Source organism: Vigna unguiculata, chromosome 5 (genome assembly GCF_037176805.1).
Source record: "Vigna unguiculata cultivar grain cowpea cultivar isolate G323 ecotype 2 chromosome 5, ASM3717680v1, whole genome shotgun sequence".
Classification (NCBI taxonomy): Eukaryota; Viridiplantae; Streptophyta; class Magnoliopsida; order Fabales; family Fabaceae; genus Vigna; species Vigna unguiculata.
Window position 1 is genome coordinate 27,196,395 of NC_140796.1, and position 72,089 is coordinate 27,268,483.

The window sequence follows — 72,089 nt, forward strand, 5'->3', positions numbered from 1 at the left end:
TAAAACTTTAGGCTATTTTTGCAATCTAAAAACCTCCTTTAATTGAATCAAATAGATCACCAAGTTAGGATGCAAACAGTACTGAACTATACACTTTCAATCGATCAAAAACAGAGTTAACAGATTGATTTTACTAAACAGATTTTGTTCGGGTATAATCAATCGATTGAAACTGAAAAACAGTCGACTAAAATACTTGGAAAAATGCAGAAATGTGAATTTGAATTTTAAACCAGAAACAATGCTCAAGAATGATCAAGATCAGTTCCAAATGATTATACAAACATGCTTAATGCTTCAGATGCTATGAAAACATGCAAGAACATGAAAAAGATGATTAAAACACAAGTTCTTGAAACTCTAAAATGAAAATGCAAGAGAGAAAGATTAGAGAAGAGAGGACACCACGAATTTTTATACTGGTTCACTCAAACCTGAGCTAGATCCAGTTTGTCAAGGCAACCTGAGCTTGACTTTGCACTATTTCAAAAGTTTTACAAAGACTCCACCCTTACACTTCCAAAATATGCAAAAACACCATAAAAGACCTTTGAATCACACAAGAATCACACCAGCACAGCAAGAACCCCCTTGAAGACTTGGAAAACCACCAGGCACACACCCAAAGCTTGAGAAAGATCAAACCTTAGTGGTAGCACAGCCTTGCCTACCACAAACCACTTTCTCCAAGCTTCAAGAATTGATCCAAGATCAATCTTCAACAGCTGCAACACCTATGATCACGAAGGAGAGAGTTTTCACAAGTTTCCAAAACCAATTTGTGCTCTAAAATGATCAACTCACCTCTCTTTCGAAAATCACAGCTTTTATAGTCAAACTATTACGAAATTCAACAGGTTGATTTTCAAATCAATCGGTTGATTTCACTTAACTTAAGTGAAATCAGTCGATTAAAAACTAAATCAACTGATTGAATTTGTTGCAGTTTAAGACTACTACAACCAACCTTTTAACCTGTTAAAAAGCCATTCAATAGATTAAAAGAGACATTTTAACCTGTTGAAAAACCATTCAACAAATTAAAAACACACCAAAGACCAAACTACATCTAATTAATGCTTTAAGGTCTACAACATGAATTACAAACTACAAGTACACTTTCTTAATGATGTAACTACATGGAGAGCACATGTATCAGCCTTGATCACCATGGATATCATCAAATCTCCTTTCCTTCATCAATGTAGGCTTCATTCCAATGTTTATGGCTTCAAGATAGTTCAAAAGAGCTTCATTCAATCTTCATCAAATCTTCAAGAAGCGAACCACCTTGGCTTCTCATGTCAACAATCTCCCCTGATTTGATGAAGCCAACCTCTATTCCATCTATCTTCTTCTATCTTCCATTGCAAAATGCTTCTTCCATTTGTTGGAAACCAATTGATGAAGTAACACCTTAGCTTGAAGCTTGTGAACCTGAAACACATTTTACAACAACAATACACACAAGCTAGCAAGTATACAACTGTGATCATGCTCCCCCAATCAATAATATGGGTTCAAATTCAGATTTGATTATTGATTCCAATTTTTAATGCTTAGTTTAATGTGATCAATTATCCATTTTCCAATTTTCCAATTTTTCTCCCCCTTTGGATTCATCAAACAGAACAAATGCATAAAGATAACAAGCATTGCATATCATTTGATTAAAATTGGAAGGAAATACAACCAATAGAAACTAAAAATAGAAAATAGATGCATAAAGCTGATACAATCAGCCGACTGAAATAAAAAACAACCAACTGAAACTGACAGAACTCAAACTGAAAAATCGCAAACACAAGGATGCAATGCATGATCCTAAACAACCACCACACTCAGTCATCTTGAGGGTCATTTCTGGTCTGGAATGAGTGGAGCATATCATGGATATCATGGATTTGGCCATCCAATGCATTGAACCTCTCATTGCAATAGTTGTGATGTTCATGTTGAGACACATTAAGCTCATGCAGCTGGTTCAGGACCATCCTCTCAAAATGTGAGTACACAGGGCCTCTATCCTCTAGAGGATTGTAGGGAATCAAGTCCATGGGTCCAGCAGTTGGTTCTTCCTCTTGATTTGCACCACTTGGACCGGCTTCATGGTCATGTGCACCATCACCAACAACTCCAGGAGCTGTCCATCCATTTCCCACCTTGATAAAGCCCATTTTGTGCACATTTTGGTTCGAGGTATGGTTCAATAGTCCAGTTGACTCCTCTAGCTCATCCTCTACATCAATACCAAAGTATTCAATGAATTTAGACACCAAAACCACATATGAAAGTCTAAAATCCGTGAGTCTCTTGGCCTTGAGCATGTGATCACGAAACACATAGATCCAATCCATTTGAATGTTGTGTTGAATGCAGTACATAAGTATCAATGTTGAATGGTTGCTACCACGTGGAACAAGGATTTTTGTGACAATCATACCAAGTAGCCTTTGATCCACCTTGAGACCACCCACATGAAAGTGTTTGATTTTAGCAATAGGATTTCTCAAGCATTGGCCATAGTATTGCATCTTGTTGAATTCTGGAACAACCCTAGTTTCACCTTTTCTCACTTGCACACCCCTTGGTTTGAGTCCAACCACATCTTTCCAAGCTCTCTTGTTGATCTCCATTTGAACACCCTTGATGCTGGACAGTAGGACATCATTTTTGAACTCCAAGTTGGTGAAAAACACCTTCACCAAGTCTGGATATATTTTCCCTAAAAGTTCAAGGAAGGACTTCAACTTTTGATGCTTTAGTTGTTGGAATAGGCTCTCAAAGCCTTCAGCCCTTAGCCAAGAGAACCTCAACACCTTAGGGATGCTGATCTGCTTCCTATTCATTTCAATGAGGAACACCTGAATGTTGTCCTCATGATCCTCAAACCATGCTTCAATTCTCCCATGGCTTTCATGATTTGGAGACCTTGGAGTAGGAGGAGTGGAGTGCTCATCATCAGATTGGGTAGCTCTTTGGGAATGACGAGGCATGATGAGTGTTGGTGTAGCTGTTTCTAAGAGATGTATGCTGCAAATGCAGCAAAACAAGTGCAGTATTTATAATTCAACAAACTTATTTTCAGAAACATTTGATTAAGTGATGCAGATTTTTCTAATTAATTCATTTTATGTTACCCAAATCAATTTAATGCAGTCCAAAATAGTATCTCGTGCATTCATGATGTTTTCAATGTGTTTTTAAGAGAGAATCAATCAGTTCAGATCATGTGAGCTGCATGCACATTGGAATTGTACACAAGAATGCTTTTTGGTCAAAGAATTCAGTAAAAGTAACACATGGCTGATGAAATGGGCAGTTAAGAGCAGATATTACCTGACAAAAAGATGCTTGCTTTGACTGAGTCAGCTTAACAATTCAATTCGTGAGTAAAAGCACAATTTAAGTGAAATCAACACGTTGAAAATAGAATCAGTCGACTAAAATAGCATCAGTGCATCAGAGATTAAAAACAGAATCTGGTTAAGTGAAATTAGCTGACTGATTTTGAAGATCAATCGATTGAAAATCGTGAAATTGAACTTCATTTTTCCATATTCAGTTTTAATGAAATCAACATACTGAATTATGAAAATAGCAGATCAAAAATCATAGCAGATCAATTTTTCATCATCCAGTGGCAGTTTAAGTGACATAAACATGTTGAACTACAGAAACAGCAGATTGACAGATCATGAATTTTGCAAACATAGGCAGATTTAAGTGAAATCAATACGTTGAAATGCAAAATCAACAGATTGACTATGACATTTTTTAACTTTTGCATACAGTAGCAAATTTTTATGAAACCAATGCATTAGTACATAAGATTAACATGCTACAAACACATCAGACCACATTCTTGATGTCTAAGATGCCTATTCAGTTCTTAGCTTGTTAAACCTATCTCTAGCCAATGGTTTTGTAAACAAATCCGCCAATTGATTTTCAGTTTTAACAAACTTGATTTCACAATCTCCCTTTTGAACATGATCACGAATGAAATGATGCCTAATCTCTATATGCTTGGTTTTAGAATGTTGTATTGGATTCTTAGTTAAGTTGATTGCACTAGTATTATCACAATACAAAGGTACCTTGCTTAGCCTTATATTATACACCATAGTCCAAAAGTTGATGTTTCAACCATATGATTTGTGCACAACCATGTCCAGCAGCAATATATTCAGCTTCAGTTGTGGAAAGTGCCACACAAGCTTGCTTTTTGCTATTCCATGAGATTAGACTTGATCCAAGCAAATGGCAAGTACCACCTGTGCTTTTCCTATCCAATTTGCACCCTGCATAGTCTGAATCTGAAAAGCCACTAAGAGATATGTTAGAATCACATGGATACCATAAACCAACATTGGTTGTTCCTTTAAGGTACTTTAGAATCCTTTTTGTAGTCTTAAAGTGTGATTCCTTAGGATTTGCTTAAAATCTAGCACATAAGCATACTCCAAACTGAATGTCTGGCCTACTTGCTGTAAGATAGAGCAAAGACCCAATCAACCCTCTATATTTGGTTGAATCTACTGGTTGGCCAGCCTCATCTGCATCCATAAGGCAATTTATTGCAATTGGAGTGGCAGCTTCCTTGCAATCCTCCATTTTGAACTTTTTCAACAAGTCAAAACAGTATTTTGATTGATTTAAAAATGTTCCATGCTTGAGTTGCTTGACTTGCAGCCCTAGAAAGTAGGCAAGCTCACCCATCATGGACATCTCAAACTCTCCCTGCATTGCTGCAACAAACTCTTCACACAATGTGTTATTATTTGAACCAAAGATGATATCATCAACATACACTTGAAGAACTATAACATCATTATCATGTTTTCTAATGAAGAGTGTTTTATCCACTGCACCTCTAGCATAACCTTTTGATAAGAGAAAATTGCTTAGCCTTTCATACCATTGCCTTCGTGCTTGTTTTAAACCATATAAGGCCTTTTTCAATTTGAAAACATGGTTAGGATAGAGATGATCCTCAAATCAGGTTGTGATACATACACTTCTTCATTTAGAAAACCATTCAAGAATGCACTTTTCACATCCATTTAATGCAATTTAAAGTTACACATGCAAGCATATGCTAAGAGTAATCTCACAGCTTCTAGCCTAGCTACAGGTGCATAAGTTTCATCAAAATCAATGCCTTCTTTTTGATTATAACCTTTAGCAACTAGTCTAGCTTTGTTTCTTACTATATTACCATCTTCATCCATTTTGTTTCTAAAAACCCATTTGGTTCCAATTATATTCATATCATCAGTTTTAGGCACTAGAAACCACACATCATTTCTTGTGAATTGATTGAGTTCATCTTGCATAGCCTCAATCCAATTACTATCATTCAAAGCATCATTCACATTCTTAGGTTCAATTTGAGATACAAATGCAACATGTTCACAAAATACAATCCTACGTCTAGTAGATACTCCTTGTTTGATATCACCTATGATGTTGTCCTTTGATAAACCTCTAGGCTGGATCCAATCCTTGGGCAATTTGCTGTCTGCAGCTTTTTCAGTCGACTGTTTTTCCTTTTCAGCCAACTGATTTCCTGCAGCAGTGGACTTTTCTGCAGCAGAAATCTGCTCCTGCAGTATATCTTCCTCATCTGCATTCTTTGACACTTGATCTTGCAGTTTTGGGTTAGTTTCATCAAATACAACATGCATAGACTCTTCAACAGTCATCAATATCTTATTATAGACTCTATATGCATGACTTTGTGTAGCATAGCCTAGAAAAACACCTTCATCCGCTTTTGCATCAAATTTTCCAAGACTTTCTTTGCCATTATTTAAGATGAAGCACTTACATCCAAATACTTTTAGGTGACTTAAAACAGGCCTTCTCCCTTTCAAAAGCTCATAAGGGGTTTTCTTCAAAATTGGCCTAATCAACACTCTATTTAAGACATAGCAAGCAATGTTGACTGCATCAGCCCAAAAGTACTTAGGTAGTGAGTTTTCATTCAACATAGTTCTAGCTAGCTCCTCAAGTGATCTATTTTTCCTCTCAACAACACCATTTTTTTGTGGTGTTCTTGGTGCAGAAAAATTATGGTTGATACCATGCTTTTCACAAAAGTGTTCAAATTTTTCATTTTGAAATTCCCCACCATGATCACTTTGAATAGACACTATCTTGGAACTCTTTTCATTTTCAAGCATCTTGGCAAGTCTTTTGAAAGCATGAAAAGTGTCATTTTTGGCAGCTAAGAACAAAGTCCATGTGTACCTAGAGAAATCATCAACAATGACTAATGCATAAAGATTGCCACCAAGACTCATGGTTCGAGATGGACCAAATAGATCCATGTGAAGCATCTCTAAAGGTCTTTTAGTTGAAACAACATTTTTGGATTTAAAAGAGACCTTAGTTTGTTTTCCTTTTTGACATGCTTCACACACTCTATCCTTCTCAAACTTGAGTTTTGGTAGTCCTTCAACCAATTGTTTTCTGTTCAGCCGATTGAAATGCTGCATGTGTATGTGATAAAGTCTTCTATGCCATAACCAAGTATGATCCTCTTTTGTAAGCAAACAATGGATGCTAAATGATGCATGATGCAAGTCAAGTAGATATATATTATTGACTCTCTTGCCTATGAAAACAATACTACCATGTGCATCATATATCAAACAACTATTTGGTTCAAACATGACTTTAAAGCCTTTATCACATAGTTGACTTATACTTATCAAATTGTGTTTAAGTCCTTCAACCAGCAACACATTCTTGATGTTGAAAGAGGATCCATTGCCTATGACTCCATTTCCAAGGATTCTTCCTTTGTTGTTGTCTCCATAGGTTACAAACCCTTCTTCCTTCAACTCTAACTTTGCAAATTTGGTTTTATCTCCTGTCATATGTCTTGAGCAGCCACTATCAAGGTACCACAAATCTTTCTTATCACCTTTCATGACTTGCAAAACAGATTTGGATTATTTGGTACCCTTTGATAGGTTGGGTCCATCATGGTTATGCCTTTCTAGATCCTTTTGGGATCCATTTCATAATCCCTTTAGGAACATCATATTTTCTAGCATGACAGTTCTTAATAACATGAGCTTTTTGCATACAATAGTTGCATGAAATGAATGGCATGTCACTTGACCTGCTTTTAGAAAAGAAACTAGAGAACTTCTTGGTTTTCTTTTGAAAAGAAGGATTGAAACCAAGTCCAGCTTTGCCAAACACACAATTTTGTGAACCAAGAACAACCTCTAAGTTTGCTTCTCCTCTTGTGAACCTTGCATAGGTTTTTATAAGGTATTTCACTTGATTTTTCAAAACTGTGCAGTTTTCATAGGATCTTTCAGCTGAATGATTTCTAAAATAGTCGGTTGAATTACTATAAATAATTTCCAAATGTTCAAAATCAGTTTTTAAATCAGCTGTTTCTTTTTCCAGTTGACTAACTTTGTTTTCCAGCCAATTGTTTAAGCCTTTCAACCGATTGTTTAATGCAGAAATCTTGTTTGCTTCATTATGCAACTCTTCAAAATCATGCAACAATTGATTATAGTCATTTAAGTCTATAGAACTTACTTGGCTTGAGGAAGATGACTTATAACCAGCCATGAGACACAAGTTGGCTTCTTCACTCTCATCTTGTGAGGAGCTACTTGTTGTTGAATCATCATTGTCCTCCCATGCAATGTATGCACGTTTTTCCTTTGGCTTCTTCTCCTTTTTCCTATCAACACTCTTCTCCTTTTCTTTGTTAGCATTTGGACATTCAATCTTGATATGTCCTTGTTTTCCACAGTTATAACATGTAAAATTATAAGAGTTTGATTCATTGTGTTTAGAAGTATACCTCTTGGGATTACCTTTGATACTTTTCCTTTTGAGATACTTACCAAACCTCTTGACAAGGAGATTCAAGCTCTCACTTTCACTTGATTCAGCCACCTCATCCTCAATTTCCTCATTTTTCTTGGTGCTAGTCTTCAAAGCTATGTTCTTGACCTTTTTCTCACTTGACTCAAGCTCATTAAGCCTTTGCATCTCAATCTCATGCTCCCTAAGCTTACCAAACAATGCGGCTGTAGTCAAAGTGGATATATCTCTTATTTCTGAGATAGCCGTGACCTTTGGTTGCCAAGATCTGTCAAGACACTTTAGCACTTTGATGTTTAACTCTTCCTTGTCAAATTCCTTACCCAAGCCTATGAGATGGTTGACTATGTGAGTGAATCTCTTTTGCACATCCGCTATGGATTCTCCTTGTTTCATCTTGAATAGCTCATATTCTTGAATCAAGGGATGCTTCTAGCTCTCTTAACATCATTGGTTCCTTCATGAGTCACTTCAAGAACCTCCCATATTTCCTTGGCACTCTTGCATTGTGAAACACGAAAAAACTCATCCATGTTGAGAGATGAAGTGAGGATATTCTTTGCATTGCAATCATATTGGGCTCTCCTCCTTTCTTCCTCATTCCATTGAGTCCATGGCTTATTAACCTGCACATCATCAACAATATGTTTAGGAGTATATGGTCCATTTATGATTGCATCCCATATCCCTTGATCTATTGACTCAATAAAGATTATCATCCTAATTTTCCAAAATTGGTAATTAATGCCACTAAACATAGGTGGTCTATGAATTGAGGCACCTTCACCAAAGGGTAACTTATTTTTAGCCATTTCAAGTAGTTCAAAATAGATTTAGGACCTTACTTGATCAAATTTCAGGTACCTTGCTCTGATACCAATTGTTAGTTTTGAAATGGTTGAAAAGCCAAGAAGGGGGGGTTGAATTGGCTAGTTAAAACTTTAGGCTATTTTTGCAATCTAAAAACCTCCTTTAATTGAATCAAATAGATCACCAAGTTAGGATGCAAACAGTAAAAAACTATACACTTTCAATCGATCAAAAACAGAGTTAACAGATTGATTTTACTAAACAGATTCTGTTCTGGTATAATCAATCGATTGAAACTGAAAAACAGTCGACTAAAATACTGGGAAAAATGCAGAAATGTGAATTTGAATTTTAAACCAGAGAAAGGTTAAAGCATGCAAGAACATGAAAAAGATGATTAAAGCACAAGTTCTTGAAACTTTAAAATGAAAATGCAAGAGAGAAAGGTTAGAGAAGAGAGGACACCACGAATTTTTATATTGGTTCACTAAAACCTGAGCTACATCCAGTTTGTCAAGGCAACCTGAGCTTGACTTTGCGCTATTTCAAAAGTTTTACAAAGAATCCACCCTTACACTTCCAAAATATGCAAAACCACCACAAAAGACTCTTGAATCACACAAGAATCACACCAGCACAGCAAGAACCCTATTGAAGACCTGGAAAACCACCAGGCACACACCCAAAGCTTGAGAAAGATCAAACCTCAGTGGTAGCACAACCTTGCCTACCACAAACCACTTTCTCCAAGCTTCAGGCCAAGCCAAAAGCTTCAAGAATTGATCCAAGATCAATCTTCAACAGCTACAACACCTATGATCACGAAGGAGAGAGTTTCCACAAGTTTCCAGAACCAATTCGTGCTCTAAAATGATCAACTCACCTCTCTATCAAAAATCACTGCTTTTATAGTCAAACTGTTACGAAATTCAACAGGTTGATTTTCAAATCAATCGGTTGATTTCACTTAACTTAAGTGAAATCAGTCGATTAAAAACTAAATGAACTGATTGAATTTGTTGCAGTTTAAGACTACTACTGATGTGATCCCAACAAGGCTTATAGCTTGGGTCAACGCCTAAGCCCAAATCATGCTCAAGGCCCAATACATGACCCACATGCACCTTCAAGCCCAAGCCCATCAAGAGGCCTAATAACAAGGAGCATGCTAAAAAAGATCCAATTGGGCTTCATTCAAGATGGCCCAAACCCACATGGGCTTCTCATACTCTTCACATGGGCCAAAGAAGATGTGAAGATTTGAAGAGGTTTCTCAAAGAGCAATAGAATAGCAATGATATTGGCCCATTGTTTAGGCTTTGCTTTCTAGAATAATAAGTCAAACAATGAGTAGTTCAATTGATAAAATTGGGCTTGACTAAGCCCAATAGGAGATTTGGCCATGAGCTATCAAAAAAGCCAAGGTGGACTAAGTGGAAGTCAACACTTCTTCCTACACCTCATGGATCCAAAGCATCTAAGGGTTAGGAATGCTTCCTCCTTTTCCAAGGCATCATCCAATGGCCAAGATCAAGCCTCCTTCTCCAAGCTTGATCTAAGGGCCAAGATCAAGGCCCACTCCATCCAAAGGCTCTCCTTTCTCATGTGTAAATGGCTTCATATAAAAGCCAAAATTTCACTCATTTGTAGACACTCTTGAAATTTTAAGCAATAGATGCAACTTGAGTTGAGAGCACTCCTCCCTCTATTGCCTTTGAGAGTCACCACTTTCTAGAGATTTCCTCTCTCTACCTCTAGCCACCTTCCCTAGGCTAGCATAGATTAGGAAATCCTATCACCTCTTTCACCTTCCATTGCTTGCAAGTGCCTTCCAACTTGCCTCCATTCCTTCATCCATTTCCGCTGCCCATGGAGCTCTTCATGCACCTTTGGAGCTCCACCATAATGGTATCAAGAGCCATCAAACCATGGTCTCTCAAGGTTTGGTAAGGTTCTTTCCTAGTCTTGTGTTTCCTTCATTTTCCGTCTTGTTCTCATCTTCTTCTTCTTCTTCTTTGTTTTTCTTTCACATTTACCATTCATTGTCTATTATATTGTGTTTCTCCATTGATTCCATGCAACTATGAGACTACAAGAGTGTTCTACACTTTATTTGTAGATTTCCTTGCTTGCTATGGTTCACATATTTTACTAGCTTTCCTTTACATTTCAGCACCATTTTTTTTGCTTCCATTGTGTTTCTTGTCATTTTTATTCGGTGATTCTTTTTTCTTTTCAATTTCCACCGTTCAAGTTGTGTTCTATGTCTTGTTCATGCTTTCTTTTACATGTTTCTTCAACTTTCCACCGTTTACATTCATTTTCCGCACTTGCTTGAGTGAAACCGTGCCAAACTCCACTCCAAAACGCAATGAAGCTTCATGCTATGCGTGTGGTTGTTTGAGTCAGCTTTCCTCACTGTTTTAATGCCATTTCACCGATTGGTTTGTGCCTTAGAGTGTCCTAAGATGTTCATCTTCATCTATGCTTGATTCTAGATCATAATCAAGCTCCAAATCGAATTGATTTGTCTATTGAACATCTTCCCCTTTCACTCTGCTTTTGCTTCTGTTTTCAACTTTTTTCCACTGCACACCTTCTGTTTGAGAAGTGTCACGAGTGACTCAGTGCACCAAATTTTAAGCTGATTGTTGCTTCGACAAGCTAAGTCATAGACGAAAATTCTCCAACAAGAATCATTCAATTATGTTGAGAATTGAATTTTATACAAATTTTTGAAGTAAAGGCAACTTTTTGCGTTTTTCAGTGCCAGTTTGCTGCTGTTTTCACTTGTGTCCTGACGCACACTTTTCTTGTGTGATTTAACTGTAACGATTCATAGCACCGAATCACCTTCTGAATTTTGCTTAATTTTCTTAACATCTGGACGAAAAGGTAGCAAAGAGAATCATTCAAATATGTCCAGTACAAAAAATATGAAAAATCTTCAAAGTTAAGGCATCTGTCAGCGTTTTCTGGTGCTGTGTTTTCGGGAAAATCACTGTTTAGTGCGTTTTTGGTGTGTTTTGCTTCAGAATTTCAGTGCTCTTGGTCTATACATTTGCTTGTTTATGTGTGTATTCAATATTGCCATCAATTTCTTTCATTTGGAGTGGATTACTTCCCTCACATTGGCATACATGCAATGAATACCATAAGCATTTTATGAGCACTGCAGTTTCTGTTTTTGGTTTTTACTCTATTCTAGTTCCATTCTAGGATTCCTTTTGTTGTGTTTTCCTTTCTTTCAAGCCTTAATTTCTTGCTTGTCCTTGTTTTTGGCTATTCAATTCAGTCTTGTCAAATCATATTCAATGTGGTTCAACTTTCTTAATTAGCTTTTCTTGTGTTATACATTTCAATTGGCAAGTAATGTTGGCTTCAATGCTCTTGATTGTGAATTAAGTGATTTTGTTTTCCAAATTGGTTGCTAGTCTAAGGTAGCATTTTAGGTGGTGGTTGAGAAGTAAAACTCTAGAGAGTGTGCTTGAATTCTTCCTCTCACCTTCACCATCTTTTGGAAAGTTTTGAGCCATCAATTTCTTGCTTGAGTGAGAGCTAACCAATGCCTTTGGCATAGTTTGTTTGCTATTTTTGTTCATTATTTGGCCAGGTTTTGTTGTTGTTTGGTGTTGCATTTTGCATCCACAAGGGGTCCAAATATTCCTCCAATTGGTGTATACTTCAAAGCCATCAACTAAGGCTTCATTTGGCACCAAAGTGCTCTTGGGAGTGCATCACTTTGCTGTCCAAAATTGTGGTGTTCAAGTTGGCCTTGGGAGTAGCTTCCAACACCAATTTTCAAGCATTTTTGTTGGCCATTGTGGCTTGTAATTGTTGCATCTTTTAGTTTACTAGTTTTTCTACAATTTGGTCACTTCTTTTGGTCAATTTGGAGCATCCTTTGTGCCTTATTTTCTACTCAAAGTTCTATAAAAGTTTGGTGCTCTTGGGTTGCTCTGCTTTGCCTAAATTTTATGTACCAATTTTAACTCTCTTTGAACTTTTATTTTGGCCTACTTAGGTGTCTTGGGGAACCACAAGGTGTTCAATCCCATCTCCTACGTAGAACCTTTATCATCCATTAGTAATTCGCTTTTAGTGGTAAGTGTGTTGAAAGTTCTAAGTGCTTTCTCACCTTACATTAGGCCGCATAGCTTAGATTCATGTTTTCACGTTGCATAGTGGCTTGATTTGTGAGACCAAAGTCTCTAATCTTTTTCCATTTAGGGGTCCATTTTTAGTGTTAAATTTCTTTGAGTCTTGTTTGCTTGTTTTGTGCTTAGTGACTCAAGTGATTCTATTTACTTAGCACTTAGACAATTGTGTGATCTTTGAAACCTCTTACAAGTGTATCTTGACAAGGATTGGCCTTGGTATTTAAGAAGTCTTAAAGACTCACCTCACCTAACCTGGAGGTCCAGTTGTGATTGATTTCCTCTGCCACACTTTTTTCAAGTTGCATAAGTTCATTCAATCACCATGAGTACATATTCTACATATAGTCCTAGGTTGCATAAGCATGGTAGTCATGAGTTGCATCATACATTTCATAGTGACATTCCATTCTTTGGGGAGGATATAGGACCAATATCATTTAGAGATTGGATGTGGGATACTGAGAAATTGGTGCAACCATTGTTTAGTAAATATAGTCAATTTGACATTCTTAGGCATGTTACTTCTAGGTTTATAGGACGTGCATTCGAGTTGTGGAAAGAGAGGCAATATAAAGTGAAAAAGGGGACAAAATCATGCATTAATACATTTTATGAATTGAAAGCATGCATGTGGAAGCATTTCATTCCCCCTTCATTTAGGATCACTAAAGAGCAACAAGCTAGGATAGAAAACTTCATTGACATAGGGGATGCTTTCATCCAAAATCTTGCTAAGTTTTCTAGACTAGAAAAAGATTTTAAGCACAATTTGGACTTGCTCTTGAGTGAACAAAGAAAGAGAGCAAAACATAAGAAAGAGCAAGCAAAACTTAAAAAGCTTCGAGAGTATGAAAAGAAGAGAGAAAAAGAAGAGCTTGAGAAACTTTGTGCTAAAAGAGAACAAGAGGAAAAAGAGATAAAAGAGAGGAAGAAAAGAGATGAAGAAGAAAAGGCAAAAGAGGAAAGTTTTAGAAAAGCCAAAGAAGAGAATGAGAGAAAAGAATTAGAAGAAAGAGAGAAAATAAGACAAGAGAGTGAGCTTGAAATACAATTACAAGTGGTAGAGTTAAAGAGCATTTCAAAAGCAAAAAAGGAACTCATTGTTAGGGATTTGGTGTACCATCCTTCACCAATTCCTTCCATGAGGATCAAATTTCCAAAGGGAGTTCTCTCATCTTTAAACTCTTCTCACTTTGTCATTAAATCTTTTGTTTTGTTTCCCTCTCAAACATTTTGTTCTCCATCTCATTCACTTATTTCATACTCCTCATTATATTGTACCAAAATACACTTTGACTTTAAAACTCTTTTCAAAAATCATCTAAGTCAAAGTGTAAGACATTTTTTTTGTGAAGTGGGCCTATTATCAACCTTTTTCCATTTTATAAGCCCATTTTCACAAATTCCACATTCCCGTATGCTGCATGGTCTCCATGATTTTAATGCCATTTTATTTGATGACTATTGCAGATATGTGTTTGATCCTGGTGGAACCTCAAATTTGGTTGCTGTAAGCCTTAAACAACCCTATTGATCTGAGGTCAGATTCTCTTCAAGTGGGAGGGGATGATGTGATCCCAACAAGGCTTATAGCTTGGGTCAACGCCTAGGCCCAAATCATGCTCAAGGCCCAATACATGACCCACATGCACCTTCAAGCCCAAGCCCATCAAGAGGCCCAATAACAAGGAGCATGCTAAAAAAGATCCAATTGGGCTTCATTCAAGATGGCCCAAACCCACATGGGCTTCTCATACTCTTCACATGGGCCAAAGAAGATGTGAAGATTTGAAGAGGTTTCTCAAAGAGCAATAGAATAGCAATGATATTTGTCGATTGTTTAGGCTTTGCTTTCTAGAATAATAAGTCAAACAATGAGTAGTTCAATTGATAAAATTGGGCTTGACTAAGCCCAATAGGAGATTTGGCCATGAGCTATCAAAAAAGCCAAGGTGGACTAAGTGGAAGTCAACACTTCTTCCTACACCTCATGGATCCAAAGCATCCAAGGGTTAGGAATGCTTCCTCCTTTTCCAAGGCATCATCCAATGGCCAAGATCAAGCCTCCTTCTCCAAGCTTGATCTAAGGGCCAAGATCAAGGCCCACTCCATCCAATGGCTCTCCTTTCTCATGTGTAAATGGCTTCATATAAAAGCCAAAATTTCACTCATTTGTAGACACTCTTGAAATTTTAAGCAATAGATGCAACTTGAGTTGAGAGCACTCCTCCCTCTATTGCCTTTGAGAGTCACCACTTTCTAGAGATTTCCTCTCTCTACCTCTAGCCACCTTCCCTAGGCTAGCATAGATTAGGAAATCCTATCACCTCTTTCACCTTCCATTGCTTGAAAGTGCCTTCCAACTTGCCTCCATTCCTTCATCCATTTCTGCTGCCCATGGAGCTCTTCATGCACCTTTGGAGCTCCACCAGAGACCCACGGTTCACATCCCGGTTTTGGCAGACGCTGCAAAGTGCTATGGGTAGCAAGCTCACCATGAGTTCAGCTTATCACCCTCAGACCGATGGTCAGTCTGAGAGGACGATCCAGTCGCTAGAGGATTTGTTAAGGACTTGCATATTGGATCATCTAGGGGCTTGGGATGAGGTGTTGCCCTTGATCGAGTTTACCTACAACAACAGTTTTCATGCGAGCATTGGCATGGCGCCATACGAGGCTCTTTACGGCAGGAGGTGTAGGACTCCTCTTTGCTGGTATCAGGATGGAGAGGCCGTGTTGGTTGGACCTGAGTTGTTAGAGCATACCACCGAGAAGGTGAGGATGGTGAGAGACAAGATGTTAGCTTCGCAGAGTAGATAGAAGGCCTACGCGGATCGCAGGAGGAGGCCTTTGGAGTTTGCAGCGGGAGACCATGTATTCTTGAGGGTGACCCGAACCACGGGCGTGGGAAGGGCTCTCCGCTCAAGGAAGCTTTCGCCTAAATTCCTTGGCCCATATCAGATCACGAGGAGGATCGGACCAGTGGCCTACGAGATAGCCTTACCCCCGCAGTTGGCGAACCTTCATCCGGTGTTTCATGTCTCGCAGCTGAGGAAGTATGTATTCGATCCGGCTCACGTGTTAGAAGTTGAGGATATACAAATCAGGGAAGATCTCACAGTGGAAGTATCACCCATCGCTCTTGAGGATAGCAAGGTTGAGGAACGCCGTGGAAAGACCGTCAGTCTTGTCAAAGTCATCTGGGACCGGAGGACGGGTGACTCGACTTGGGAGTTAGAGGAGGACATGAGAAAATCACATCCACATTTGTTTACCTGGTGAGTCTTTATTTTGGAGGTCGAAAATTTTCTTGTTGGGGAGAATGTAAGGCCCATTTCTTTTCTCAGCCCTAAAAGTTAGTGGGCTGCCCTACAGTATTGGGCCTAAAGGCCGGCCCACAGTATAAGTCCTTAGGTCTGCCCTAAACCTAATGTACTATACCATTTTCAGAAAAGTTTACCCTTGCCTTGAGCTGCAGCCGCCTTTCACTTCCGCTAGGGTTCCGTTCGACTGTCACGTAAGCTAAAGGGGCTTCTACTCCATGTAAGTGTCTCCCCTAGCCGTACTGATTCCCTTTTCGCTACCTTGTTTCATATTTCCAGTTAACAAGCCTCTGTTGACTCAGTTTCCCTGATTCTTTTTCGCTGTCCTACCAGTTCTGCGAGCCATCCTTGGGTTGGTGCACTCCGAGGTCCCGTGTCGAAGCTCCGTTAGCCCTCTTCCAGGTACGGGAAGTTAGGGTTCTAGTTTCGAGTCTTTTTAGAACTGTTTTTGCGTTGGTCGTTGATTGTATGGTTGGATCTGTCGTTTTGATGTGTGAATTACTTTGTATGTGTTGTTTGGTCGGAAAACATGGTTGCGCAGTGAAGAACAGTGGCGAGACCTGTTAATCTCGCCCAGGCGAGTTAGTTTCGCCTAAGCGAGATGAAACAGGGAGCTCGCCTAGAGTTCCTGCGCGAAAAGTCGCCCAGGCGGCTCGCTCAACTTTTGAGCGAGCAGGCAACTCGCCCAGGCGAGAGGGATCTCACTTAAGCGAGATCCCGCGTTGCTCTTGCTTCTGCTCTGGTGCCCTCACCTAGGCGAGGGGGAGGCTCGCCTGAGCGAGCATGTCTCGCCTGAGCGAGACCCCTCAGCCTGAGCGAGGAGCTGGGCGAGACAGTGCTGTGATTTGGATGTTTGATGGTTCCCGAGGAATTTATCTTGGTTGAGTATGATTGTGTAATGATGGCTATGTATATAATAGAATATTCTGCATGTTTGGCATGAGTTATGAACGACGTATGACGGGTTGGGTATGATTTTGACATGTGGAATGAATGAATGGATTGGAACTAAAGGAATACGTGATTAATATGAGATGAGACCCTATATTCATGGGGTGGTGATGATCCGAGGTATGGATTCGAAATCGGACGCGTATGAGGAATTAATCTCAGGGGTTGGTATGGAAATGTAAATATGGTGTTAATATTCTCTTATTGCTGAATTATGACTGTTAGTCCGTGTCAGCGTGTAAATTCCTTGGGGTCTCTAGGTGAGACCTCTGGGGTCGCGCTTCAGTGGTCGGGACGTAATTCCATGGCCCCTGTTAGTGGGTGCCCATGGTGGTGCCCCATCTGTATAACTAGGTAAGGATTCAAGGTAAGGACTGCATCCTGACACTCTAAGGGGCCAGTTAGTCTCACTTAGAGCAGACTGACTCCTGTGGTGAGAGTAGCAGGAGGCCTGAAATTCATTAAGGGCTAACCTTGTGGTGAGGGAGATTTGATTCATCGTAACACTTGTAACACATAGCTCGGAGATGAGCAGCTCAGAGTCGAGCATGGGTATTCACTACAAGTGCAAGCATCCGCTGAATCCGACCAAGTTATACGTATCCGGATGAGTCGAGTCGAGTCGTAGTGTATTGAATGAAGAGTCATAACATGTTTGGTTGCTATGTGGATATGAGATGAGGAAAATATATTTGACTGCATGATGAATATGTTGTTGGCTCTAGCTTACCCGTTTTGTTGCATGGTTGTGATGTATGTGGCTGTTCTCTCTTGCGATGATCATCAACTTGGTTTATGGGAGCAGATGGGCGAGGTTCTCATGGGCAACAAGGGAATGGCGACTCCGCTACTTAGCCATCTGGGCTGGATCTCACACTTCTTTCTTTCGTGTTTTCTTTAGGGCTATGACCCGTGTATTCGTGGTTTTTAGATTGTAACTCTTAGTCAAACTTTTATCCTGCTAGTTGGCATCGTGGTGTGCCTGGTTTTGTAGGGGTGATGTTGGAAACCCCAGGACTGCGCGTTTTTACTATCTTATGTGTGACGTTTCCTTTAATTATGTTTATAAATTAAATGGGACGTTACAACCAACCTTATACATTATTTTCGGTTATTTAAATTTTAGGTAGTCACAAATCAATTTTAAATCAATATTTTAAATAAATTTATAATTGATTAAAAACAAACATTAAAAATTAGTTCAGATTTAGAGTATACGTTCATCCCAACCAAACCTCCGTGCTTTTGTTTCCCAATTTCTCCAACATCCTCTTTACCTCAAACTCCTGAACCTAACCTCCGTGCTTTTGTTTCCCAAACCTCGTATTATGTCGCTGGTTATGCATTTCAGGGATTTCAAGGCATATAATTCTCCTCAGCTTTGTTCCTGGAGTCTTGGTGCGTGGCTTTATTTTTTTTCCTCATTTACTCTGTAAAAGTAACAACTATTTATCTATATTTTATTCAACTGCTGCAAAGACTGCATTTTGATGGTCTATAAATTGTCCTTTTTATTCTTTTGGTGTAATGTGGAATTGTTCTATGATCTTATGATTGGCCAAATTATTTTCCTATCCAATAGAAGGAACTGATTAATGCCTTTTTTTAATATTTAACTATACAACTATATATATACACCTGATTTTTAATAGATAGAACAATCGGTGACTTTAAGAATGAACTATAATAACTTTTCTTGTCTCCAATTTGCCTGCAAGCTGGAATTAAGTGTTGCAACATAATTATGCACCCTGCCAAGAAATTATTAGTTACTTCTAAACCATTATTTCTAATCACAACTTTCGTCTCTGAACTCTTCAAACAAAATTTTAGTTTTGATATTAAAGAACACGAAGGCAACAACATAAGTAAGGATTGGATCTTGTCTGGTTTAAAATGTGAATAAAAAGCCTCATTTTGTGAGATTTAGATTAGACAGGTTTTATTAAGAAACCTTGGTGTAGTTAATTAAAATTATAAGAATGACAACTGGATGATCAGGTTTTGCTTTAATCTAAATGATATTTTGATTAATTTGTAGATGAAGTCATTGCTTTATACTTTTGTGACATGACAACAAAGTCCCTCGTGGCCTCTACCAGTTCTGTTTTGTATATAGTGTTGTTTTTATTGTATCATTTGGTCATGAAGCTATTGGCAATTTGGTATCTTTGAGATCTGTGGCCATATTGGATGCTATGCTTCATAGGGGAAAATTTGTTTGTACACATGATGTGTAAGGTTGAACCCTTTTTCTGGGTTTTGTAGCAATTTGTTATTCTACCTAAAAGAAATTCATATTTGTTATTTTACAATCATATAAGAAGACTGTTTTATGATGCCCAAAAATTGTCAATGATTTTCTTCTTCTTTGTTTATTATATTTTGTTCAAAATTTAGATGTAAGTTTATGTGTCATATTAAATAAAATAAAAAAATTGAATAATATATAAAGAATAAAATTTATAAATTGATTTTCGTATGTTTGTTTTAAGTTGAAGATAATACTAATTCTTTCTTATATTGATTTTTTGAGTGATATATTTTTTGGACCACAAAGTTGAAACAATTATCTAATTCAATTATGTTTTTTACAGCAATTATCTTAACAGTAGCTGAAACAATTATCAAGGAAAATTAATGAGAAAACCAGAGTCATGGACAAGAGTTGGATGTGTCAACCAAGATCTTCTGGCAAGTATTTAGATTGTTTAAACAAGTTTCTCGACTTTGCATTTAGTAATGCAGCATAAGGTGATCAAATTTTATGTCCGTGCAAGAATTGTAATAATTGTTGTTGGAGTAACCGAGCAGAAGTGTATGAACACTTAATTTGTGATGGATTTGATAAAATGGATTTTTCATGGGGAAGGTGGATCTTCAAAAGTGGATAAAGGAAAGGCTAATATGCATGATAATTTGGATGAACTTTTAGAGGATACTTTCATGATGCCTGAGTGTGATTTTGATGACATATTGGATGAAGACGAAGAGTTTGATGTAGAAATGGAGAGGATTTACAATTTAGTACGTGATGCTCGTCAAGAAGTATACCCGGGTTGTAAAAAATTCTCAAAACTATCAATCATTGTTCGTTTACTCCATATTAAGAACCTTTATGGGTGGAGCGATGTATCATTTAGTGCGTTACTACTATTGCTCAAAGAATTGCTTCCTGAAAACTCTTCTTTGCCAGTAACATTCCAAGATTGCAAATACATAATCAAAGAGTTAGGTTGTAGTTATGAAAAAATCCATGCTTGTCCTAATTATTGTATCCTATTTTGGAAAGAGCATGAGAATGAAGATACATGCCCCAAGTGTATTGCTTCTAGATATAAAGAGAGAGGGTGTCTAAATCTTAAGAAGAAAGTTTCTTGCAAGGTAGTTTCTCCCCCGGTTCCAGCCAAAGTGTTGAGGTATTTTCCTCTTAAACCGAGGATCAAGAAGTTATATATGTCATCAAAAACTGTTGATTCAATGAAATGGCATGAGAAGGGCCGTACTAATGATGGAAAATTAAGGCATCCTGCAGATTCATTTGCTTGGAAAACTTTTGATTCACTACATCCTGATTTTGCATTGGATCCACGAAATGTGAGGCTTGGGTTAGCAAGTGATGGATTTAATCCATATAAGACAATGAGTAGCAAATATAGTATTTGGCCGGTTGTTCTGATGTTATCTATGGGCCTGCATGAAGCAACCTTATTTGATGTTATCTTTACTTATTTCAGGTCCTTCTTCCCCTAAAAGTAGCATAGATGTCTATTTAAAACCTCTAGTTGATGAGCTAAAGGAGTTATGGGAGAAAGGATTTGAAACCTATGATGCCTCTAGTAAGCAATATTTTAATGTTCGAGCTGCATTACTTTGGACTGTGAGTGATTTCCCTGCCTATGCTATGCTATCAGGTTGGCGTACTAGTGGAAAGTTGGCGTGCCCTGTGTGTAACTATGATACATGGTCCAAGTACTTGCCAAAAAGTAAAAAGATGTGTTACATGGGTCATCGTAGATTTTTGGACTCCAATCACAAATGGCGGAAAAATAAGAAGGGTTTTGATGGCTATGAAGAATTTAGAGTTGCTCCAGTTCCATTATTAGGTTCTACTATATTGGAAAAAATTGGCGAAAGAGAGAATTTATTTGGAAATCCTCAAAAGAGGAAAAGAAATAATGTTGATCCATGGACCAAAAAAAGTATATTATTTGAGTTGCCATATTGGGATACTAATTTGCACCGTCACAACCTCGATGTAATGCACATCGAAAAGAACATTTGTGAAAATGTAATTGGAACACTATTGAATGTAGATAGGAGATCAAAGGATTATATCAAAGCTCGCCTTGACTTGGTAAAGATGGGTATAAGGCAGGACATTCACCCAATAGAAATAGAACCAAATAAATAATTGTTACCACCTGCACGATTTACTCTTTCATCAAAAGAAAAGGATATCTTTTGTGGCATCTTGAAAGGAGTAAAGCTTCTAGAAAATTATGGGTCTAATATTTCTAATTGTGTTCAACTTGAGCAGCAAAAACTTCTTGGACTTAAAAGTCATGATTTTCATATTCTGATGCAAGACTTACTTAAAATAGCAGTACGAAGAGATTTACCAAAAGAAGTCGCAAGAGTTTTAATTAAGTTAAGCTCATTCTTCAAGATTTTATGCTCCAAAGTTATCAATGTTGAATTATTTGAATGTTTGGATGTTGAAATTGCATTGATTCTTTGCGAATTGGAAAGAATTTTCCCTCCATCTTTTTTTGTTATAATGGTTCATCTATCAATACATTTAGCATACGAAGCTAGAATTACAGGACCCGTGCATTACCGTTGGATGTATCCAATTGAGAGGTAATTTGATTTATAGTTTTGTGGTTTTGTAGGTTTCTTCTTATATTTGTACTTAAGTTTTATACTTTTATGCTTATAGGTTTCTTCTTAAGTTAAAGAACTGTGTGCATAATAGACGTTATCCAGAGGGTTCTATTGCAGAAGGCTATATAGCAGATGAATGTTTGACATTTTGTTCAAGGTACTTAGATGACGATATCCAAACAAAATTCAATAAACCAACAAGGAGTTTAGATGGTCCTGTAGGAGATGGAGTCATGACAAGTTTGGATCCTCTTACATGGGAGCAAGCTCATCGATATGTGTTATTCAATTCGGAAGCTATCAAACCATTTCTCAAGTAAGAAGATATGCATACTCGAGAATACATATTATTACTACACTTTATTATAGTTTACTTAACATATATAGCATATTCAATTTTTTTATGTAGGCAACATGAAGAATTTGTTTTCAGTCACAATCGTCAAGGTTCAACAAGAAAATGGAATAAGGCTAAAGATCAATGTCTTACTTTTCATGAATGGTTTGAAGATCGAGTAAGGAATTTAGATGTTAGTGAAGATGTTAAATGGTTGTCTAAAGGGCCAAATACAGTTGCGAGAAGATTTTCTGCATATGCAATAAATGGCTACAAGTTTGTCATTGAAAGTCGTGAAAGAAAAACACAAAATTCAGGGGTTATGGTTGTTTCATCTACAGTCAAGTTTAGAAACAAGAAAGATGAAAATCCGTTGGTAGAAAATGTTACCTACTATGGAGTTTTGAAAGACATAATTGAATTGGATTACTACGAACATTTCAAGTTTGTATTGTTCAAATGTCATTGGTTTCAAATTAAACAAGATGGTTTTGGATTGGTACTTATAAATTTTCGGAGGTTGATATATGAAAATGATCCTTTTGTATTTGCATCTCAAGTAAAGCAAGTGTATTATACAAAGGACCCAAATGATGATTGGCATGTTGTTACTAACACCACCCTTAGAGATTTGTTTGATATATATGGTGATCTAGAGAATGAAGATGTGGAAAAGCACTTGGATGATTAATTAAGAAGTCCAATGTTTGATCAATTTACTGTTAATGAAGATGAAAATATTTGGTTTAGGGACGATGTACCTGGAACAACCATTGATGCAAGTTTAACAGATGAAGAAGAAACAAGAGAAGAACCTAGACAAGAGTCCCTTGATGATTGAGTTCACTATTTAAATTGTTTATGTTTTTATTTTCTTACAGTGGTACAATAAGGGCAAGAGGTAAAGTTTCATGGGCTGCCAGCTCAATGGAAGATACCCTTAATGATCAAGAAGTTCAAACATACATCAAAAAGCGTAAGGCTTCATGGCCAAGTGGATCAATGACTGAAATTCTTAATGAGCTAGAGGAGACAACATCAAGTCCTTGCCTAACACCCTTGGCGCCCTATTTGATTAACGATGATAGTAAGTGTAAAGTACTTGATAATATATATTCTTTAGAAAAAAATACAAAAACAAGATTATTCTTGTCATTTATTAAAACATGTCTTGTTATCAAGAAGAAAAGGGGTTCAACAAAGTGTCTTAAGACTCATGGTTTGAGTCATGAAGATCGCATTCAAGTTAGACTGAATATTCTTGGTCAACTTATTGGTCAATATAGGGCTGCCTTGAGCTCTTATTTGGGAACATTGGCTAGGAATGCACACATTGCTCCTTTGACATACACAACTTGGAGAGAGTTGAAAGATAATTGGGAGGATATGTGGCAAACAGTCAAGGTATCATTTTTTTTTCTTATCATTAATATATGCTTTCTATTTATTTATGAATTGATTTTGGACCAAGATTGAACATTAAATGTCAATATATTAGTGTTAAGAGCTATACAAATTTGTCACTATTTTTGGATCATTTTCAAGATAAGATAACATTATTTATTTTTTTATGATGAAGATAAAGCAACTCATACTTGCTTCGTTTGTTTCAGGATATATATATCACCTTAATTTTGAGTGTTATCTAAATGCACTATAATCAGGGTTTAGATATTTATACCAGATTTTAGGTTTAATTTTTTTTGTCTTCATTGTACATATGCATCTATACATAGAAAAAGCTAGCATGGCACTTGTTCATTTGGTGAAAAAATAATATTAAAAGAAAAAGCAATCATCCAAATGCATAGCTGAGAAAAAGTAGACAATAAAAACTAAGGTATTGATCTCCTAATGCAGCAACAATGATTATCTGAATATTAGGAGTCTTTGAACATTTACCTCAATGTATGTGTTCCATTCGGACCTGTCATTGTGTGCCACATGACCCTTTTCAGATTTTATGTCTTGTCTCCAATGAATCTATGCATCTCACACAAACAAGATATATATGTTCTGATTCTGTCACATGCTCCATTTTTTCTGTCTATCTCATGCAGTTTTCTGAAATATTGTTTTATGCTAAACATCTTCTCCTATCGTATCAACTAATTAAACTGTTTTAGAACTGCTAATCAAGAAAAGTTGACTAATGTTTGACCAGACCAGATTTCTTGCATCTAAGTATAGAAACTTCAAAAGGATACAAAGCAACCCATGCTCACACGTAGAACACCATCTGCACCCAAACAGTTTTTTCCCACCTTGCATCCCTTTACACCTGAATGTTCAATATATGTTAGAATTCAAGCTTTTGCATTAACAGAATAATGCTCATAATACATTTCATGTGGTGTACTTGTTAAGCAAAGTGACATTTATTGAAAGTTTCTAACAAAAAACTACTTCAAGTTTCAAAGTTTTCGTTCACTTTTCCTTTTTTAAGAGTTCATGCTAACTGTTCTAATCTAAGAGTCCATGTTGCTGTCACATTCATAGTATTTGCCTAGAGTTATGAATCACACCTTTGGTTACTGCTGTTGCTTTCCCCTGTCTCCATCTTTCTATCTAACTTTCAACAAATCAATGCAACACAGTGTGCATGAATGGATCACAGACTCAAAAAAATATGATCCACACACTCCAATCAAGATCTTCTAATCTTCTCCCCTACACTGCAATGCATCAAAAGACTAAATCAAAATTCATCACAGTTATCTAGGCCTCGAATGAAATTATGAAACAGAACAAACAGTTAAATAAAAACCAACGATAAGCCTTCACTTAACCCTGAGAATAATAGTCGTTATAGTTGGTCCTACTAGTCATAAATTATTTTCATGCCCTTCTGCATTATCTTACCTATCATCATAGACTATATGCTAAACCCCAAAATTTCTGGTATGCCTACCATATCATTGTTTATATAAGAAAAATAGTCTAACCCTGAAAAAAAATATATTAATAGAACATTCCTTGGTTCTATAAAGTCTTACCCGCAGTACATCGAATTAGAAACCTCTACCTTGTTGAAGTGGAAAACGGTATCAATCAAAACACTCACACTACTTTTCTCTTATTGGTCTAGAACTGCTAAAACAGAACCACCTATTACTATTTATATCTTCTTTCGGCTAGTTCATTGTTTTAGGATTTCAGAAATATTTCAATCATTATTTTGCATGTTCATGCTTCTAACTCTATGACACTGGATAAACTTGATCCCTTAAACTATTGTTAACAAATTAATTAAGAGATGTTTCTGCTCAACACTCTAACAAATGACCCTTGAACATGCTCAACATTAGTGTTATGTTCTATTTTGTTCTGTTCAAAGGTAACAAGATCTGTACTGTTCAAACTCCAAACCTATGGTGAAGGTTTAAGATGCAATCATAGAATATGTTTTTCATCACTTTAAGTAGTCTGGAACAAAAAAGCTATCAAAACATTTTGTAGAGTTTTCTGAAAATTAATTTGCCATTCACATAAATAATAAAACTTGTTTTGATGTTGAAATGTTAATTAGACAAATTTGCCATTCTGTGGACTTTGGACTTTGGACTTTTTGAATGTTGTTTATTTCCATTTGGAGTGACTTTATGGTTTTATTTTGAACACACAAGTTATTTCTGAATTGATATCAATGTTAATTCAAATATGTTTTGGTGTAGTCAAAGTTTGATATAGAAGAACGTGGTAAAAAGTGGGTCTTGCAAAGTATTGGTTCAAGTTGGAGGACTCACAAATGTCGCTTGAAAAAGAAGTTCTTTAAGCCAAACATGAAGGAGGAGTACAATTTATAGAATCGACCATCCATTATTCCACTTGAATAGTGGAAAATACTTCTTAAGTTTTGGAAATCTAACATGGCTAAGATAATAATAATTTATAGTTTATTTTCAGCTATGTTATTTCCTCCTTATGCGATAGAGGTGCTATTTTTTTTCTATTTGTTGGTATTGGATGTTAATTCTCATATTAATTAGATGTTGAATTGTACAAATTTGATATTTTTTTCTACCTTTTAGCCGGGTTACTTTCTTACTTTGTGATAAAAATTTTCCTTTGCTAATGTGGTGTTTTTATTTTAAAGGAACGTAGTGAGAAGAATAAAATTAGCAGAGCACAATATACATTTGTCCATACCACTGGATCAAAAACTTGTGCAGAAATTCGTGAAGAAGAGGTAAAAAAACTAGTTAAGAACAATTTTCTTGTGCTTTTGTAGGAAGATTGGTTGAACTAATCTTACATATTTTAATTTTAATAGAGGATGAAGAATGTTGATGCTAAAGAGCCCTCCCGTGTAGAAATGTTCCTTTTGACACATAAGCCAAAGGATGGAAATAAGACAAAGGATGGAACAAGTAGAACTGTTGTATGAACATCTCTATCATTTATACTTAATTTTGTTTGACACTTATAGTTCTTTCAAATTAAGTATATGTGCTTTGATTTTCAGTCAGAGCTTGAGGAGGCCATTACTTTACACCCAGAAGCAGAGGAAAGCACAACTCAGGATGATTTATTTTCCCAAGTCTTGGGTAAAGAGAGACCTGGCTTTGTATGCACATATGGAAAAGGGGTTGCACCTACAGATTTATGGGGAACTAAGTCTACAATTGAGATCCAGAAAATAATAGATGAAGTCAAAAGGAATGCTAGAGTAGAGATACAAGAGGAGATGCAAGTAAAATTACAAGAACAAGTGGAAGCCATCAAAACTGAAATGTTTACTGGTTTTAAACATTTTTAGCTCAGCTGCAGACATGCTTTCCAACAGTAGCAATTCCAGAATTTTCTAGCATGTGGAATCCAAATATAAATGAAAGAGATATGAAGGTATGGTTTTATACAACATCATTTTAGGTCACTGTTTGTTCGCTTATTGTAAATATATGCATCCTTGTAAATTTGTTTCATTTTTTCTCTTCAAATTTAGGACAAAATTAAATCTCATAGGAAGAAAAAGCGGAAGGAGGAAAAGGCTCAAAAGAAGCTTGTTGAAAGGTAAATTCATCACATCTAACATCAATTAATTGTGTTTTTAGTTTGTTAATGAATTTTTAAAATTGATGTTAATTATCATTTTATAAATTTTATAGTAAATCAAAAGAATCTAAAGCAAAGAAGGCCAAAGTTTTAAAAGATTTAAATGTGCCCGAGCATCCTCTCACTATGTCTCCCAATATGGTAATTTTTTATTTGTTTCTTTACATATGATAGTAATACTTGTTTCTGCATGTTTTCCCCTTCCCTTATTATTCATTTATTATTTCTTAGTTAATCACTTTCCTTTGCATGTATTGTTCATACTTCAAGACATGATTCATATATTTAATCATAATCATTCTCCCTTCTTGTATTAATCAGTTTTTAGTGTATTTTCCTCTTGAGATTGGGATTGAATATATTGTTTGATGTGTGTTAGGGGTTAAGTCATGAATATTTAAACAGACAAATTTTTGTGTTGATTTTCGTTTATGTGTTGAATTCACAGGGTAATCCTTTAAAAGGTATTCACAAACTAGTGGATCCAAACCTTGAAGGAAGTTATCCAATTGAATCAGTTCTGAAGGTTAAAGCATTGTTTTTCTTTCAATAATAATTTAATACAATACATTCAATTTGATTTTCAAGATGATATAAGCCTATTTACTGTTTTTTTACAGACATTGAATGAGTTGAAAGCAAAGACACCACAAAAAGGAAATTTTAATGGTTATAAGCTCAAGAAAAGTGGGAAAAAATAAGGACTTTGTCATGGTTGTATACATTGCTTGTATTTGCAATTGGTTGAGAACATATTTTCTTATTATTGCAGACTTATTTTCTTATTCTCACAGACTTTATTGTTGATGCCTAGCAAGTCATGATGATGGTGCAATTAGGTACTTGTTTGTAGCATTTTATAGAGCATTTTATGGGACAATTTATACAGTCAATATTTGATTTGAGTGGATATAGTATTCAGAAACTGTGGTTGTATTCAAATGAAAGAATTATAATACTTTTGTGCTTGCATTTATCCTTTGGGCTATTATAAAGCCTTTTCTCTTGCACAATTCTCGTTAGGGGCTAGAATGCATAGTATCAATAAGAAACCTAAATTGAATTTTACTTAAATATTGTCGTAGGATTGTTTCAATTATTAAAAAAAGTGTATTATCCTTATTTTTAGATAAATAAATTAGTAACAATTTTAAAATGTTACAAAAAGACAATTCATAACCTTTCTTAATTGTTGTAAAATAAGATAATTGGTAACATTCATTTAAATGTTACAAAATATATAAGTAACATTTTCATTGAATGTTAGAAAATGTATTGGTAACATTTTTCAAATGTTACAAAAAAAATTAAATTCGCAACATTTTTCACATGTTAATAAAGATGTTAATTGGTAACATTTTTACAAATGATACTAATAATACATAAAAATGTTACTAAAACATTTTGGTAACATGTATATATAACATGTGTATAAATGTTACCTTTGCAAATAGTAACATTTTTTTAAGGCTTTAGCAACATTTTTTAAATGTTATTGAAAGTAATATATGTAGTAGTGATACAATTGTATAAATATTTATATAGATACTAATAATATGATTTTATACTATCAAATTCATGTTTTAAAATATTAATTTAATTTTGTACACTTTTAAAATATTTTCTATAAAATGCATTCTAGAAATTTCAGTTTTTAGGACGAAAAATTTATTTGTTAAGAGAATATGAGATCCAAAAAATTATAATAATTATAAAAATAAATAAATGAGATTAAATAAATATTTAAAGTAAAAGACACAATGGTTTAAAATTTATTTAATTAAAAATATATTAGATATATATCGTTAAATATTATGAGATATTGTTAAAGGATGTTAAATATTTTTAAGTGACCATTAATTATTTAAAAAGTATTTATTTAGAAAGTTATTATAAGAAACGTAATGGTTTATTATTTTAAAAGATTTATTTTATTTAAATGATGTTTTAGAATATGAAAGATAAGAGATTATTTTGAAGGATATATAAAGTAATTATTGCACTATAAATGAGTTATAAATGATGATTATTTGTTAAATGGATTTATTGAAAAGATATATTGTTACGTGGGTGAATATGGTTATTATATACATGAGATTTAAAAAGATTTCCTAAGAAATAGAAAAGGAAAGGTAGGAAAATATGTATATGATATTTTAGAGTTATTAGAAAGACAACATAAATGCACATATCTGGTCTTTGCAGTTGTCAACACCCAAATTCGTCCAGGTTATTAAAAAATTATTTCCAAAATATCCAAAAAAAATAAGTGGTATTAAATTGTCTTAAAAAATAATAAAATTGATTAAAAAGTTTTTCTTTAAATTTTTATTTTATTTTATTATATCTTTATTTTTTATTTTATTTTTAAATAATAATAAAAAAAAGAGATTTTGTTTTCAAATTAAAGATTGAATTAAAATAAATTCATTTGTTTTTACGTTTTCTTTATTTAATTAATTGAAATTTAAAAATTAAAAAAAAAGGGGACAACGATTTTGATTAATGGGAGGGAACAATTGATGTTTTGATAGCAGTAACTTCCATCAGTTTTTAAAGAACTGTTTAATATAGAGGAAGGAAATGTCATTTTGAGGGGAGAAAAGGAGAAGATTCATTGTAATAGGATCTTCTCACAATTTTTGTCCAAAAAAGTTCATCCTCAAATCAACATTAATTTACTCATCTCCATTTCAATTCAATTGAGAGCCATAACCTAGAAAAAAGATTCAAAGGTGTATATCAGACAATTCAGCGGCAACAATAATTAAAGAACAAACACAAGGGAACGAAAAAGATTTGCGCATAGTAGGTTACACAACTTTTGCTCAGTTTTGTATATTTTGGTAATATTATTTTCATCTCCAACTTTGAAGTTAATAAACCGCAATCAAAACTGAAATTGGACCGAAAAGTAAGGGGTTTGAATAGAGAGAAAAGGGGTCATGGTGATGTGTGGTGTTGTGGAGTTGATGGTCTTTGGTGACACGTTCTGATGGTTGATGTCTATGGCAATGGCTTGATAACATCGGAGTAGCACGATGTTGACCAGGCGGAGGAGAGACGCAAACATGGAGGCCATGTTGTGGTGCTCCGCGCATTTGAGAGAGGCGAAGCCGCCGTCACTGGAAGAACGATGATGGAGGTCGGCGCCGTTGTTGGCCGCGTCGCCGGCGACTTGTCAGTGAGTAGCGTCTATGGTTGGTGCAACGTGAGGTAGAAAATGAAGTTGGGGAAGAAGAGTTTTAGGTGATGTGCTTTCTGGAAGAATAATTTGATTTAGGTTTAGGGTATTGGGCAGATTCTTTAATTCTTCGTGCACCCTCATAACTTAATTCACACACCTATGCAAATATATTTTATAATTGGACCATTTGTTTTTATTTTCTTTACTTCATGCACTCCAAAATGTAATACCCCACTCTTTAATTTCCTTTTTTAGGCTAGGATGTGTTTACTTTATGCACCATGTATTTCTTCTATGTGCACCTCATTCCTATGTGTGGAGTTTTTCTCATTGCACCCACATATTTACTTATGCACTTTCATTTTCTATTTCCAATTTTACCTTTTTATTTTATTAAATATCACATCTCAATCATATCATTTTCAAAAATAATAAAAAATATTTTAAATTGAAATAAAAATTAAAATAATTTTCAAAATTAATACAAATAAGAATAAATAAAATTTAAAATTATTTTATTTATTTTTTCTTTTAGTGTCTAATCGACCGTTCGCGTCGCACGATACTTCTTTTAAAAATAAGAATTATAAAAATAGTTTTAGTGTCTAATCGACCGCTCGCGTCGCACGATACTTCTTTTTAAAATACAACAATTATAAAAAAATAATTTTGGTGTTTAATCGACCGTCCGCGTCGCACGACACTCCTTTTTAAAATACAAAATTATTAAAATGATTTTGGTGTCTAATCATCCGCTTGCGCACGACACTCCTTTTTCAAATACAAAATTATTAAAATGATTTTGGTGTCTACTCGACCTGCTCACGTCGCACGACACTCCTATTCAAAATATAAAAATCATAGAAATATTTTGGTGTCAACCTGGCCGCACGCGTCTTATGACACTTATTTTCAAAAATGTCAAAAGACAACTTTAAGAATTAAATATTTTAATCAAGTTTTATCAAGAACTACGTGATCCTTGATTCTCCATTGTGAATGGAGATACGTAGGAGCAGGGCAAGTCCTTGTCAGGTTCACTTTCTAAAAATCAAAAGGTTTTCCAAATCATTTTCAAATAGTTTTATAAAGAATTACGTAGCCCTGATTTCTCATTTTTAATGAGAATATGTAGGACCAAGGTTTTAACCCTTGTCGGGGGCCCCTTCACTCAAAAAATGATTTTGTTCAATATTTTCTTATTTATGGGAAAAATAAATATTTAAATAAACACATCTCTTTTGGAAATTTAATTAAAGGTACAGCCTTTGGGTGGGCGCTGTAGGGTGCTAATACCTTCCCTACGCGTAACCAACTCTCGGACCCTAAATTTGGTTTTCGTAGACTTTATTTTATTCTTATAGTTTTCCATAGTTTTCCAGAACAAACTATGGTGGCGACTTCTAATCTCTTTTTCCAAATCCTTTCTTTTTTAGTTCGTCATCCCGTCACAATTTAGGTTGCGACAACAGCATTACCAAAATCATTAGTATTTTTATTAGAATCCTCTAGCAACTTAGAGTCATCTTCCTCCTCTAGCAAGCCCAATTTCCTTTTACGAGCCTGAAACAAGTAATGAAAAGTAAGTTCGTAACTCCAAGGAAAACAGAAATCACAAAGGACTGTTTTTCTTCGTAGCAACAGTCAATCTTCACTGATACAATAATACAAAAACATTTTAATATACCAACAGTCAAACACCCTCATTATCTTTTATCATATATCTTCCTTCTTGTCCATGAAGAACTTTCTACAGGAACAAGGTTTACATAAAACTTCTACCGACATTTTTTATTTATTCATTCATTTATCTGATCATGTAACATAACAAATCATAATAAACATAATCAACCAACGATAGAAATAATTCATGAAATGGGAGTTGAATAATGATAAAACAATTACCCTCTACTTGCGTTCGACTTTCTTTTGCTCCAATTCCTCAATGGCCTTCGTTCTTCCAGCTTCAAGGGCTTTGAGTTCCTGTTCCTTAAAAGGCCAATTATTGGGAATACCAGGATCCTTCTCAACCTTATTTTTCCCACCCAGCCTAAGCTTCTTCACTTCTTTCTCTTTTTTTCTGTTGTGCTCTTTCACCTTCCGTATCACCTTGTACTTCTTCTTCAACGAAACCCTCTTACTCTTAATCTCTGCAACCATAAAAGTTCACAACAATAATAAAAAAATAAACAATTAAAATCATTGCACACTACTGATATCAAAGAACAGGGATTGGGTTTTCTTACTCTTGCTCTTCATCACCATTTTGTGTTCTCTACCTTCACAAGAGAAAAAGAGATGAGAACGATAATCCACGTCAAAAGTAGTAGAAAACGGAGAGAAGAAGGGAAAAAATTTGAAGAGGCTCTGGAGCGAGCAAATAGAGAAGAGGGTGAAGGAGTTTGTTGTATATTGTTATCAAATTTTAGAAGGTAAAATTAGATAATCAACATATTAAATTTGATATTCAATAAAATTTATTTTAGTATTCTAAAACAAATTTTTTATATCATCATCTTTTACTTTGATATACTAAAATAATGAATTTTAATATGCCTAGATTTTTTTATAAGAAAATATAATTACTTAAATATATTATAAAAAAACTATAATGTAAAAAAAAATTTAGGAGGGGTTTTCTTAGGCTAACTTAAGCTGAATTTGTTAATATTTTGAGATTAAATAACACGTGTTTTTTGATAAATACTAGTTAGTAGTAAGGTTTCAATTTATAAAGTTTTTATTGTTATAGTTTAGTACATATTTAACTTCTACAATTTAATTTTATTAAAATATAAAGTAATATATATCCAAAACTAAGATATCTAAACTAGCCTAAAAAGTGTGGGCAATCCAAAAGCGTATTTAAACCTAAAAATTGTATATATCCAACCTCTCTACCAACACAAACATTTAAATATTAAATTGGAAGTGAGGGCTAGACCCACGCTACTGGCAACATAGGTAAATGTGTCAAAAAATGAAAGAGTCACTTTTCAATGGGATAGGCCGTCTCTTTTTTGAGTCTGCTCTTATTCGCACGCAAATTTTGGATAGCGTCCGTTTTTGGATTTTCGAAGGGTTTTATTGGGACTCTAATCACTTGATTTTTTGTAGTGATGGTTTAAAAATTATTTCATTAAAAAGATATTAGATATATGTCATTAAATATTATGAGATATTGTGAAAAGATGTTAAATATTTTTAAGTGACCATTAATTATTTAAAAAGTATTTATTTAGAAAGTTATTATAAGAAACATAATGGTTTATTATTTTAAAAGATTTATTTTATTTAAATGATGTGTTAGAATATGAAAGATAAGAGATTATTTTGAAGGATATATAAAGTAATTATTGCACTATAAATGAGTTATATATGATGATTATTTGTTAAATGGATTTATTGAAAAGATATACGATTTCTTACGTAGGTGAATATGGTTATATACATGAGATTTAAAAAGATTTCTTCAGAAATAGAAAAAGAAAGGTAGGAAAATATGTATATGATATTTTAGAGTTATTAGAAAGACAACACAAATGCACATCTCTGGTCTTTGCAGCATTATCAAAATCATTAGTATTTTTATTAGAATCCTCTAGCAACTTAGAGTCATATTCCTCCTCTAGCAAGCCCAATTTTCTTCTACGAGCCTGAAACAAGTAATGAATAGTAAGTTCCTAACTGCAAGGAAAACATAAATCACAAAGGACTATTTTCTTCGTAGCAAGAGTCAATCTTCACTAATACAATAATACAAAAACATTTTCATATACCAATAGTCAAGCACCCTCATTATCTTCTATCATATATCTTTCTTCCTGTCCATGAAGAACTTTCTACAGGAACAAGGTTTACATAAAACTTCTACCGACATTTTTTATTTATTCATTTATTTAGCTAATCATGTAACATAACAAATCATAATAAACATAATCAACCAACGATAGAAATAATTCATGAAATGGGAGTTGAATAATGATAAAACAATTACCCTCTCCTTGCGTTCGGCTTTCTTTTGCTCCAATTCCTCAATGGCCTTCGTCCTTCGAGCTTCAAGGGCTTTGAGTTCCTGTTCCTAAAAAGGCCAATTGTTGGGAATACCACGATCCTTCTCAACCTTATTTTTCCTACTGAGCCTAAGCTTCTTCGCTTCCTTCGCTTTTTTTCTGTTGTGCTCTTTCACCTTCCGTATCACCTTGTACTTCTTCTTCAACGAAACCCTCTTACTCTTACTCTCTGCAACCCAAAAAGTTCACAACAAGAAAAAAAAATAAACAATTAAAATCATTGCACATTACTGATATCAAAGAACAGGGATTGGGTTTTCTTACTCTTGCTCTTCATCACATTTTTTGTTCTCTACCTTCACAAGAGAAAAAGAGATGAGAACGATAATCCACGTCAAAAGTAGTAGAAAACGGAGAGAAGAAGGGAAAAGATTTGAAGAGGCTCTGGAGCGAGCAAATAGAGAAGAGGGTGAAGGAGTTTGTTGTATATTGTTATCAAATTTTAGAAGGTAAAATTAGGTAATCAACATATTAGATTTGATATTCAATAAAATTTGTTTTAGTATTCTAAAACAAACTTTTTATATCCTCATCTTTTAATTTGATATACGAAAATAATGAATTTTAATATGCCTAGATTTTTTTATAAGAAAATATAATTACCTAAATATATTATAAAAAACTATAATGTAAAAAAAAATTTAGGAGGGGTTTTCTTAGGCTAACTTAAGCTGAATTTGTTAATATTTTGAGCTTAAATAACACGTGTTTTTTGATAAATACTAGTTAGTAGTAAGGTTTCAATTTATAAAGCGTAAGGAGAAGGCTCCAAGTATAGAGATTGGCACAAGATGTGAAAGGCTTGCAAGTAGGCCCAACTATTCGGATGCAACTGTGTAGGTGCCACATTCAGTGCGCGCAATACACACATAGTAAAACCGTCTAACGGTAGCCGCACATGTAGTTGAGAAAAATGACACATGTACATGTAGAAGAACTTCTCCGTAGCCCCCTCTTGCCCATGACATACTCGGTCATTTGAATCGAACTACACTAATTTTGAATCGAACTACAATATTTTTGAATCAAAATGATTGTGAACGGTTTTTGAGTTACTTAAATAACTTACCCACTTCATTCATAATACAGGTTCTCGTAAACAAAAAAAAAGACAAAACTAAGTAAATAGTAAATAGGAAAAATTTATCTTTACTTAAAAATATAGATTTTCCTATAAACAACAAAATCAAAAAATTAATACATCTCCAAATATCTTGTGTGTGATTATGTGGTTTGTGGATTATCACGAAACCATTAAAGCATAGCTTAGAGACATTAAAATAAAAAGTTGTGCAAAAAAAAATATCAGTCACTTCCAAAAATGGTTTTTTTTTTAGTCAGAGTTCATGTATCCATCTCTTAAAGAGGAAAAATAAAATCTACCAACCAAAGTGTAAGGTGAGAAGTGTTTTTTTTTAAGTATAGGCTTGAACTTCTCCACATCTACGGGACTATTGATTTCTATAAAGTTTTTTTAAAATAATTAAAATTAACTATTTTGTAAATTAATTTATGAAAATTTTATCAAGTTTTGAAAAGAAATAGTAGTGAAATTAAGTATCAATAAGTTATAAGAATGTTATCACATTTTTAACTCAAGATAATTAGTTTCGATTTTTTTTTGTTCAACAACTTATACTGACACAAACAATTTTTTCCATGTAATATTATATTTAAATTTTTAATTTACATATACATAATTTAGTTTATACATAAATTTCATTTTTCTTAAAAATCTTATGAAAAAAAAAACACGAAATGGGATGTAGGGTTAATAAGTTAAGGATAAATGATGCGTGGTTTTAACTTTTTATTTTAGCCTCTATAAGGCCCATTAAAATTGGCTTAATACTTTCTGCCCTAAAATTAGTGGGCTGCCCTTGTAAGTGGGCCTAAGGTTGGCCCAACAAATAAAGCCACTAGGTCTGCCCTAAACCTAACATTTTCTTCCCATTTTCAGAAAACTGTTGTCCTTGCCTTAGAGCCGCAGCCGCCTTCTACCTCTGCTAGGGTTTGGTACCACCGTGAGCATGCAAATTCGAACTAGTTCACCTTTCCTACGTAAGTGCTTCCTCTGTCTGTGCCTGTTTTTCCACTGCTATTGCTTTGAGTAACTCGTGTTTCCGCTGTTGGTTATAGTTTCTAGCCCCTGGAGTCGTCTCTTGAGTATTGTGTTCCGCTGTTTAGGGTCAAGATCGTGTGCTAGTCTTTTTCTAGGTAAGGAAGCTAAAACCTTGTTATTATGTCTTGTTTTCTTCGTGGTTTGGTTGTCATTTCGAGTTTGTATGGTTGGTATGATGCTATACTGGTTTGAATACAGGAATCTGTGGTTGAATCTGTTGTCTAGCTGGTGTGAGGGATTGTTGCAGGAGAACAGTGGCGAGACCTCCTAATCTCGCCCAAGCGAGCAGTCTCGCCTAGGCGAGATGAGCAGGGACTCGCCCAAACCCTATTGCGCGAAAGGTCGCCCAGGCGAGAGGGGTCTCGCCTAAGTGAGGTCCCGTGATGTTCTCTAGATGCTTCCTCAAGTCGTCGCCTAAGCGAAGGGGGGCTCGCCTGAGCGAGACCCTTCAGCTTGAGCGAGGGGCTGGGCGAGGCAGTACGTTGTTTGGGTGTTTGTTCATTCTTGGATGGTTGGTATTGGTTTGGGTATGAGTGTTATGATGAGAAACATGTATAAATAGAGTATTATGTATGCTTGGCATGAATCATGAATTGTAGATGATGGGTCTGGTATGAAAGTTGGCATGGGAACTAAATGAGTTGGTTATTGTTAAAGTGGTACGAAAATGAGATGAGTTGAGTTCCTATGAACATGGATGGTTTATGATGAGTTGAAATGGGTTGGGCCTGGAACATGAAAGTCTTTGGCTTTAAAGGTTGGTACGATTAAGGTATATCTATGCATGGTGAATATTCTTTGGCAGTGTGATTTTGGTTGATCTGTGTCATGCATAATTCCTTGGGGCCTCTAGGTGAGACCTTCAGGGTCGCGCTTCAGTGGTCGGGACGTAATTCCATGGCCCCTGTTAGTGGGTGTCCATGGTGGTGCCTCATCTGTATAACTAGGTAAGGATTCAAGGTAAGGATTGCATTCTGACACTCTAAGGAGTCAGTTAGCCTCACTTAGAGCGGACTGACCCCTGTGGTGAGAGTAGCAGGAGGCCTGAAATTCAATAAGGGTTAACCTTGTGGTGAGGGAAATCGATTCATTGAAACACTTGTAACACATAGCTCATGGGTGAGCAGCTCGGGGGTGAGCAGAGGTATCCACCACAAGTACAAGCATCCGCTGAATCCGACCAAGTTATATGTATCCGGGTGAGTCGAGTCGTAGTGTATTATTTGGAAGGTCGTAATATGCTTGTGTGACATTTGTATGATGGATTATGAATATGTATTTGACTTCATTGATGAAATAATTTTATGCTCTAGCTTACCCTACTTTTGTTATTGTGTGTTCCTGTTGTGTGGTACTCTCATTTGCGATGATCATCAACTTGTTGGTGTGAGCAGAGACGAGGAACACCTGTGGACAACAGGGAGATGGCAATTCCGCTGCATAGTCCGCGTGGATTGGACTTTAGTTTCCTTTGGGCTTTTCTTTAGGGCTATGGCCCTTGTATTCATTGTTCTTGGATTTGTAAACTTTTAGTCACATCGTTATCCTGTTAATTTTGGCATCGTGGTGTGCCTAGTTTTGTAGGGCTGGTGTTAAGAACCCCAGGTCTGCGTTGTTATACTATATTATGTGTGGCGTTTCTTTTAATTACGCGTATTAATTAAATGGGACGTTACAGCCTCTTTGAAAAAAAATCATGCTAACTCTCATATTTGTGTCGTAGTAAAGTGATGATCGAAAAAGAGATGGGATTGGTACCATAAAAAAGAAGAATAAAACACACAGTTCACACAATTAATTGCACTGAAATACAAGACGTTCAGTTTTTTTAAACTAAAAATACAAAATAATACAGTACAGTTTTCATTGACTATAGTTTAATTCTTTTAGTACAATATAGTACAGATAACTTATAGTTCAGTGCAATTAGAACAACTTCGCCCAGCCCTAACATTTGTGATAGTTTTAGGGTTCTATGAGTCAAGTGTTGACACAGTATTAATAATATTATATTGTAGTTATATGAATGAGTTCTTCAAATATTTGAAGGAGATAAAATTAATACATGATTTAACCAAAAAATTTTGATTGGTATCAGAATAATACTTTTTTTTTGTTTATTTAATATTGCTGATTTGTTATTATTTTTAGAATTCAAAAGATTTAATGGGTATTAAATGCTGTGGACTGTTTTTATTTTTCGAAATGTTGATATATATATATATATATATATATATATATATATATATATATATATATATATATATATATATATATATATATATATATATATATATATTCTAAGCTGTGAATCGGAAAAGTTTCAGATTTATGTATCTTCTATTTCGGCGTATATTAGTAGAAGCATGATCCATTATATGTACATAATAAATATATAAATATATACGAATATGTTTCTGTTATGTTTTATAGCATATATTTAATGTTAGGGATGATAACTATATATACTGAAATGACTGAGAGTGAAATTTGTCAAACATAACTATCAAATAATATTATAATATTATTTGGAAATTTTACAAAGTTTCGGTTATTTTTATTTTTTCATTCATAATATTATTATTAATAATATGATTACTAATAGTAATTAAATTAATAAATAAAATTGTGTATAAATTATATACATAAATATATTACAATAATTAATTATTTAATTTAACAACTAATTATACAATTGTATAAATATTTATATATAAATACTAATAATATGATTTTATACGATCAAATTCATGTTTTAAAATATTAATTTAATTTTGTACAATTTTAAAATATTTTGTATAAAATTTATTTTAAAAATTTATTTTTTAGGACGAAAAATTTATTTGTTAAGAGAATATGAAATCCAAAAAAGTATAATAATTAGAAAAATAAATAAACGAGATTAAATAAATATTTAAAGTAAAAAACAAAATGCACTACAAGAATCACACAATTTAGCTTTCGTTGAGCTGCGTCGGATTAGAGGTGAACATCATTAGAATCGGTTAAAAAGCTTTTTAGTTGGCTTAACCGACACATGTTATATGAGTTTTATTTTATTGAACAAAAATGTTACGTGAGTGGGAAATAACTAATATATGATGCGGCGTTTAACTTTCTACATCTAAAGCATCAATTTTAGGGACTCCATTATATATTTTAATATTTAATATTTAAAGAAAATGAAAATATTGATTAAAAAAATAGTATATTTGTAAAACTTGAGGTTACAAGGAGGTTTCATTGTCTTAGCCATTTCACACGGTCCAATTGCTAACCCTAACCCATTTCGTTCAATGCCAGAAATCGACTGAAGCTAAATAGCTTCATGAATCAACCTCTAAAATTTGGTGTTGGCCCCTGATGTGCTACCAATAAAAATCCCTAATGTGCCCAGGACATTGAAGGTTGGGAGCTAGTAACTCTGCTCATTCAAAAAGGTAGGTTTCGCTCTGCTCCGCTTCTTTTTTTTCCCTTTTTTTCTCCAACCCTTTTTCAGTTTCCCATTTCCCTTTTTTTTCCAACCCTAATTTCAATTTCCTTTACCACAACGATGACTCCCAATGTAAAGCCCTAATTTTAGCTCCCTTTGTCACCCGTGACTCCCAAAGCAGAGGTGTGGTAAGCAACATCTCTAAAGTTAAGCAAGTCATGTGCTTTTATTACTTTCCCCTTCCATGTCTCTCGCTCTCTCACCCAAACTTGTCGTTTTTGTTTCTGGTTTCGACGATTTTAACAGAATGAAGAAGGACTCATAGGAGCATTTCGCGTTTTGAAGTCAGCGAGAGCCTGATACCATTGTTCTGAGAGGTATGTCGTCATCGTTCATTGAACCCATTCTAAACATTTACTATATCCTGCCTTTTTCTGGCTTGGCAGTTTTAGATATTGTAGATTGGTCCTAGATTTCTCTACCCTTTTAAAAAGAAGTATGCCCTTTAAATTTATGGTTTATGTAGTTAGTTTTCCTTCTCTTGTTTGTGTAGTTTACATTTCATTATCATCAATAGAATTGGATTATTTCCAATTCTGAGGATATATAATTATACCCTGTCATTGTTCTGGTTCCTATTGTTAAGTGATTCTATCATTTTGAGTCTTAGTACTTTAAGAAAGTAACGAAGTTATTTCATTGTAATTTTGTAAATGGCTCCTTGCATTTCTGATAAGTTCACATTTAGCACTATAAACATCCATCAACATACGTAAATTTGACAAGTGGGAATTAGAATGTTTAAAGCATTGATGTTAATCTATTTTTTTCTTTTCTACATTCGCAATTAAAGGATATGGTACTGATGTTTTCAGGTTCTTACAAGTAGAGCAGACCTTGCACAGGCTCCAGTACCTACAAGAAAGGACAAATGCCATATCCTGACTTTGACACCATTTCAAAAGGGGTTTTATACCCCTTATATTGGAGGAGCAAGCTCAACTTCAACCTCTGCTTGGAACTTCCCAAGCTCCTATTTCCCTTGGTGGTAAATCCGATCAAAGATTTATTGGGGGCGCGGGGTTATGGTGATAGAACCTCTATAAGGCCTGAGTCAGCACCAGCATGTGATGTAGTTGTTGAGGAAGAGAATGAAACCAAGGAGTGGATGGGTGGAACTAGGGGTTCATATTACCTTTGTGTCTCTTACTAATGGGAGAATTGATCTCAAAAGAATTCGCTTCAGGTATGTTAAGAAATCACCAGCCTTGATATGAATTATACAAAGAATATATACCTATTATGAGGACTTATTATTATACAAAGAACACTTTGTGCATTGTATTTATTCTAATTATTTCTATTGTTTTTGCAGGTAATATAATTCTATCTTCCTGTGTTGTTCTGTCCAAGAGAATCTACTTTTAAAATATGTTGTTTTTTTCTCTTTTTTCATGTAATATTTATTAACACTTTTGGTTAGGTTTCATGCACTTTTCTATCATTTTGAGATTTGTAATGGCACTTATTCTTATATGTTGTTCTGTCATTTTGGTTAGGTTTTTATACACTTCTGAAGTGCAATGTTGCTGGTATTTTGGTTCCTATGTTGCCAGTATATTTTAGTTTATAACTTGGAATTGCACTTCCTAAATATATATCTTAATTATAAATGAAAATATAATTAGGTTGGATATTAATTTATGTTTAAAATGACTTGAGATTCTATTATTATTAATTTGTATTTAGAATGATTAATTCTAATTGAGGCAATTGGTAATCAACGTCCACCAGTAGATTTGATAATAAATTTAATAAGAAAGGGTCCAACCTAAGTTCAAATAAATTATTTAAAAAAAAGGTTAGAACTCACGCTATTGACAACACAAACATTTAAATATTAAATTGGAAGTGAGGGCCAGACCCACGCTACTGGCAACATAGGTAAATGTGTCAAAAAATGAAAAGTCACTTTTCAATGGGATAGGCCGTCTCTTTTTTGAGTCCGCTCTTATTCGCACGCAAATTTTGGATAGCGTCCGTTTTGGATTTTGGAAGGGTTTTATTGGGACTCTAATCACTTGATTTTTTGTAGTGATGGTTTAAAAATTATTTCATTAAAAAGATATTAGACATATGTCATTAAATATTATGAGATATTGTTAAAAGATGTTAAATATTTTTAAGTGACCATTAATTATTTAAAAAGTATTTATTTGGAAAATTATTATAAGAAACGTAATGGTTTATTATTTTAAAAGATTTATTTTATTTAAATGATGTTTTAGAATATGAAAGATAAGAGATTATTTTGAAGGATATATAAAGTAATTATTGCACTATAAATGAGTTATATATGATGATTATTTGTTAAATGGATTTATTGAAAAGATATACGATTTCTTACGTGGGTGAATATGGTTATATACATGAGATTTAAAAAGATTTCCTAAGAAATAGAAAAAGAAAGGTAGGAAAATATGTATATGATATTTTAGAGTTATTAGAAAGTGATGATTGCGTATTTTTGCCCTTATTTAATGTTTAATTCTGGGTATTTAATTGAATTTGTGTGCTTAAAGATTGATTTAATTGGGATTTTCTATAATTGGGTTTATTGAGCATGAGATACAAAAACATGTTAAAAATAGCTTTTTAGTTGCATAAATGTTCTTTGGATATTTTGAGGTGTGTTAGTGCAGCTGTAGCTAAGTTGAGCTCATGGAGGTGTGGAAATAAATTGAGTAAAGCTTCATGACACCTTAAAGATAAATCCAAGAATAAGAAATTATCAAAAGCACAAAAATCCAAGCCAAGTATTGCATGAAGATGACAAGAAAAGCTTGAAAAAGTGAAGAAGTTTGGCTAAACCAAGAAGAGAGGAAAAAAAGATTGGACCTTGCAGTTCTCTTTATCTTTATGATAAAAGATAATTTGGGAAAAATATATCTTTAGATATTTTATTTGATATTTTTAAATAATTATCTTATTTAATTATATCATAAAATATTAAAAGATAATAACTACCAAATCTTTTTATATATGACAAGATCTTCTTGAATATTTTTAGTTCCACAACAAACAAATATATCTTGAAGATATTGAATTATTTAGAAGATAATTTAAGGAGATTGCAAAGGGTTGATTTGGAAAATTAATACAAATATTAATTGGTAATAATTTATCATATATCTTTAAGTAATTAATTAATTTAATTATAATAGATATTGATATTATCAACCAATTATATTTGTGAAATAGTCTATATCTCTCCAAATATTTTTAAATATTTATCTTTATCTTTATTTTAAAAGATATTTGAGAGATTTTAGCAACAGAAAAGCCTAGTCCAATTCCTATATAAATAGACCAAGGGAGAAGTAGAAAAGACAAGCTCGGGACTTCGGAGTTTAGGAACCCTTAGGGGGGCCTAATTTCGTTTCCTCTCTCTCTATTGTTCTTCTATTTTTATTTTACATTCATGGAGTGCTGAACTTCTTGGGTTGATTCCATTGTAATTTCTTAATTGGATTCTGAGGTTAGATCAATTAATTTGTTTGTTCTTTTGATTCTTGTTGAGATTTATTTTCATCTATGTCTTTTGGTTCTTAATTTAGTAAAAGTAATGATTTTTACATTGTAGCAAGTTAGCACGATGTTAAATCTACATAACATAACAATCGTATGAGTCCAAGGGTTTTTAAATTTTAATTGAGAAGTTACTTTGATTAATTTTAGAAACTTTCATATGATTGAATGAGTTTTTGCTAATAATTGAGAAGTTACTTTGATTAAAGGTGAAAACTTAGATTAGAATTAACCAAGAAGTTACTTTGGTTAATTATCTTTTTACTAAATATAAGAGGTAAAAGAATGGAGATGATTAGGATTAGTAATATTTAATTGAGAAGTTACTTTGGTTAAATTTACTAAGATTAATCTACAAAGTTCTTGCTTTTGATTGAGAAGTTACTTTGGTTGAAAGTAAGGACGCCAACAAATTAATTGAGAAGTTACATTGATTAATTTGAAGTCTTAAACAAGAAATCAATAACAATAATCCTTAGGAAACCAATGATGAATCCTATTTTGAAACAACAGTGGAATCGATCTATTTTTCTTTATTATTTTTTATATCTTATTTTATCTTTTTATTTTTATCTCTCACATTTTCTTTGACTAACTCTTTTGTATAGTTTTATAAGAACTAATTTGTTAGAAATCAATTCCGTGTTCGTTGGGAGACGACTTAGGATTAACTTAACCCATACTAATTTTTTGGCTACTTTCTTAACAATACTGAAGTTGTTATAGAAAAGTAGTATTAATTTGATCGCTTGACGACAGCGTTATCAAATTTGTAGCATTACCAAAATCATGACAACACAAATGCACACCTCTGGTCTTTGCAGCATTACCAAAATCATTAGTATTTTTATTAGAATCCTGATATCGCTGTCGTTAGGCGATCAAATTACCACTACTTTAGCAACTTCAGTATTGCCAGTTTGTAGTGAAGAAAATAGTTAGGGTTAAGATAACCCTGAGTCGTCTCACAACGAATACGGAATTGATCTCAAATATTTGATTCTCAAAAATGCAATTTAAAACTAGCAACTATAAAAATATGGGGGTTTTGATATGCAAAGAAAATGACACGGAAGATTGTAAACACAGTAATAGTAAATAGGTCAATTCCACTGCTTTTTTCTAAATAAGATTCTTCATTGGTTATCTAGAGATTATTGTTAAATTAATTATTGTTGTTGATTTACAAATAAATCAATGTAAAGACTCAATTCATTTGTTGGCATCCTCACTTTTAATCAAAGTACAGTCTCAATTAAAAGTGAGAATTGTTTAGATTGTCCATAGTAAATTTAATCAAAGTACAATCTCAATTAATTTTACTATGCCTAATCATGTCTATTCCTTTGTTTCTTTACCAAATAGAAAACTTAATTAATCAAAGTAAAGTCTTGACTAATTTTAGTTAAAGTAATTACCTCTAATCAAATTAAAGTCTCAATTATTGGCAAAAACTTATTTAATCAAATGAAAGTTTCTAAACAAAATCAAAGTAAAGTCTCAATTTAATTTAAAAACCTTTTAACTCATATGATTATCATGCATGTAGATTTAAAATCATTATTTTCTATTCGATTGAGAAGCAAAGGACATAGATAAACAAAAACCACAACAATAATCAAAATAACAAAACATATAAATTCATCTAACCTCAGAATCCATTTAAGAAATTACAGTGGAATCAACCTTTAAAGCTTAGCCCTCCATGGCTTTGATGGAATACATGATGATATGAAGGAAAGAAAATGAAAGAAAGAATGAGAGATGTGGTGGAGATGGTATCTGCCAAAACCAGAGAGTTCTAAGTGTCTAAGCTGTAAGTTGTAAAAATTGTCAGTCGTCAAATTGTGTCCCGTTTCTGCTCCCTTAAGTCTCTTTATATAGGCTTCCACTGGACTTTGGGCTTTATCTGTTAGTTGCTAAAATCTTTTATTTTTATTTAATTAATTAGCAACTTAATTCTTGTCCAATTTCCAATTCTGCCCTCTCCTTTGACCAGTCTTTGACTGTTTGACCAGCTTGACCAGAGTTTACCAGAGTTGACCAGTTTTGACCATTTCAGTGTCCATTGAGAGACTGCCACGTGTCAGATCTTCCAAATCAGATTTCTCTCTCCTTCCTTAGGGTTTGTTCCTCCTTTGACGGCTGAAAACGTGATGGTGGCAGCTGCCGTTTTCCGGAGTGGTGGCTGACGCGCTCGCGGGAAGAAGAACTCGCGGTGGTGGTGTTCGGAAACGTTGCTGGTCACAGTGGGTGCTGCTGCGAGCAATGGCTACCATGGCTGCTTGTTCAAGATGCAGGTTTTCGTTGACGATGACGCGATTTCAAGAGATGCGCGAGGTGCAGAGAACGTGAAGATCTCGCGGTGGCCGTGAATTTGAAGGTGGACTCGAGGTTTCAGATCTTCTCTTCTCCGGCGTGGTATGCAATGGTGGCTGCTCCGGTGGGCGCGGTGGTTGCAGGTGGAGAGGTGTTGCTGTTACTGCATGGTGGTGCTAATGGTAGCTGACGAAGATGGTGGCGCGCGAGTTTCCATGGCTGCTGCGTGAGGAAGAAGGTGGCGCAAGGTGCAGATTCGTGGTGGCGGCACTGCTGCAGTTCTTGTGTGGAGATGGTGGTGGCTCGCGCGTTGCAGGTGCAGTGGTGAAGATGGAAGCTGCGCGAATGGAGGGAGATGGTGATGTTGTCACGGTGTTGATGGTGCGTCGTGGTGGCCGGAATAGGTGAGGAGGTGCGGCGGCGGCTGCCATGGTGGTGGAAGGAGAGAAGAAAATTAGGGTTAGGGTTTCATGAGTGAGATGGAGGAGATGATGACGTGGCAGAATCAGATTGGTTAATTTGGTGAGGGTAGGATTATGACACGTGGCTTGTTCTGGTTGGCTAATTTTAAGAGGTGGGGATTGCCACATGGCATGATCTGGTTTAGTGGAGTTTAAGTGGTAGGAGGGGTGCAACTTAGTGAAAACTGGGGGTGCAGAACAGGTTTTTGTGGTCCACTTGAGGGAGGAGTGTGCAAATAAAATCTGGGGGTGCATTTAGCTCCTGATTTATTCTTTTTCAGAATTTCTTGATTTTGGACTTATTTTGTAACTTTGAATATTTCAAAATCACATTATTAATTGACCAAAAATAAATTCCAGCTGCATTAACAAACGTTAGAATATCCAATAATATTTTATCCAACTAAAATCAATTTTTATGCCACTTTTACCAAACTTACTCAATAAATCCAATAATCACAAATCCTAATTAAATCAATCTTTAAGCACAGAAAATTCAATTAAATCCCCAAATTTAAATATTAAATGAGGGCAAAAATTTGAACTCATCACACACCCACACTTATCCTTTTGCACTCCTGGGCACAATTGAACAATTTCAAAACTTTATTCTGAGGTCTTTTATTCCATATTTTCAGTGGATTAAAGAAATGAATACCAATGGAAACAGATCAATCTTCTAGAAATCATGTTGTCATGCACATACAAATGGATAAAATTCTGTTTTTCACACATGAGTTAATCTTTTGAGTTTACAAGTTAATCAAATATGAAAGAGAAACACTCAAGTTAAATATATATTTTCTCACCAAGATTCGCTCAAGTGTTTTGGCTTGTGTTTTCACTCAAAATACCCATGCAAGTAAATACTCTCAATGCTTAGCAAGACTTTAATATTCACAACGTTCAGAAAACATGCATTCAAAAATCATGAGGACTTTTAACAGGTTATAATGAGGCCAAGGCAAAGGTAGGAAAAACTTTAGGATTTGTGTGTTTTTGAAATAGTAGGGAAGAAAGAATTATGGAGCATAGTTTCAAAAACAATCCTTTTTTTTTTCTTTTATCCTTTGTTGCTCTTTTTTCAGACAGCAATCATTTTTCATTTCAACACTCTATCATCAACAATTATTTTCCTTTTGCCATTTTTACAACTTTGTGGGGGAAATACTCACCCCCACACTTTATTCCTCAACCAATCTCAACATAATCCACTAGCTCCTTCTTTCTCCCTAAGGACAAACATGGTCTTTTTCTTTTTTAAGGTTTAACAGTATGCTCAAAACAAGAAAAAGAGGTTTAAGCTCAAGGGGCTACCAATGGATCAATGTCATGGTTAGCTTATTTGGCCAAGTAGCTAAAACAAGAAATGCCTCAGTCATATCAAATCATGCATGTTCACCTAAGATGCAAAACAACAGAATCAAGCTAAACATTTGAGTATCAACAAGACATGAGCAAATCACACAAGAAAAATAGGAATGACACATGGTAGTTCATCCTTACAATAAAGCTCAAAACTCACAAGGTCAAAAAACTCTTTCACAAAAGATTTATTCCAGAAACTCTCAAATCAACTCAATCAGTAAATCACAGACAACAATCCACTCATAGCACATGACTTTTATTTTCCCAGAATTATGACCGTTCCAATTAGTAAATCAAATCCAAAAATCCAATGTCAATATGTTTTATTGAAAACAGAAACTTTTTTTTTTAAAATAAAAACAAGCAGAAAACAAAATTAGAAAAGGAAAAACAAAAAAAAAAGAAAAAATAGAAAATGAAAACAGAAAAGGGGGAAAATCTCCCCACACCCCCACACTTTATCCATGCATTGTCCTCAATGTATTCAATATGTATAAAATGCAAAGAAAAAGTATGAAGTGTACTTACCTCCTCAAGGTGGAAGGTATGAGGGAGAAGTCAAGTTCATCCCATCCATCGTCTTGTTCAGCATATCTTGATTTTCATTGAATATCCGAAGACGATGCCCATTAACTTTAAAAGTTCTTGCTGAAGATTCTTCCTTGATCTCCACTGCTCCATAAGGGAAGACTTCTGTAACAATGTATGGTCCTTCCCAAGTAGAACGCAACTTACCACTCATGTGACCAAGCTTGGATTTGTATAGTAACACCTTCTGGCGTACCTTGAAATCCTTTCTAGCCACAAGCTTTTGGTCATGGAACTTCTTGGTTTTCTCTTTGTAGAACTTTGAATTTTCATAGGCTGCTAGCCTAATCTCCTCTAGTTCTTGCAACTGAAGTTTTCGCTCATTCCCTGCTTCTTCCAAATCCAAGTTGCATGCTTTCACGGCCCAATAGGCCCGATGTTCAATCTCCACAGGTAGATGACAAGCCTTTCCAAAAACCACCCTGAAAGGTGACATACCTATAGGTGTTTTGTAGGCTGTCCTGTGTGCCCAAAGTTCATCATCCAATCTTGTTGCCCAATCCTTTCGACTAGGCTTCACTACTTTCTCTAGTATCTTTTTAATCTCTCTGTTAGAGATCTCTGCTTGTCCATTAGTTTGGGGGTGATATGGTGTAGCAATGCGATGTGTCACCCCATACTTCTTCAACATGTTCTCAAGTAGCCTATTACAGAAATGAGTCCCCTGGTCACTGATGATGGCTCGTGGTATCCCAAATCTGCAGAAAATGTTAGACCTGACAAAACTCATAACAACTCGAGAATCATTAGTCCTTGTAGCTATGGCTTCCACCCATTTGGAGACATAGTCTACAGCAAGCAAAATATAAGAAAACCCAAAAGAAGGAGGAAAAGGACCCATAAAATCAATACCCCAAATATCAAATACCTCACAATATAGCATGGGTTGTTGAGGCATTTCATCCCTTCTTGTAATGGATCTGGCTGCCCTTTGGCACTGCTCACAATTTTCATATACCCTCTGTGCATCTTTAAAAATAGTAGGCCAATATAATCCACAATCCAACACCTTCCTACCTGTTCTTTGTGTGCCATAATGTCCACCAAAAGGAGACGAATGACAGAACTCAAGCACATGAGGTATCTCGATATCTGGAACACACCTCCTTATGACTTGGTCACTACCAATGCGCCATAAGATTGGGTCTTCCCAGATATAGTACTTTGCCTCACTTTTTAGCTTGATTCTTTCATATTTGGAGAAGGAAGGAGGAATAGCAGAAACAACCAAATAATTAACAATGTTAGCAAACCAAGGTTCAGGAAACATACCTTTCACAGCAGTCAATGCTAGGAGGACTTCATCAGGAAAGTCATCCTTAATAGGAATGTTATCTTCTCCATTTTCAATCCTGCTAAGATGATCAGCTACTAAGTTATGTGCTCCACTTATGTCTAGAATCTCAATGTCAAACTCTTGGAGCAGTAGCATCCATCTGATCAACCTTGGTTTCGAATCTGCTTTCTTCAGAAGGAATTTTAATGCTGCATGATCAGTATAAACAATTACCTTGGAACCAAGTATATACGGTCTGAATTTGTCCAAGGCAAACACAACAGCCAATAATTCCTTCTCAGTCGTGGTGTAATCAGCCTGCGCTGTGTCCAATGTTCTGGAAGCATAATATATCACATGTGATAGCTTCCCATCTTTTTGTGCAAGCACCGCTCCTACTGCAAAGTTTGATGCATCACATATCAACTCGAATGGTAATGTCCAATCAGGTGGCTGGATGATAGGAGTGGTGGTAAGCGCCTTTTTCAATGTATCAAACGCATCTTTGCACCTCTCTCCAAAGTCAAATACTACATCCTTTTGCAACAAGTTGGAGAGAGGGTTGGCTATCTTGCTGAAGTCCTTGATAAACCTCCTGTAAAATCCTGCATGTCCAAGAAAAGATCGAACCTCTTTCACAGAAGAGGGGTAAGGCAATTGTGAAATAATATCTATTTTAGCAGGATCTACAGATATACCATTCTTGGAAACAACGTGACCTAAAACTATACCTTGTTCCACCATAAAATGACATTTTTCAAAATTTAGAACAAGGTTAGTTTCTTCACATCTCTCCAAGACTCTAGCAAGATTAGACAAGCAGTGATCAAAAGATGAACCATATACACTAAAATCATCCATAAAAACCTCAATACAATGCTCCAACAAATCTGTAAAAATACTCATCATACATCGCTGAAATGTTCCAGGAGCATTGCAAAGGCCAAATGGCATTTTCCTATAAGCATATGTACTGAATGGACAAGTAAAAGTAGTCTTATGTTGATCCTCTGGGGCAATACAAATCTGAAAATACCCAGAGAATCCATCGAGAAAACAGTAATGAGACTTACCTGCCAATCTATCTAACATTTGGTCCATGAATGGTAAAGGAAAGTGGTCCTTCCTGGTGGCCTGGTTTAGTCTTCTATAATCAATACAGACCCTCCAGCTATTCTGAATACGAGTAGGAATCAACTCGTTCTTCTCATTCTTGACCATGGTGATCCCAAATTTCTTGGGGACCACATGTACAGGACTCACCCAAGTGCTGTCAGAAATGGGATATATAATACCTGCTTGTAGCAACTTGGTGACTTCTTTCTTCACAACCTCCATCAGTTGAGGATTCAGTCTCCTCTAAGGTTGCCTCACTGGCTTAGCATCCTCCTCCAAGAGTATTTTGTGCATGCAGAAAGAAGGACTAATACCAGGAATATCTGCCAAAGTCCAGCCTATTGCTCGCTTGTGATCTTTGATAACCTGCAATAGCTTTTGTTCCTGCTCGTCAGTAAGGAAGGCAGATATAATAACAGGGAGTTTCCCATCCTTCTCAAGATAAACATATTTCAAATGAGATGGTAAAGGTTTCAACTCCAAAGTAGGTGGTTGTTCCACAGATGGCAACATTTTACTGCCTAAGGTAATTTCAGCCACCTCAGTATCACACTTGGACGCTACAGAGGTATCAAATAGTGACACCACGTCCTCAACATCACCTGTTTTACCATTTTCTCTTTCGTCTAAAATTGAGCCCGAAACATTCGAAAAAGAAAAATCCAAAGAAGTAGAAAAACCAGATAAAACGTCCAAAAGTCCAAAAGCATAATTGTTCACTACATTACTCAATAAATCAATACAAAACAAAGAATGGTCTTCAATTGGGTGCTTCATGGCTTCTAGCACGTTGAACTGCACCTTCTCATCTCCTATCTCCATGGTCAAGGATCCTGCATGCACGTCTATCTTGGTACGTGCTGTCATCATGAATGGTCTTCCCAAGATGATTGTGGTTGAACTCATTCCTTCATCATCCTTCATATCCAAGATGTAGAAATCTGCAGGAAAAATTAACTTGTCCACACGGACAAGGACATCTTCTAGCACACCTGCAGGGTTAACTGTGCTACGGTTGGCCAATTGAATGACCACACCAGTAGACTTAAGAGGTCCAAGATGAAGTGAAGTAAAAACAGATAAAGGCATTACATTAATAGAAGCTCCTAAATCTAACATAGCATTGTCAAACTTAGTACTTCCTATAATGCAGGGAACAGAAAACATACCTGGATCCTTACACTTTTGCGGCATTCTGACTGCAGGCTTCTTAATTAAGCTAGAGACATTTCTTCCCATGTTCACTACCTCTTTGTCCATAATACGCCTTTTATGTGTACATAATTCTTTGAGAAACTTGGCGTATTTAGGAATTTGTCTCACAGCATCCAACAAAGGAATGTTTATCTCCACTTTCTTGAAAGTATTCAGGATTTCTTTGTCTAACTCCTCCATCTTTTTAGTTTTTGGTTTCAAACGGTTTGGATAGGGAGGAGGAGGAGAATAAGGAGAAGGATTTTCAGAGGAAGTATTAGGGGATACCAACCTGGAGTTATCACTGGGTGCAGGCATCTCAGATGTTGCTTGTGTTGCTTCATTTGATCTTCCTCTTTCATCATTAGGTACAACTTCATTGTCCTTATCTTCATCTTCTTGGGCATCCCCAAGACTTTGTATTTGCTTACCCGATCTTAAAGTAATAGCACTTACATTTCTCGGGTTGATTATAGTTTGTGCAGGCAAATTGCTTGAGCCTTGTTGAGACTTCATCTGATTTAACTCATTTGCCATTTGTCCAATCTGGTTCTGCAAGTTTTGATTGGTTGCTTCCATCGTCTGTTTCAACTCATTGATTTGTCCCTTCATCATGTCAGCCATCATTTTCATCATTGCCTCCATGTTTGAATCACCAGAGGTTGCCGCTGGTTGTGGTTGTTGCCTCTGTTGAGGTGGAACATAGACTTGTTGGTGTTGAGGCTGTTGATTTCCCCATTTCTGGCCGGGATATTCCTTCCAATCTGGGTTGTACTTGTTGGAGGACAAATCATGGTTGTATTGCTGCCGAGGTGGACTATTATTGCCATAGATGTTTTCAGCATATGCCTGAGGTTGTTCATTGTCTAACGTCCCTATCTCTTTTAACATAGAACTAGCCTCTGTAGGATGATTAGTAGAAGCACAAATTCCACATAAAGTAGAAGGGATAGGCTTTTTCTGTAAGTCTGTCAAGGTCCTTACCATGGCTGCTAAGTCATCCAACTTCCCTTCTAATTTCTTGTGATCTGCAACATATGAAGCTTCTACTCCATGGGTTCCCTTCAATAGAGTTATAGAATTACTCCTTGTGGAAAATTGTTGATGGTTCGACGCCATAGTTTCAATCAATTGTCTTGCATTTGTTGGCGTTTTGTCCACCAATGACCCTCCACTTGCAGCATCTATCATTTGTCTATCCATGATACTCAATCCCTCATAAAAGTACTAAATGAGGAGATGCTCGTTTATTTGGTGATGAGGACATGAAGCACATAACTTTTTGAATCTTTCCCAATACTCGTGAAGACTTTCTCTTTCTTGTTGCCTTATCCCATAAATATCTTTGCGAATAGCAGCAACTCTAGATGCTGGAAAAAACTTTTCCAGAAATAATCTTTTCAGAGTCTCCCAAGTATTGATGGATCCTGGCGGAAGGCAGTATAACCAATTCTTAGCGGCATCTTGCAATGAGAATGGAAAAGCCTTAAGCTTGATATGTTCCTCTGTCACTGTTGTAGGTCTCATGGATGAACAAACAACATGAAATTCCTTCAAGTGATGGTATGGGTCTTCTCCTGCTAATCCATGGAATTTGGGTAAAAGATGGATTAACCCAGACTTAAGCTCGCATTCTCCATCTGGATATCGGATGCACATGTTTTGTGTAATTGCTGCATCCGGTGAAGCCAACTCTCTTATTGTTCTTTCTTCCATTCTATCTTCTTGAATTTCTGGTTCAGGTGATGGATCAGAAGATATGTTAATCACCGGAGGTGATTCTAGTGGTACACTTTCAGTGGTAGGTTCAGATGATGATGGTGCTCCTTCAGTAGAACACCTGAGATCAAGTCTCCTACGTGATTTACGCAAGTTCCTTTCAAGTTCTGAATCAAGTTGATAAAATTGACTCGAATTGGCCCGAGTCATGCACTATCCACCTGAAAGTGTTTCCCTGTGTGTTTTTTTTTCTTCCTATTCTTGTTTCGGAGAAAGATTTCAAGAAAGAAATGAGTTAAGATGTCGTTGGGTCTACTCCCAGGAAAGAGAGGTGCGTCACAGTGGACAACTTAAATACCGTCTTTCCTAGACAGAGTTTACCAAACTAGTCTCAAAAAATTTCTTAAAAGAAATTCTTAATCAAAACAAAAATAGAAATTTGCTTGGAATATATTAACAGAAAACTAGATACTACAAAATAACAAACTATATCAAACGTATATGCGTAAAATAAATAAAAAATAAAAATAAAAATGAAATAAAAATAAAAATAAAATAAATAAATAAAAACAGAATCAAAATAAAAGAAATACTAACCGTATTCCCCGGCAACGGCGCCAAATTTGATATCGCTGTCGTTAGGCGATCAAATTACCACTACTTTAGCAACTTCAGTATTGCCAGTTTGTAGTGAAGAAAATAGTCAGGGTTAAGATAACCCTGAGTCGTCTCACAACGAATACGGAATTGATCTCAAATATTTGATTCTCAAAAATGCAATTTAAAACTAGCAACTATAAAAATATGGGGGTTTTGATATGCAAAGAAAATGACACGGAAGATTGTAAACACAGTAATAGTAAATAGGTCAATTCCACTGCTTTTTTCTAAATAAGATTCTTCATTGGTTATCTAGAGATTATTGTTAAATTAATTATTGTTGTTGATTTACAAATAAATCAATGTAAAGACTCAATTCATTTGTTGGCATCCTCACTTCTAATCAAAGTACAGTCTCAATTAAAAGTGAGAATTGTTTAGATTGTCCATAGTAAATTTAATCAAAGTACAGTCTCAATTAATTTTACCATGCCTAATCATGTCTATTCCTTTGTTTCTTTACCAAATAGAAAACTTAATTAATCAAAGTAAAGTCTTGACTAATTTTAGTTAAAGTAATTACCTCTAATCAAATTAAAGTCTCAATTATTGGCAAAAACTTATTTAATCAAATGAAAGTTTCTAAACAAAATCAAAGTAAAGTCTCAATTTAATTTAAAAACCTTTTAACTCATATGATTATCATGCATTTAGATTTAAAATCATTATTTTCTATTCGATTGAGAAGCAAAGGACATAGATAAACAAAAACCACAACAATAATCAAAATAACAAAACATATAAATTCATCTAACCTCAGAATCCATTTAAGAAATTACAGTGGAATCAACCTTTAAAGCTTAGCCCTCCATGGCTTTGATGGAATACATGATGATATGAAGGAAAGAAAATGAAAGAAAGAATGAGAGATGTGGTGGAGACGGTATCTGCCAAAACCAGAGAGTTCTAAGTGTCTAAGCTGTAAGTTGTAAAAATTGTCAGTCGTCAAATTGTGTCCCGTTTCTGCTCCCTTAAGTCTCTTTATATAGGCTTCTACTGGACTTTGGGCTTTATCTGTTAGTTGCTAAAATCTTTTATTTTTATTTAATTAATTAGCAACTTAATTCTCTTCCAATTTCCAATTCTGCCCCTCTCCTTTGACCAGTCTTTGACTGCTTGACCAGCTTGACCAGAGTTTACCAGAGTTGACCAATTTTGACCATTTCAATGTCCATTGAGAGACTGCCACGTGTCAGCTCTTCCAAATCAGATTTCTCTCTCCTTCCTTAGGGTTTGTTCCTCCTTTGACGGCTGAAAACGTGATGGTGGCAGCTGCCGTTTTCCGGCGTGGTGGCGCGACGCGGTGGTGCTGCTGCAGTGGTGGCTAACGCGCTCACGGGAAGAAGAACTCGCGGTGGTGGTGTTCGGAAACGTTGCTGGTCACAGTGGGTGCTGCTGCGAGCAGTGGCTACCATGGCTGCTTGTTCGAGATGCAGGTTTTCGTTGACGATGACGCGATTTCAAGAGATGCGCGAGGTGCAGAGAACGTGAAGATCTCGCGGTGGCCGTGAATCTGAAGGTGGACTCGAGGTTTCAGATCTTCTCTTCTCCGGCGTGGTATGCAATGGCGGCTGCTCCGGTGGGCGCGGTGGTTGCAGGTGGAGAGGTGTTGCTGTTGCTGCGTGGTGGTGCTAATGGTAGCTGACGAAGATGGTGGCGCGCCAGTTTCCATGGCTGCTGCGTGAGGAAGAAGGTGGCGCAAGGTGCAGATTCGTGGTGGCGGCACTACTGCAGTTCTTGTGTGGAGATGGTGGTGGCTCGCGCATTGCAGGTGCAGTGGTGAAGATGGAAGCTGCGCGAATGGAGGGAGATGGTGATGTTGTCACGGTGTTGATGGTGCGTCGTGGTGGCCGGAAAAGGTGAGGAGGTGCGGCGGCGGCTGCCATGGTGGTGGAAGGAGAGAAGAAAATTAGGGTTAGGGTTTCATGAGTGAGATGGAGGAGATGATGACGAGGCAGAATCTGATTGGTTAATTTGGTGAGGGTAGGATTATGACACGTGGCTTGTTCTGGTTGGCTAATTTTAAGAGGTGGGGATTGCCACATGGCATGATCTGGTTTAGTGGAGTTTAAGTGGTAGGAGGGGTGCAACTTAGTGAAAACTGGGGGTGCAGAACAGGTTTTTGTGGTCCACTTGAGGGAGGAGTGTGCAAATAAAATCTGGGGGTGCATTTAGCTCCTGATTTATTCTTTTTCAGAATTTCTTGATTTTGGACTTATGTTGTAACTTTGAATATTTCAAAATCACATTATTAATTGACCAAAAATAAATTCCAGCTGCATTAACAAACGTTAGAATATCCAATAATATTTTATCCAACTAAAATCAATTTTTACGCCACTTTTACCAAACTTACTCAATAAATCCAATAATCACAAATCCTAATTAAATCAATCTTTAAGCACAGAAAATTCAATTAAATCCCCAAATTTAAATATTAAATGAGGGCAAAAATTTGAACTCATCAAATCCTCTAGCAACTTAGAGTCATATTCCTCCTCTAGCAAGCCCAATTTTCTTCTACGAGCCTGAAACAAGTAATGAATAGTAAGTTCCTAATTGCAAGGAAAACAGAAATCACAAAGGACTGTTTTATTCGTAGCAAGAGTCAATCTTCACTAATACAATAATACAAAAACAATTTAATATACCAATAGTCAAGCACCCTCATTATCTTCTATCATATATCTTTCTTCATGTCCATGAAGAACTTTCTACAAGAACAAGGTTTACATAAAACTTCTACCGACATTTTTTATTTATTCATTCATTTAGCTGATCATGTAACATAACAAATCATAATAAACATAATCAACCAACGATAGAAATAATTCATGAAATGGGAGTTGAATAATGATAAAACAATTACCCTCTCCTTGCGTTCGGCTTTCTTTTGCTCCAATTCCTCAATGGCCTTCGTCCTTCGAGCTTCAAGGGCTTTGAGTTCCTGTTCCTTAAAAGGCCAATTGTTGGGAATACTAGGATCCTTCTCAACCTTATTTTTTCCACTCAGCCTAAGCTTCTTCGCTTCCTTCGCTTTTTTTCTGTTGTGCTCTTTCACCTTCCGTATCACCTTGTACTTCTTCTTCAACGAAACCCTCTTACTCTTACTCTCTGCAACCTAAAAAGTTCACAACAATATTAAAAAAAATAAACAATTAAAATCATTGCACACTACTGATGTCAAATAACAAGGATTGGGTTTTCTTACTCTTGCTCTTCATCACCATTTTGTGTTCTCTACCTTCACAAGAGAAAAAGAGATGAGTACGATAATCCACGTCAAAAGTAGTAGAAAACAGAGAGAAGAAGGGAAAAGATTTGAAGAGGCTCTGGAGCGAGCAAATAGAGAAGAGGGTGAAGGAGTTTGTTGTATATTGTTATCAAATTTTAGAAGGTAAAATTAGATAATCAACATATTAAATTTGATATTCAATAAAATTTGTTTTAGTATTCTAAAACAAATTTTTTATATCCTCATCTTTTAATTTGATATACTAAAATAATGAATTTTAATATGCCTAGATTTTTTTATAAGAAAATATAATTACTTAAATATATTATAAAAAAACTATAATGTAACAAAAAATTTAGGAGGGGTTTTCTTAGGCTAACTTAAGCTGAATTTGTTAATATTTTGAGCTTAAATAACACGTGTTTTTTGATAAATACTAGTTAGTAGTAAAGTTTCAATTTATAAAGTTTTTATTGTTATAATTTAGTACATATTTAGCTTCTACAATTTAATTTTATTAAAATATAAAGTAATATATATTCAAAAATAAGATATCTAAACTAGCCTAAAAAGTGTGGGCAATCCAAAAGCGTTTTTAAACCTAAAAATTATATATATCCAACCTCTCTGACTACACTGCTTGAAAAAACACAAATTTCAAATTGCTCCCTCAGTTCAGGCGAACTGAACTGCACTGTTTTTTTTTCTAATAAACTGAACTGCACTATAATATGAACTGAACTGTTTTATGAACTGCACTACATTTGAGTTGAGCTGCACTATTTTTGAATTGAACTACACTATTTTTTAACTAAACTGCACTACTTTTGAACTTAACTACATTGTTTTTGAACCTTTTTTGAACCAAATTGCACTGATTTTGAACTGAATTGCACCAATTTTGAACTGAATTGCACTATTTTTGAACCGAATTGCACTGATTTTGAATCAATTACTCTATTTTTGAACTATATTGTTATCAAATTTTAGAAGGTAAAATTAGGTAATCAACATATTAGATTTGATATTCAATAAAATGTTTTTTAGTATTCTCTATCACACCTAGCCAAACTCGACCAAGTAAGTAAACAATACATATATACCAAGGCAGTCAAGTATTCAGCCTAGGCCGAGTTAGCCTAAGTTTTACCAGTTCTAACCTAAACATCTAGAGGAATAACCTGCACCTCATATAACCAACATAAGCTATCAAGGTAAGTAGCCGGCCTAGACCGACTACTCCAGCAGACCCGGTAAGATTAAAGGTACGCATTCATTAATCACAGATTTGACCTTTTTGAGAGTTTTGACTCACTTGAGCTTCGGAGTCCCTTCTGCAGGTAACCCCCTCTAGGTCCAAGCCGACATGTATCAAGCAGGGAGAAGCCAACTGAGGAGATAGCGGACTACAAGGGTAAGGTGATGCTTGTGCCTAACTTATCTTGTTTGTTCTCTGCAGGAACAATTGGCGCCCACCGTGGGGTACGAGACGAACACCTTTAGTACCCGTTTTTCTCCAAAGATGGTTTCCACCCGCAGCAGAGCTGGAGGGAACAAGAAAACGGATGCTGGTCCCTCAGGACTTGCTGGCATCGCCCCTAACCTAGCCGCCATCCTGGACGGCCAGGCGAAGATGCAACAAGAACTGGCAAATCTGAAGAAACGCAACGCTGATGAGATGGAGGCGCTATGACAAGAGAACTCTTGCCTTAGGCGAAAGATCGAAGCTGATCCCACTCTGAAAGGAAAGGCCAAGGAAGCCTCTGAGGCTGCAAGGTCCCCGGCCTTCCCCTCACACCTTCACCACCACCCAACAAACACTCATCCCCTCCACCCATCCCACTCACTTCCCAGCCACTCAACCAGGGCATACCGCAGCCCCAACCCCTACCGCTACCCTCCCTACCACCCAGATCCCCTAAAACATACCCACCACCCTACACACCACACATGTTCCACCATACAACCCGCAATACCTTCCAACAACCCATATCCCCCCTCACAACCTTACCTCCACCTTCCCCGCTATGATCAACCATCCCGTCCCACCTCATCTGCTCCCTCCCCACCAGCCCAGACGTCGCCACCCCTTCACCGACTTCATCGCCAACACCCCTCTTCCTACCCAGTGGGAACCCTTCACCCTGGACCGCTATACTGGCGAAACCGACCTTGATGAGCACCTCAAAGTCTACATCACCCATGTCGCCCTGTACACGTCCCAAGACGCAGTATTCTGCAAAGCCTTCACCACCACCCTCAAGGGCCCTGCCCTAGAATGGTTCACAACCCTTCAACCTTACTCCATCGACAGTTTCGACGTCCTTTCTCACATGTTTTCCACCCATTTTGCTGGCAGCCGCCCACACCAAACTACCACAATCTCCCTCTTGGGCATTAGACAAAAACAAGGCGAACCGCTCAGAGCGTTCACAGATCGCTTTAGTAAGGCAGCTCTTCGCACTCCACACCTCAACCAGGAGATGATCCTCCACTGCATGGCACTCACCCTACAACCCGGCCCCTTCGCTAACAATGTCTACCTCTACCCACCTGCCTCTGTGCACGAACTCAAATTGCGTGCAGCCGACTATGTCCGCATGGGGGAAATGCAAACCCTCCACACCAAATTCTGCAATGACTATGCAGCCACCACCGCCAACCCTACCCCGCAACCTAACCCACGCTCTGATGCCCGCCCACGCGAGCCCCACCAACCTCGCTTCACCAGATATGCCCCTCTTACCGTAGCCTGCTCCCGCATCCTCGACGAGGCCCTACAAGCTGACCTAATCCCTCCACCACGCAAGACAACCACACCTCCCAACGCTGATATGACCAAATATTGCCGCTACCACCGCAACCATGGCCACACTACAGAAGAATGCAAAGCACTCTAGGATAAAATAGAAGAACTGGTCTGTGCTGGCCACTTTCACCATTTCATCTGTAGAGATTACCATTCCTCTTCCTCTCGATCCCGCAATCCCCCTCGATCTGACCACAGACGACCTCCACATGACTCTCGTCACGACAAACGCCTCGCCCAACCCACCAACCAAGAACACAAACCGGCCCACACCGACATCACCCATGCCGACCCTCCCCTACGTGGCACCATCAACACCATATTTGGTGGCTTCGCTAGTGGAGGATCCACCTCTTCTGCCAGAAAGAGACACCTCCGTCACATCCAGTCCATCAACCATATCACCCATTCCCACCACAGACGTCGCATGCCTCCCATCATCTTCACAGATGACGACTTTCATGGCCTCGACCACCAACAAGATGACCCCATGGTCATCACGGTTGAAATCGAAAACTACGCCGTTAAGAAAGTCCTTGTTGACCAAGGCAGCTCCGTTAACATCCTCTATTGGGCCACCTACCAAAAACTCCAACTTCCGGACACCGCTATGGTCTCGTATGATGAACCAATATATGGCTTCTCTGGCGAACAAGTTTCCACCCGCGGCTACATCGTCCTCCACACCATCTTTCGTGAGGGAACCCAAACCAAAACCATTCCAATCCGCTTCCTCATCGTCGACGCGCCAACATCCTACAATGTCCTTACAGGCCGTCCTTCCCTCAACACCCTTGGCGCTATCGTCTCCACCCCCCACTTGGCCATGAAGTTCCCTTCTCCTTCTGGTGATATCATTACCATCCACTGCGACCAACGTTTGGCACGCGAATGCTACATGGCCAACCTGCGCCCACAACTCCCTAATGAGTCATTATTTTCTTCTATTCCACTAGCCTTTGTGCATCCATTAGACAGTTGATTAGTGCTTAATTGTTCATCATTAGAGTGTTTTTCATCTGTTGGGCTTTATTGGGCCACTGTTCCGAATTTGGACTAATTTCACATTATTTGGCCTAATTTTTGTTTTTAATTATTTTTAGGTATTTGGGTGAAGCAATTTTGGAGCTTGGACATTAATATTTAGTTCAAGAGACTTTCCACATCATTTCCATGTCATTTCCACGTCAGCAAAGTCAATGGGTCAACATTTGAGGCCCATAGTGGCATTTTTGTAAATCTGAGTGGCAGAGTGGCAGTTTTGTAAATATGAGTGGCAGGGGTGATATGACCACGAATTAGGTCTGCATGAAAGGAGGCCAGCCGCTCCATCATCTTCAACCTCTCTTCAAAACCTCCATTTTCGTTCTCCAAGCTTCCATGGACGCCCCCCTTGCGATTTTTCACGTTTTTGGCTCATATTTACCGTTTTTATGCATATTTGACAACACCCATTGAGGGTTTTACGTTTTGAATTTGTTTTCTTGCTTGGGCAGTTCGTTTTGTGGGTTTTATTGACTTGGAACAATACCCATTCATGGGGTTTTCGCATTTATATATGACAACACCGTTTTGCATTCCATTTAAGCTTTCAAATCTCTATTTTTTCTCTTAAATTGCGTTTTTAGATTTGATAAGTTAGGGTTCTTGGTTCTGTTTTGTGATAGCAGTTTTGAAATGTTTAATGTTCATTCTCTGTGTCTAGCTAAGTTTTTCGTATTGGTTCCTTGAAGAAACTGATTTGAAACCATGAGGTTGATGTTTTGCAGTGCACTCCAATTCCTATTTTCTCTTCATCGTATTCAATTTCGTAGCTTTGAATGAAATGGAATTTGTGATGCTTAATCGTGGGTTCATGTTTTGCACAATTTGAGAATCCTTGTCATGCTTAGTGAGTTCGGGTTTTGGCCACAATTGCTTAATCTGTGTGTGTGTGTGTGAAATTGAAGGAAGGATGTGTGCTATGCTTAATGGCATAATGAAGCTGTGTTAATTTTCGCATAGTTGATTAATTCAGATTTCATGAGAGTGGTTAATGAAGCGGTGCATGCTAAGCATTTTTAGTGATTTTCTTGAAAAATGCATAGAGGTGTTTATGGACGACTTTACTGTATATGGGTCCTCATTTGATGCATGTTTGGATAGTTTGGACAGAGTTTTAAATAGGTGCATCCAATCTAACCTTGTTCTCAATTTTGAGAAATGTCATTTCATGGTAGAACAAGGCATAGTATTGGGGCACATAATTTCAAAAAAGGGCATTGAAGTTGACCCTGCCAAGATCTCAATTATTTCACATTTGCCTTACCCTTCTTCTGTGCGAGAGGTTTGTTCTTTTCTTCGCCATGCAGGGTTTTACAGGCGCTTCATTCAAGACTTCAGTAAGAAGGCCCTCCCACTGTCCAACCTATTGCAAAAGGATGTTGACTTCATCTTTGATGAAGGATGCAAAGAGACTTTTGATTGCCTCAAGAAGGCCCTGACCACAACTCCAATCATTCAGGCGCCCGACTGGACAGCCCCATTTGAGCTTATGTGTGATGCATCCAACTATGCATTAGGGGCTGTTCTAGCTCAAAGGATTGATAAGCAGCCAAGGGTAATCTACTACGCCTTCAGGACATTAGATGCTGCCCAAGCAAACTATACCACAACAGAAAAGGAGCTCCTTGTGGTAGTTTTTGCACTTGAAAAGTTTCGATCTTATATGCTTGGTTCTCCTGTTGTTGTGTTTACTGACCATGCAGCTCTTAAGTACCTGTTGAAGAAGGCAGAATCAAAACCTCGGCTGATAAGATGGATGCTCTAGCTCCAAGAATTTGATTTGGAGATCCGTGATAGGAGCGGAGCACAAAACCTGGTTGCAGACCACCTAAGCAGGATTGAGAGGTCTACTGATGATGCTACACCTATCCGGGATGACTTTCCCGATGAAAGTTTGTTGACACTCTCTACTTCTTCCTCACCTTGGTTTGCTAACATTGTTAATTATCTTGCTGCTTCTGTTTTTCCTCCCCTAGCATCCAGAGCTCAATGTGATAAACTCAAGAGCGATGCTAGGTATTACATTTGGGATGACCCCTATCTGTGGAAAATGTGCAGTGATCAGGTTACCAAGAGATGCATTCCGGACCATGAGATTGAATCGGTCCTCAAATTTTGTCATTCATCTGCACCTGGTGGTCACCTTGGCACACAAAGGATAACTCGTAAGGTGCTAGATTGCGGATTTTATTGGCCCACCATTTTCAAAGATGCGTGGAGGATTTGTAGCACATGTGAGGAATGCCAACGAGTAGGAGGAGCCATTTCTTGGAGACAACAGATGCCTCAACAACCCATGCTATTTTGTGAGGTGTTTGATGTCTGGGGTATAGATTTCATGGGCCCTTTCCCTGTCTCTTTTGGTTTCACTTACATCTTGCTTGTTGTTGATTATGTTTCAAAATGGGTGGAAGCCAAAGCCACTAGAACTAATGATGCTCGAGTTGTTGTGGACTTTGTTAGGTCTCACATATTTTGCAGGTTTGGAGTTCCTCGAGCTATTGTTAGTGACCAGGGCACCCATTTTTGCAACAGATCCTTGGGGGTCTTGCTTCAAAAGTACGAGGTTGTGCATAAACTTTCTACACCATATCACCCCCAAACTAATGGGCAAGCCGAGATCTCAAACAGAGAAATCAAGAGGATCTTGGTGAAGATTGTGCAGCCCAACAAGAAGGATTAGAGCAATAGACTTGAGGACGCTCTATGGGCTCACAAGACTGCTTACAAGGAACCTATAGGGATGTCTCCTTATCGGGTTGTCTTTGGTAAGCCATGCCACCTTCCAGTGGAGATAGAGCACAGAGCCTACTGGGCTGTCAAGTCATGCAACTTCTCTCTTGATCAAGCTGGGGAGGAAAGGAAGCTGCAATTGAACGAGTTAGATGAGATCCGTCTGGAGGCATATCAGAATTCTATCTTCTACAAGGAGAAGACCAAGAAATCCATGATAGCTCCATAGCTAGAAAGGAGTTTGTTGTTGGTCAGCAAGTTTTACTGTATAACTCCAGACTTGGACTCATGGGGGGTAAGTTGCGATCAAAGTGGATTGGTCCTTTTGTTGTTACTAATGTTTATCCTTATGGTGCAGTTGAAATCAAAAGCCAGTCCACCGATAAGAGCTTCAAAGTGAATGGGCATCGTCTGAAGCCATTCCTCATCAATCCTGTCTTGGTGGATACTATTGTGGAGGAAACTTCCCTGCTTGACCCCACTACTGTTTCACCATGATTCAGGGAGTTTTCTTTCCCTTTCTTCTTTACTTTTATTGCACTTGTCCAGGTCTGTCTGTTGTTATTTTCATTTATTTGTTTCATTTCTTGTTAATTAGTGTTAGTTAGTGTGTTATGTTTTTGCTCTCTGTTTGGAACACTTACTTCACTCTTGGAGGATGAGTTGTTGGTTACTCTGTGGACTGATATCCTTGCTTTCTCTTTGCATGTCAAGTTGCTTTTGGAATTATTTTACCCTGTGTGAGAATTTGAGCCACTCTCTGTTCTTTGATTGTGTGATATATGCCTCTTGAATGCTTGCACAGTGGCCTTGGCTTGACTCTTTCTGAATGCTTTTCTGATTCACATGCATGTTGGGATATGATTTAGGCAATTTTGTTCTGTGAGCCTATAGCCAGATGAGCCTACCTTGAACTGTTTCCGTTGATACCCCTTTTTGAGCTTGCATACCCTTTCATTGTTCTACAGCTCATTACAAGCCCTTAGCCTGAAAAACCATGATTATTCATACCTTAGGAAATTTTGGAGCTTTGGAATTATTTTGGGAATGGGTGCTTAATTAAGTGTGGTCGCACACAACAAGTGTGGTTGTGCGCACACTTATTGTTGGTTCTTAGAATTGCTCATTTGTACACAAAAGTGGGATTGTAAAACAAAAAATTTGTTGTTTCTCTACATGTTCTTTGTATAGAAAAAGAAAAAAAAAGAGAAAACAAAAAGAAAAGAAAAGAGAAAAAAGAAAAGAAATAAAAAGGAGTTTGGATTTGAGCATTGTGTGAGAACCGAAGTTGGAAATGTTGGTGTTTGGGATTACTTTCATGATTGATTGAGACTTATTCCCCATTGCTCCTCTATTTCCTTGGTTGCTTACCTACTTATCCATATATTCCACACCTTGTCCTCAGCCCCATTACAACCTTGAAAAGTCCTTCTGATCTTGACTTGCATGTGTTTCTGGTTTGGTTGTTCGTTCTAGAGGCTTGCCAAGTCTGTTTGATGTTTGTTTTTCAGGGGTGCTTTGAGCGTAAACAGTAGCCTAGAGATTTGAGTGATACAGTGCATATTTCGTGAGGTTATCTTGCTTTCAATTCTCTCCTTAAGCTGAATTGAGTACTTGACATGTTTTGAATTGCTTGGATGATGTTCATGGATACCTTGCAGCTTTGAATCCTTCTGTGTTAGATGTGTTCCCATTTGTCTGTGTCGTGTCTGTTTGTATTGTGTCTTTTTGTCTCTCTTGTTATGTTTGTGATGTCCTTGCTTTGCTTTACTCTTTAATTTTACCCAGGAGTGCAAAAGGGTAAGTGTGGTCGATTTTGATGAGTCATTATTTTCTTCTATTCCACTAGCCTTTGTGCACCCATTAGACAGTTGATTAGTGCTTAATTGTTCATCATTAGAGTGTTTTTCATCTGTTGGGCTTTATTGGGCCACTATTCCGAATTTGGACTAATTTCACATTATTTGGCCTAATTTTTTTTTTTTAATTATTTTTAGGTATTTGGGTGAAGCAATTTTGGAGCTTGGACATTAATATTTAGTTGAAGAGACTTTCCACATCATTGCCACATCATTTCCATGTCATTTTCACGTCAGCAAAGTCAATGGGTCAACATTTGAGGCCTAGAGTGGCATTTTTGTAAATCTGAGTGGCAGTTTTATAAATATGAGTGGCAGGGGTGATATGACCACGAATTAGGTCTGCATGAAAGGAGGCCAGCCGCTCCATCATCTTCAACCTCTCTTCAAAACCTCCATTTTCGTTCTCCAAGCTTCCATGGACGCCCCCCTTGCGATTTTTCACGTTTTTGGCTCATATTTACCGTTTTTATGCATATTTGACAACACCCATTGAGGGTTTTACGTTTTGAATTTGTTTTCTTGCTTGGGCAGTTCGTTTTGTGGGTTTTATTGACTTGGAACAATACCCATTCATGGGGTTTTCGCATTTATATATGACAACACCGTTTTGCATTCCATTTAAGCTTTGAAATCTCTACTTTTGCTCTTAAATTGCGTTTTCAGATTTGATAAGTTAGGGTTCTTGGTTCTGTTTTGTGATAGCAGTTTTGAAATGTTTAATTGTTCATTCTCTATGTCTAGCTAAGTTTTTCGTATTGGTTCCTTGAAGAAACTGATTTGAAACCATGAGGTTGATGTTTTGCAGTGCACTCCAATTCCTATTTTCTCTTCATCGTATTCAATTTCGTAGCTTTGAATGAAATGGAATTTTTGATGCTTAATCGTGGGTTCATGTTTTGCACAATTTCAGAATCCTTGTCATGCTTAGTGAGTTCGGGTTTTGGCCACAGTTGCTTAATCTGTGTGTGTGTGTGTGAAATTAAAGGAAGGATGTGTGCTATGCTTAATGGCATAATGAAGCTGTGTTAATTTTCGCATAGTTGATTAATTCATATTTCATGAGAGTAAATTCATATTTGGCTTTGAATGAAAATATTGGTCGTTGGGAGACGACTTGGTTCACTTTCATATACTATATTTAATATGTTTTAATTTGGTGGGGTACGACCTCTATCACTCCCTATTCAACAAACAACCACATTGAGCTACCATCTGGCTCCGGCATCGCACTGTCAGGTGAAAACTTGGACCCCAGAGTAGTCCGTGATGTTTGTCTTGAGCCAGTTGAGGAGACCTCCCCTTTAGAGCTTCCCAACGGCCACTCTATCAACCTAGGCACCGGTTTGAACTCTGACGAGCATGCCATCATCACAGCTATCCTCACCAGCAACACAAACCTTTTTGCCTGGTCAGTCGTTGATCTATCTGGGGTGGACCCTCTGTTGGCATCCCACAAACTATCCATCTATAAAGAAGCCCGCTACATATCCCAGAAAAAATGCAAATTTGGTGAAGAACGCCGCCTGGCAGCTAAGGTTGAAGCCGACAAGTTACTGAATGCAGGATTCATAGAAGAACAACGTCTTATAGGCAACCCCACTACTATCAAAGAGGTCCAACGTCTTATAGGCCGTCTCACAGCCATTTCTCGCTTCCTACCCAAACTAGCCAAACAAACCCAACCCATAGTCCAACTCTTAAAGAAATCCACCCGCTTCACGTGGACTGATGATTGTGGACAAATCTTCCAAAAACTGAAAACAACCCTAACCTCCCCACCTATCCTCCACAAGCCGGACACCCGTTAACCCCTCCTCGTATACATCACGGCCACTGACCACACCGTTAGTGCCGCGCATGTCCAAGAAACAGACGGCACATAGCACCCTATCTATTTTATGAGCAGAACGCTGCAAGATCCTGAAACCAGATATCAAATGGTAGAGAAGCGGGCCCTATCCTTGGTCCACGCAGCACGCCGCCTACGCCCATACTTCCAAAACCACAACATAACCGTTAAAACCGACTACCCAATCCAAAAGATATTGCAAAAACTAGATCTAGTCGGACGCATGTCATCATGGGTCGTTGAGCTGTCAGAATTCAACATCCGCTATGAACCCCATGGCATCATTAAAGCCCAATGTCTCTTAGATTTTGTCAACGACCTCCAGCACACACCCACAGAGGACTAGTGGACGCTTCATGTAGATGGTTCCTCAAATCCATAAGGTGTCGGCGCTGGCATCGTCTTAGAAGGCCCCAACGACATCCTCATTGAAAAATCCCTTCACTTTGCCTTCAAACGCGGATACGGCCAACCCCTTCTCAAGTGTGTCACGGCAGGACAAGCACAATATATTATTAAAGAGCTACACGAAGGCATTTGTGGCTATCATTCCGGCGCACGCACCATGGCTACCAGAGTTCTTAGAGCCGGATATTTCTAGCCAACTATAGAAGTAGACTGCCAGGATTATGTCAGAAAGTGCAAACCATGTCAGAAACATGACAACCTTATTCACCAGAAACAAGAACAACTACACCACATACTATCCCCATGTCCATTCGCTAAGTGGGGAATGGACATTCTCGGCCCCTTTTCACCCGGCAAAGGGCAGGTGAAATTCCTAATTGTAGCCGTCGACTACTTCACCAAATGGATAGAAACCAAGCCGCTAACCACCATCACGGCGCAGCAAGTTCAGCAATTTGTTTGGAAGGATATTATATGCAGATATGGTGTTCCACATACCATCATCACAGACAATGACCGACAATTTATTGACAAAGAGCTAGCCAAGTTCTATACTGGCCTAGGCATCAAGGACATCACAAGTTCTGTAGAACATCCACAAACCAATGGACAAGCAGAGGCGGCAAATAAAGTTATCCTCGTGGAGCTACGCAAGAGATTAGATACCGCCAAAGGTCGATGGCCCGAAGAGTTAGTAGAAGTGCTATAGGCTTACAGGTGCACCCCTCAATCATCAACAAATGAATCCCCATTCAGCCTAGTTTACGGTGCAGACGCCATGATACCGGTTGAAATTGGCGAACCATCCCTGCGCCGAGAACTATACGACCCAACCCACAACCACCAAAACATGGCTATACATCTCGACCTCCTACCCGAACTCAGAGAAAAAGCCCAGATACGCAATTTAGCTGCCAAACAACGAGTTTCCATAAAATATAATGCAAACCTATGTCCACGATCATTCGCCATCGGGGACTTAGTATGGAGAATGGCCAGTAGTGCTAGAAAGAAGGATGGCAAGTGCTCCGCCAATTGGGACAGCCTATACCGTATACGCGAAGACGCAGGAGGAGGAACTTATCGCTTGAAACACTTATCTGGGGAAGAGATTCCCAACACTTGGAATGTATCACACCTCAAATTCTATTTCAGTTAAATGTATGCTGCAATACGCTGAACACTTGTAACCTTGGGTGTACTCTTTTTCCTCACCTGGTCTTTTTTCCCTAAGGAGGGTTTTGGCCGGAGAGGTTTTAACGAGGCACTCCTATTCAATAAATAAAATTAAGGGTTCTCAACTATACAACTTTTCTACGTTTTTACTCTCATATTCGTTTAAGTTCCCCACCTTTACCCCAAGTAAGCGGCGTGGGTCGAACACCCTTATCTTTTGCTTAATTCGTTTCAGTTCCCCACCCTTACCCCAAGTAAGCGGCCTGGGTCGAACACCCTTATCTTTTGCTTAATTCGTTTAAGTTCCCCACCCTTACCCCAGGTAAGCGGTCTGGGTCGAACACCCTTATCTTTTGCTTAATTCGTTTAAGTTCCCCACCCTTACCCTAGGTAAGCGGCGTGGGTCGAACACCCTTATCTTTTGCTTAATTCGTTTAAGTTCCCCACCCTTACCCCAAGTAAGCGGCCTGGGTCGAACACCCTTATCTTTTGCTTAATTCGTTTAAGTTCCCCACCCTTACCCCAAGTAAGCGGCCTGGGTCGAACACCCTTATCTTTTGCTTAATTCGTTTAAGTTCCCCACCCTTACCCCAAGTAAGCGGCCTGGGTCGAACACCCTTATCTTTTGCTTAATTCGTTTAAGTTACCCACCTTTACCCCAAGTAAGCGGCTTGGGTCGAACACCCTTATCTTTTGCTTAACTCGTCTTTGTTCCCCACCCTTACCCCAAGTAAGCGGCCTGGGTCGAACACCCTTCACATAATCGAACGCGCATTACATTCACCACAAATCATCAATACTTATCGTACACATAACATACATAACCATAATCGCATTTAATAAAAGCGCAAGAATGTACCAATATAATGTAATGTACCAAATATTACAGACAAGCTCAAATAATATTCTCAAGTTAATAGAAACCAACATCCTATTCCGCTGCATCAGGAGCCAACTCCCTGGCATCAATCGCTTCATTCATCTCTTCAACCGTCTTCTCCTCCGTCTTCTCCTTTGTGTCCTCACCAGCACTACTTTCATCTTCCTTCACAAGCCTCCCATCAATAACATCTTTGTTGACATCAAACTTCGCGTCCGTAATATCGACCTCCCCATGGAAAAATGCTGCTTGACGGAGTCCTTTCTCAAAACCGTTAATATGTTCTTGTATGATGCTATTCTTCAGATCGTCAAGCTCACCGACATCACCGTCATACTTCTCCTTCAATTCGTCATAATCTTCCTCCAATTCCCCTATTCTCTTATTCAATTTTTCCTCAGAATCTAAACAGTGGACCCTCCACGTGGCCAACCTCTTTCTCTCTACCTCCTAACTCTCCTTTGCCTTCTCCAGCGCAGCCTTCTCCTCCTCTAGCTTGTCGACTTTTCCCTATAACTCCTCCACCTTTTCCCGGCCTCCCTCCTTCACCTCCCTCTGGTATAACGAACCCACACTGCGGCTTAATATCAAGGCTTTGCTCCCGAATTCCACCATAGTCCTCACAATATGGTCCGCCTCCATACTATAATGGAATTTATAATGGTATCCGGGAGGTTGATCGCGATATCCTTTCTCACGGATATTTCTGGCAATTCAATTAAACCAGACTTCGGTCCTTTATCCCCACTGGCCGACCTTGCGCCGCTGGCCGACCCTGTCCCGAGCAAGACCGCCCTCGCTCTCTTCACGTCCTTCCCCTTGCCAGGTCGAGGCAACAACTCAGCCTTCCTCTTCGTCCCACCGTGTACATGTACTTCCACCATAGACTCCTACAGGTTGGGAACGTCAGTCTTCCCAGTTGCCTTAGCCTTCGCGGCCATCTCCTTCCTCAGCGACTGGAAGAGCGCCAAGTTTTTCTTCCCTGACTGCGCCAAGTGCCCTACAATAATATATTATAACTCGAATTAAAACAACTTAGAATCATTAACACAGTTTAAGTAACAAACAGATACCTTCAATATCTATAATCGGATGCACCGAATTATAAACTCTAACTAAACCCTTAGTGGGCAACTTATCGACACATTTCATTAAGATTTCCACCACCTCCTTATCCCCCGCCGATAACTCATCCATCTCCATATCCTTGTACCGAGAAGGGCTACTCGTCCAGCTAAATGGAAATTTTGTACTCCCATCTGCTTCAAAGAAATAAGGTTTGCCTTCTTCTTTCACAACAACCTTGAAGTACCCATCCTTGAAATGCTTGAAAGACTGGGAAAACGCGTCCAGTTTGTTGATACTAGGACGACTTATCAAAGACAGCCAAGTAGTCGGTCGGCGGGGTCTAGTGTCGTAGAAGTACAAGAAAGCGTAAGGAGAAGGCTCCAAGTATAGAGATTGGCACAAGATGCGAAAGGCTTGCAAGTAGGCCCAACTATTCAGATGCAACTGTGTAGGTGCCACATTCAGTGCGCGCAATACACCCATAGTAAAACCGTCTAACGGTAGCCGCACATGTAGTTGAGAAAAATGACACATG

General features: G+C 37.0%; 3 pseudogenes across 1 annotated transcript; all 3 read left to right on the plus strand.

Moving 5' to 3' along the window:
* The first annotated feature begins 19,826 nt into the window (after positions 1–19,826).
* On the plus strand, positions 19,827–21,974 carry LOC146886312 (uncharacterized; annotated as a pseudogene).
* A 253-nt stretch (positions 21,975–22,227) lies between these two features.
* LOC114172387 (uncharacterized) lies at positions 22,228–23,172 on the plus strand (annotated as a pseudogene).
* Positions 23,173–23,192: 20 nt separating this feature from the next.
* Positions 23,193–28,214, plus strand: LOC114172717 (uncharacterized; annotated as a pseudogene). Its single transcript, XR_014995190.1, has 10 exons — positions 23,193–23,429; positions 23,514–23,816; positions 26,006–26,210; positions 26,429–26,520; positions 26,605–26,712; positions 26,797–27,176; positions 27,277–27,344; positions 27,440–27,527; positions 27,835–27,912; positions 28,007–28,214. The product of XR_014995190.1 is annotated as an uncharacterized LOC114172717 (transcript).
* Positions 28,215–72,089: the final 43,875 nt, after the last annotated feature.